This window comes from Rhododendron vialii, chromosome 1a (genome assembly GCF_030253575.1).
Source record: "Rhododendron vialii isolate Sample 1 chromosome 1a, ASM3025357v1".
In the NCBI taxonomy this organism is placed as follows: domain Eukaryota; kingdom Viridiplantae; phylum Streptophyta; class Magnoliopsida; order Ericales; family Ericaceae; genus Rhododendron; species Rhododendron vialii.
The window spans coordinates 10,246,568-10,318,656 of record NC_080557.1 but is presented as its reverse complement, the minus strand read 5'-3'; the positions used below and the strand labels follow the sequence as shown (position 1 = coordinate 10,318,656).

Sequence of the window (72,089 nt, the reverse complement as noted above, 5' to 3'; positions counted from 1 at the left end):
TTGACCGGCTTTTGACTGGCGTACGCCTAATATGTACCTGCGTGTGCCGGTGAGAACTGAGTCAATGGTCGATGACTGACACGTGGCAGTCAATTGGCGTACGCCAGGGAAGTACTGGCATATGTAAGTATGGTTTTGCTGAGGCCTTTTGGTTCTGGCTTTGAAGGGTCTGGGCAGGGCTTGACAAAGGTTTTGAGTGAGGTTCAGGACGCTCAAAGCTCAAACACACCGTTAGCCTCGGGGTGTTCTTGACCGTAATCATCATTAGGGAGGCAAAAACCATAAGTAAGCAAACTGTTCCGGACAGTCCAAAAATAGGGTGTCTACAGTAGCCCCCCTTTGACGGCACTTGAAACACCATTGATTTGGCACAAGTAAAGTCAAAGGTTTTCTAGACACCCTCTGCTAGACTTTCCAGAGCAGGACATACATGAATTTTAAAGAACCTGCTTGGTTGAATTCGTACGAGTGGGTGTCGTTGACTTGAATTTGGATGGATGGACCGTTGTTGATTTGAAATTGGACGGATGGACTGTCGTTGATTTAAAACTGGATGGATAGACCATCGTTGATTTGAAATTTGGATGGATGGACCGTCGTTGATTTGAAAATGGACGGATGGACCATTGCTAATTTGAAATTTGGACGGATGGACTGTCGTTGATTTGAAATTTGACGGATGGACCGTTGGTTGTTGATTTGAATGGATGGGAGGACCGCCGGTTGCTGGGGATAAGTTGAGTGGATGAGAAGACCGCCACTTGTTGAATTTGGACAGAACGGGCTGACTCTGGGGTGGACTCCCCTAAGGAATGATTAGTTACGGGCGAATCGTCACTGCTTGGAGACTAAACCTTCTTCGGCACATAAAGAACTCCAACAATCACAGGTAGGTCGCATCAGGGAGGTTAAATTCCATCTGTTGGGACTCAGAGCCAATCTCCTTATCAAGAACCATCCGAGACAAAGCAATAAGACTGTTGGAAGCTGTGTTAATGGTTGGATCACTGTAGACTAGGACAGAGTGATGCTGTAATTGGATTGGACAGGACAGGCTGTCGTTGACTTTGGATAGAACTGGCTGTCATTGAATTGGAAAAAGACGAGCCGTCGCTGCTTGGAAATTGGATGGGCGAACCGTCGTTGCTTGGAAATTGGACGGGCGAACCATCGTTGATTTGGAAATTGGACGAGTGAACCGTCGTTGATTTGGATGGGTGAACCATTGTTAATTTGAAATTGGATGGGTGAACCATCGTTGATTTGAAGTTGGACGGGCAAACCGTTGTTGATTTGATAATGGATGGGCAAACCGTCGTTGATTTGAAGTTGGACGGGCAAACCGTTGTTGATTTGAAATTGGACGGGCGAACCGTCGTTTGATTTGAAAGTGGACGGGCGAACCGTCGTTGAGTTGAAATTGGACGGGCGAACCGTCGTTGATTTGAAGTTGGACGGGTAAACCGTCTTTGATTTGATAATGGACGGGCAAACCGTCATTGATTTGAAATTGGACGGGCGAACCGTCGTTGATTTGAAATTGGACGGGCGAACCGTCGTTGATTTGAAAATGGACAGGTGAACCGTCGTTTGATTTGAAAGTGGACGGGCGAACCGTCGTTGAGTTGAAATTGGACGGGCGAACCGTCGTTGAGGAGATCAAGCTATCCTTGGCACACATAATTTCCAACGAACACGGGTAGGTCGTGTCAGGTAGGTTAAATTCCATCTGTTGGGAATCAGAGCCAATTTCCTTATCAAAGACCAACCGAGACAGAGCAATAAGGTTGCTGGAAGATGTGTTTGAAGCTAGACTAAAGTAGAAGTATTCGTTCGGGGCAGGCCGAGGTCGACTCTCTTGGGGAACAATTAGTTGCAGACGGATAGACCGTGGGACAATATTCTGATCACCGTTGATGGATTGAAACGGACGACATGGCTGATTGTCGTTGATTGATTAAAGGGGGCAACATGGCAGATCGTCATTGATTGATTGAAGCGGACCACATGACCGATTGCCATTGATTGACTGAAAGGGACGACATGGCGGATTGTCGTTGATTGAATTGAAACAGAAGACATGGCTGATCGTCATTGATTGAATTGAAACGGATAACATGGCTGATCGTCGTTGATTGATTGAAAAGGACGACATGGCTGATCGTTGTTGATTGAATTGAAACGGACGACATGGCTGATCGTCGTTGATTGATTGAAAAGAACGACATGGCTGATCGTCGTTGATTGATTGAAAAGGATGACACGGCTGATCGTCGTTGATTGATTGAATTGATTTGGGTAGCACAAGCCATTGCTACTTGGAATTGTATTCTGATTCCTAAAGTGTGCTCCAGGTGCTAGTGGAGTGAGACAGTGAGGCTGAGTGCTTGACATTTGCCATGGAGAAATGGATAGTGAAAACGGCATGTGGCGCCCCCTCTTAAAATTGCACTATCCCAGAGTAGTGACTCTAGCTCCAGTTTCAGTAGTGACTAGATCCCAGGTATGAACCCCCAAAATCCTGATTACTTATTGCTTTCGATGTTGGATAAGCATGCTTTGGCACTGGATAGACTTTTCCTGTTTTCAATAGTTGATACACAGTATGCAATGATATGTACTAAATTGAATGCATAAATTGAAAATGCAAGGGCAGACTAGGGCGGCTTCTAAAGGATATGATAACCTAAGATGACCATAGAAACAAGAGTTACACCAAGCAATACTGTCATCTTAGCCCCAACTCAGAGATATGAGAGCAATAGATAACCAGCGGCTGGAGGTGTGTAGTTAAAAGAGAAGCCCATAGAAAGGGCGGCTCGCGCCAAAGAGTTTTCAGAGGTTCAGAGAGAGTAGTTTGAGAGATTGATAAAGAGTGAGAGAGAAAGAGCCCGTCAGTGAAGGCTTCCTCAGAAGAGGTGGATGGGAGAGGAGCCCCAGATACTTCAAGGAGATCAAGAGTGACGACAATGATGAGAACGAGGCCGAGCTCTACCACTGAGGACTACCACTGAGCCTCTTTACTTTACTATCCTTTGCTTCTGAGATGCGCTTCCAGATAAATAAACGTTGAGCGAGCCGGCATGCCCCAGTTGACATTTAGGAGTGGCATTGGGTCGGCATGCCCCTTTTCTTAGGCGAATGAGCCCCATAGATCAATTTTGCTTGGCCTTGAGCTGACATGCCCTCACTGCTCACAAAATTCCACTGCTTATGGACAACAGGTGGTAGGGTAGCAATGTAAATTACATTTTCCAATTTACTTGACTCTCTTTTGAGAAAGTTTGAAAGAATGCATAGACCAATCGCTAACATCTAATTTGCATTGACAAACGAACTAAATTTACAAACAGACACATATACGTACAGACTCGCCTAGCTCAAATGAGAAAGGAAGAAGAGCCCTGGATATGTCACGGACTCTTAGACACATGGAAAATAATGAAATTTTGGGCATTAACGAGCCTAAACTCACAATATCCCTTGGACAGGTGAAACTGACACTTGCATAAGGTCAAACAAATGTACAATGACCTGTATGAATTGATGAAACCAGGAAAAGCATCCCGATATGACAATGGATTGAAAAAAACTTGAAAAGTGTCGCAAAGATGGACAAAAGACACAAATGATGACTCATATAGGCCCGGATTGAAACCGACATCCCCGTGCAGTCACATTAGGACCATATGACCTGCACAGCATGACAAAACTTGGCAAAAGCCCCTTGAATGAGATTCAAGGTGCTTTGAATTTGGAATGTGCCCTCGAGGGTCCAAAAATCTTTGTTAGTCGTGATGGCTGCCTATTGCTGTCTACTGCAAGAATTGAAGAAGCGAGCGCAGGCTTGACACCAACGCGCATCACTTTTTTATGTGTGAGCCTCAAACTAGCACGCAAGATTGCAAAGTTGCTGCAGCCGCTTAAACTAGACGTTTGCTGAACTTAGAATAAACTGTGAGCCGTTAAGCCTCATAAGCATTTTGTTTTATTTTTCATGCTTCAAAACATTTTAAGGCTTTTGCTCAGCTTTGAAATTGAAGTAGCAGCCTGCATTAAACTTGAAAGGTTAATGGTTTCTCCCGTCTGTTTCTCTAATGAAGCTTGTCTTGTTCTCGACCTTTCTTGACCCTTGATGTGTATCAAAACGTCAACCATGGATCCAATTGATAGAGTATGATCGAGCCTCGAAGAGAGACTGCCTACGTATCCCTTTCTGGGAATCAGGTCAAAACGTAGTTCAGGCAATAGTTCACTCGTGTGTTCTACCTCTCCTTTTATGCTCTAACTTTTGCCTAGTACCGCCTTTTTAGGTTTCGGTCTAGCGAGCTTTCAACTTTTCGCCAATTCATTTTTGCCTAGACCGCCTTCATAGGTTTTCGGTCTAGCAGGCTGCTCTAACTTTTGCTTGGAACTGCCCACCCTAGGGGTTTTCAGCCCAATGAGCTTCTCTTAAGAAAAAAAGCAACACTTGTGTTGATCCAAGTTGACCGAGGTATTGATGTGCTGCCGCCGAGGTCGGTGATCTTTTTACTGCAGCCCCAGATGAAATGACTTTGATAGTGAAGGGTTCTGACTGCTTTGGTTAGAAATGCCCCACTCCAGGCCATTTTTGTACCTCTTTAATGCGTGCTTGATGGAACGCTGCTGTTATTATTTCGAGTATGGTACGAGGCCTGGAGCCTTCTGAGCTGCTGCTTTCTGGCTTGGCATCCGGTAGCAAGGGATTTGATACTTTTTTATCCCATGATCAATGCCAGGCGTGTCTTTGTGAGGCCATGCCAAGATAATATTGAATTCTTTGAACAAGTCTGAACGGGTGCAATGCTCTTATGGGGACAGCGCTGAACCAATTTGAACCATCCGAGGGTCTGCCCCATCTTTTATGTTTATTTGAAATTACTTCTTCTTTTAGAGGCTAAGCATGCCTTTCGTCTTCCCTTTCAGTGAGGGAACACATTTCCTCGGGGATATTCCCATCGAAACCTATCCCTTCGTCGTCAGGGTCAACATAGTTTATTCAAAAGCCAGCAAAGTACTTAAAAGTAGGATAATGCATATCATAAGAACCCTCGGGGTTGTCAAGTACAGCAAAAAGACTCGAATTGAGAATAGAAGCTATGACATGGAGGGCCAAGAAGCACAAACTCCGACTCAGAGCTAGATCTAAACTACTTGACAGACACTGCATCAGACTCAAACTCGAAAGTTTCAATGCAAAAGAGACGCGATTTGAAAATGCAACTTTTATAGTTACCTTTGACTTCCTCGCAGAGAGGTGGGAGCTAGAGGACAACAGGCTCAAGCAATAGCACTTCGGCTTCTTCGTCCAAACCCACTTGAGAGAACTCCTTGAACAACAGCCCCAAATTCTCATGATTGAAGGATCTCAGCCAGTTCGTTTTCTCCTTTAATTGATTAAGCTTCCTCTTGAATTCTTCCTTTGTAGGCTCCTCATCACTATCAACCTAGGTATTGGCGGTAAAGACCTCGACTGCACCTATGGCCATCAGGTTAACCTCGGGTTCGGATGGGAGAGACAAAATTGGCTTGGTTTGATTTTCTGGGATATTGAAAAGGGTAGGGTTGAATATGGTGGAGCTAGGTTTTATTTAAGTGGAGCTTGAGTTGATTTGAGTAGAGCTGATGGATATCTGGCTAACACATGGGTTGGAACTGCGTTGAGGCGTGAAGTTGGATATGACATTGGGCTTTGATGGGAGTGGAGCTTGAATGGTGCCATTATCAATGAGATTTTGAATTTCATGTTGAAGGCGGAAGCAGGCATCAGTGAGATGGCCGGGCATTTGATGGAAAGCACAATAGGCGTTTGGACTGTAGGATGCCAGGAATGTTCGAGGTGAAGGAGTTGGAAGGAGTGGCTTGAGGAAGCCAGCTTCGAGAAGCTTCTCATAAACCGAGGACAAAGGCGTGGAGAAACGGGAGAAGGTCCTTGGTGGGTTCCGGCGATTGGATTGGGGGTTCAAGGTGGAGCCTTTGCTTGCTTTGTAGTTGCACAACGTTACACCATCAACAGGGTGCACTCTTTTGCCTTTGGGATTGATTTCTTTGTCGCGCATATCCTCCCTTTCAGCGTTGGCTTAGAATAACGATCTAGCATCCTCCTTCGGGTGAGTTCTGGCTTCATGAAACTCAGCCAGGTCTTTGAACATGTATTTCGAGCACATCTTGGTTCCGACCGCAGGAGTGTGGCGGGCCTGAAGAGGTTCATTGACTAGCCCCAGATCTGGCCTTGACATGACGGAGGCAAAAAGGTCAACTAGCCCCTGGACCATAGCCATTTGTTTGTCCATTTTTTGGTTCATTTCTTGAACAACCCTCTTTAGCTCAGCCAGCTCTGTTTGTGCTGCCATTTTGGATTGACGCTTGGAAGTGACAGTGAAATAGCCTTGGTAGACGCACCTAAGTAGGTTTGGTTCTTTCCTTCGCTGAAATGGCTTAGAGCTTTGGATAACAAAGTAAATGAGAACTCAGTGGCATTCCTGCAGTAAGCTTTTAAAAGAATTTGAAGGAATGCAATGCGCATGTCATCCTCGTCGATGTCCTCCTAGACCTTATAACTAAAGAGAGTCCATCTCATGACATTCTGACGTTGCCATAGAATCCTCGGATTTTCTTTTCGACGGTGTATCCTTGATTGAATCGATTGTCACTAAGAGATGCCAAAACAGCCTAAGCCTTTGACTTTTTCCTTCTCGAAGTTTCAAAGTTTGAGTTCGGAACAACTCGGTGTAGATAGTGTGATACCGTAACCGAAGTGGCGTAAGCAGCACTGTGCCGAAGCCTGAGCAGTGTAAGTGATTAGCACTTTTAACCTGAGTGGTGTGAGTATCATGACATTCTCTCCGTTGTTCCTAGTTTTTCAATTTGAAACCTCGATTGGGCATTAGATAAGGACTTATGAGGTATTGATTTCCCAAAGCCTCATTGATTAAGAACTTGAAAATTTTTTGTAACGTGCAACGTTGAGATGCACGACTCGTCATCGGTCCAAGGCAACGTCGAACAGGCGCAAGGCAGACTCGACAAAAGATGCCCTAGCATGCTACTACGAAAGACGGTTATGAATGTATGTACGAGCATGAGATTAGGAAAGCAATAACACATAGACAGTAAATAGGGGTTAGATGCAAATAATCCTACACTGCGGGTTCCTGTTCTATGTTGAAAGGTTCTAGTGCTTTGTCCGCATGTAGAGGCCGGTTTTGGTTTAAGGGGTTCCTCTGACTAGAGCCGCGATATACCTCCCATTGCAACGCGTAGAGCAAAGCAATGGTCGAATGGTAGTACGACTCATCATCGTCCAAGGTTGTTGGGCGTTCGAGGACCCCGGACTCCAATAAATTGTGCCGGTTACCCAAAACACCTCAACGGGGCTTGACCAACATCGATAAGAATGAAAGAATGCCAAAGAATGTTTTGATGAGAGAGAAACGTAATGTTTTGGAAAGAATGCCTTTTGGAGTTTGGCTCACTTTTATTGATTCAATACTTGGGGAAAAATTACACAAGTGAACGATAGTAAAAGCCCTACTTTGGATTGGTCAGACACTGAGATCCCGTTACGTTATCATTTTGTTCTTCAGCAGCGCGGAGCGTACTGTTTTGACAGACTTTTGAAAAATTGTTCACTTATGTATTAATTGCCAAATATTTAACCAATGCATTGAGTCCCTAGCGGAATCGCCACTGTGAGCACACGCCCCAAAAAATCCTGTTTATAAAATCGGGCGCGCCCTTTTTGTGGAAAAGCGCGGCGAAATGCTTACAATTCAGAGTCGCCACTCGGGTTTTGCGGTGTGCACCCAAAGAACCGAACTTGAAACGTTTGCTACGTTGTTTGATTTGAAAAAGGCTTATAGATTGGTCCGTCGTCACCTTCGATATCTGAGGTTTGGGAGCCAGGTTACGAGAGGGGAAGGATTTTATGGCACCCCTCTCGCCAAATTCGGAGATCGGTCTCTACTCGGGCATTTTATAAAACGTTTGCATTTTTCTCTCATTAATCATTTTTTAGCCAGTTAGGGCGGGGGAGCAATTAGAGGGGGTTAAAACTGTAACAAGTTGCATTTATGATACAATGAGATGGATGCTTGATCTATACAGATATAATAGATTGAGAACAAGCACCTGTGAGGATTTTAAACGAACTGGAGCACATTGTCCCAGAATTAGTCATGCAAGAGGAAGCTGTATGCACTGGCCAAGCCACTGCATGCAGAAACTACTTGCGTGCGCCACCTCTATACTGGCGTGCGCCGATAAATCTAAACTCACAGCTCCTATTTCTCAACCCTCTTGGCTCTGGAAGGACCAGTACACACCCCAGACAAACCACGCAGTCAAAATGGCAGGGTAAAATATAGTTACAGACAGCAGAGACGATTTAGAGCAGAAGAATAGACAGTACACCCCATAAACAGTGTGAGGGAACAAATAGAGGCTGGGGCTTAGCTGCCATGCAAGGGCCAGCCACTGGACTTCGATCTCAATGCTGTACGCCGACCATCAGAGACCGTACGCAAGTTACATCATTTGTCCAGTGCTTGGCTTTGCATCATCTGGGTTCTGGAACATGACCAGAGGATCCCAGAGGCCTTTAAAATAAGAATAACAGGAAAGCAGCTTCGCAGCTCTAAAATACAGAAAGCAATAAACTAATTCTTAACATGCATAAAAGGTGATAAAATGAAAATAAAACAAGAACAGGACGATCCGTGGTCCCCACGCCAGTGGTGCACGTACAGCCATAACTGGCGTATGGCTTGTGCTTACTGGCGCGCGCCACGTATCATCACGCATGGTCATTGAATCCTTGCTAGCTTTGAGGCCAAGACTGATATTGATTATCAGCCTTGACCCTGCTAGCACCCCTCAGGGGTCAGAACAGGGCACAGAGCAAAAGGTGGTTAACCTTTTTTGGATTGAGTTTAATGATGGATTTGAGCTTTGAGCTTGAGGTTTGGTGGATGTATGGAGGGTGTGGAGCGTTAGGGGGTATGTAGGTGATATTTCCTTGCTTGCTCCTTCAATGGATGAAAGGAGACAACAAGAAACAAGAGGAGGAGGAAGAGGAGGAGTGACTTGAGAGTCTTAATGGAGCTCAACCCTTGCAAATGAATGCAAGGGGGGTATTTATAGCACAAGAGTGACTGGAGGAGGGGCAGTTATAACCCGATGGGTTAAGGGCTGGTTTGGCAAAGGAGGGAGCCTCCCATGCATTAAATGCATGGGACTAGGTGATGGAAGATATAGGAGAGAGAGGGAAACGCCTCTGCAGAGTACAATCATCAGGGGGGCTGTAGCCTATGTTAGAGTGGCCACCAAAGTCCCGAGCACGTAGTTGAATAGTGATATTTGACCGGCCTTTGACTGGCGTATGCCTAATATGTACCTGCGTGCGCCGGTGAGAACTGAGTCAACGGTCGATGACTGACACATGGCAGTCAATTGGCGTAAGCCAGGGAAGTACTGGCATATGCAAGTATGGTTTTGCTGAGGCCATTTGGTTCTGGCTTTGAAGGGTCTGGGCAGGGCTTGATAAAGGTTTTGAGTGAGGTTCAAGACGCTCAAAGCTCGAACACACCATTAGCCTCGGGGTGTTCTTGACCGTAATCATCATTAGCGAGGCAAAAACCATAAGTAAGCAAACTGTTCCGGACAGTCCAAAAATAGGGTGTCTACGGTTATGGATTTCGGTTGTTCTTTTCATATGAATTCAGATAAAAAATATTTTTATTCGTTTGAGGCTTGTGATGGAAGTACCATTAGGATGGCAAACAACACGGTGAATACGGTTGTTGGCATAGGCACGGTGCATTTTCGTATGGCCGATGGAAGATTTATGAGGTTGACTGGAGTTCGACATGTGCCGGGACTAAGGAAAAATTTAATTTCTTTGGGAATGTTACATTCAAAGGGTTGTAGCTTTGCGACAAGGGATGATGTTCTTGAGGTTTTCAAGAATGACAAAGTGATGTTGCAAGGAAAAATGGCGGGCAGTTTATACAAGCTTCAAGGTCGAGTTGAAGTGTGGCGTGCAAATGGTGGATACCGAGCAAGAAAAAATTATGGGCATCGGTTTACACAAGTATGGCGTGTGAAGGCGCAAACAAGCGAGTCCTTATGTGTGGAGAGTAACATGCATCAAGAATGAAGTGCCTCAATTGTTGATTTTGGAACAAGGTACGTGAAGAAAAATCGTGCACAAGGAAGAGGGTTTCTTTCGCACCAAAATTGGTCTCCGATATTTTCAACTAGGCACCCGGTGAGGGGGTGCGGTTTCACAAGAGCAAAAGGGGGTGTTTGTTCAGTTTTGCCCATGTGGTAATGAGTTTGAAAAGAAAATGGATATAATTATGGTTAGTTGGTTCGGTTGTGTTTAGCAACAAAATGATCGAGTTGGTTGTTTGGTGAATGATATTTTCTAGAAATCTCTCTTGTTAGCCGGCTGTACATGGATAGTCTCAAAGCAAATGTGGGATTGGGCTCTAGATTCTTCTTGGGCAGTTGAAGAGTTTTTTTGTTTGCCAATGTCATGTGTGTATAAAAGGGATTTGTGAGAAGTGCTGGAGCAGTGTGTGTGCCGTATATGAAAAAGAAAAAGGCAGAGAGCATAGTGTGAGAAAGAGCAAAATTGTGTGAGAATATTGGCGAGTGTGGGAGTGACAAAACTACCGAGAGCTTGAGAGCTAGAGTTGGGTATCTTGTAGCTCATTGTACTCATTCAATATTAGTGGAAGTTGTTCTCTCTCCGTGGACATACCCGAGTTTGGAGAACCACGTAATCTTGTGTCTCTTTTGTGTGTGATTGTTTTTCGTTACGCTTCCGTTGTGCAGGTGATCGGGTATTTTTCCAACACCTACTCACGCTTGTCTTTATCTTATTTTAATTGTGTGAAATTGTTGTTGATTGAGTGTTGGTCTTGATGACATCCTCCGGTATACATCTAATAAATCCAAAGCCATAACAATATAGTCTAGATCGACGACATCTCTATATCACATACAGGTCACTAGGGGCCACTCAATGTGACACATTCGTCGTTTAGTGTTATTAGAAAATTTCTGCAGTGTTTTAAGCTATGCAGTTAGACCATTTTAAGTTAAAAGTTGTACTAACTTCTTCATCGTGAAGGGAAAAAAAAAAGCCTGCGACCTAACTATCTGTTTCTAGGTTAGTATTTCCATAGATGGAAATTTCTCTATTTGTTCGGTTGCTTGTTATCTTAGCTCGTTGCCTCTTTCTCCTTTTCATCTTGAAGGGGAAAAAAATTAGCCTCCCACCTACCTGCCTATCTGTTTGATGTTGGGACCTTATTCTGTGAACTTTTGCTTTTCTTTTTGTATGTCTTGTTGAGTACATCCACGGTTCTCACAAGTTCCACCATGTCTCGAATGAAGAAAGAGTACAAGTTACCTGGCCTCCGCGAAGTTGTGACCCAAATCAAATCAGGTTTCACATGCCCAACGTGAGCAATTTAATTTCTTAAGTTTCTCCAGTACTGCAAAATGTGCAATTCAATATTCTTGTTACCTTCTTTAGCTCCTTTGTGCGGGATAGGATGCATTTTTTTTGTTATCTAAATTTTGTCAACCAGTTGTTTGTATAGTGACTTGGGTTGGTGCCTTGGTGCATTATATTTGGATGGTTTTGGCCTTATTAACTGGACTCTTCACGTGTGAAGCCAATACTGATGATAAAACACTCTTTTCTGTTTGTATCAAGACAACTAAAATGGAAAATTTTGAGAAGGCACGTTTAGCATCTAGAGGAAAATTTTGAGAAGGCACGTTTAGAATTTTGGCAATATATTTTAATTATTAGGTGCTGAAAGTATGGACCTTTAGTTGAAAATGGTTCGTATACCAAGTTGCTAGAATCTGCAAACAATACTGGTAAAACTACTATGAGCCAAAAAAAAAAAAAAACATAAAATTCTGTGGCGTAGGTACCGCATCCTAATGATGGCACGTTTAGCATCTACAGCAAAATTTTGAGAAAGGACATTCGTTTAGAATTTTGGCAGTATATGTTGATTGTTAGGTGCAAAAACTATGGACCTTTAGTTGAAAATGCTTCGTACACCAAGTAGAATCTGCAAACGATTTTGGTAAAGCTAGTATGAGCCAAATAACTACATAAAATTCTGTGGTATATATAGTTACCTCATCCTAACGGGGAGTTTACAGCCCAATCAGCTTGACTTTTGGTATGATTTTTTGATCCTACCAACTAAAATTAGAAATTATTCTATCTCGTTTAATTACTAGCTCATATCATAAACAAATTGATGTCACTTATAAATATAGACTACATACAGAGCCTACAACAAATGGTAGTACTTCTGAACAAGCTGTGAAGAAGAGGGTGACAAAATGCAAGACAGACGTTACTCGGGAAGTACTAGCTAGCCAATAGTAAAAAAACCTTTTACTATTAAATAATTTGGTAGTATTAGCCAACAGTAAAAGTTTTTTTTCCCCACTTTATTGAGTTCTTCCAACAGTAATTATTACTACTGGCTAGATGGGCATATATAGATATATATGGATCCATTTACGTGTCATGGGTACCCAGAACATGCATGCATATATGCATGGAAGTACTGCACAATGGTAAAAAGGTTAATTAAGCAAGACGATAAAGGTTAGGTTTATTACGTACTGTACTTAATTACTATTAATACAGTACAGTAAAAGTAGTAGTATCTCCTCAGCAGGGATATTGGCAGATACAAGCTAAGCCGCCAAGGCAACGTCCTTTAGCGTCGCTTTCCTTTTGTCTCATACATACAAAGTCGCAATTCCCACCGAAAAAGCATAATTTGGGCACCGTCTTCGTCACTACTTCTACTTCATGATGATGATCAGCACTACTATCGCCACATGCAAGTACTGTCTGCATTACAATTAATCGTTTTTGAAAATGAACAAATTTATATAGCCTTAGGTTATTGCTAAAGGTGTGAGTATTTATTGCTTGTATTTAGTACATTGACTTGGTTACGATACGGGAAATCGTTTTAAGAGATTACTGTAATCAGATTTTACTATTTATTGCATGTATTTAGTACATTGACTTGGTTACGATACGGGAAATCATTTTAAGATTACTGTAATCAGATTTTACCGCTTGGGAGATTCATATCAAAATAAATCGTTCGTAACTTACTTCATCGAGTGGGATAGATATAGCTGGCTATTTATAATCTCCCGTCGTTTATATTGAATCCCCTCTTGCTCTTCATTGGTGGAGTACGTGAAAGTTTTGACTTCATGATCGAAACCACATAAATCTTTGTGTTTTTGTTTTGATTACTTGTTGGTTTGTTTATTCTCTACGTCATAATTTTTTTTCATTGGCAAAAGTAACATTTTATTAAAGAAAACTCTACAAATGGTACAACAAGGTGGGGGAGAGGGGAGAGAAATTCTACCAAAGTTGTATATAAAAAAACACCTGAAAGGCTAAAGCCCAAACAGCCGTGGGCTAAGCCTAAAACATTAGATGGGCCAAAATCCCAACACCTAAAAGGTCAAGCCTCGAAAAGGGCCAAACCCTAAACAACAACCTCAAAAAAAAAAAAAGAAAGCCCAAAATCACAAGCCCAGCCCAAAGAGAAGACAACCCTAGCACTATTACCCTACCACAAACCCAGTCCCACACCGCCGCTCCACAAAATCTAGCGGCCCAACTGCAGTACAATTTACAATTCAATTTCCCATAGTTGAAATTTACAATTCAATTTCTCATAGTTCGTGACTTTGTGCTTAATTTTAATTTTTGGTTAAGGTTATTAGTACAATGTGCTCCCATGTGAGGCAAATTCTAGGTCCGCCACTACCTGGACCAGGATAGCAACAACACTCGCAAAGCCGACACCAACAACACTAGAAATAGAATTGGCCGAAATCGTACCACAGCAAACACCTGCCTCAAGATCACCACAAGCCGTTAGACAAAGACCGGCTGCACCTAAGGGAAACACCAGTGGGAAACCTTATCAAACTCGCCAACTCTGCCAGCAAATTTGCACTTCGCTATGGTAGTTGTCATAGCAGATTGGTATAAAAGGAAGGAAAATTTTCAAAATGGCACCTGAACTTCCGCTCCAATGTCACAGAAACACCTAAACTTCACTTTATATCAATTAAATATCTAGACTTCCAAAATCCCCAAATTAAGACACCTGCCGTTAGCCTCCATATATTTCCTTCACAAATCTGCTGATGTGGCATATTTCAGGCGTTAAATGGGCCCACTAGACATGTTAGGAAGTAAACTCATTGCACACAATCCCCCTCTTCTCTCTTTTTTTTTTTGGTAAACCCCTACTCTCTCTCTCTCTCTCTCTCTCTCGATCCTCCCTCCTCGCATCCACCGCCCAACTCCCCTCCACTCTTATTCCTCCTCCGAGGCTGCCGTAGCAACGGTTAACTCCATTGCCTCTCTCACTCTCTCTTTTTCTCTGTACATCACCACCAAATCCCAGTCACTATACAACAGCGCACCATGTGCGTCGTGTACCATGAGCCACCAGCGTACTACCTAACTAGAGGATCCATCAGGAACTTCTCTGATTGCCGTGTACCCGTCGATTTACGATGCTACCTTCGCGAACCGGTTTGGCTCCGCCAATCACAGTATGGCTCCGCCAATCACGGTATGGCTCAGTGTTTCTTCAGTTTCAATTTGTCCAATTCCTCCAGTTCCAGTAATAACCAGAGAAAGATTTTGATTTGGATAGTTGTGATACTTTTTGTGGTTTTTCTGTTCCTGGGTTTTGGTGGGTTTTGTGTTTTGTGGAACAAATTGGGGAAAAAGAACAGGAAAATTATTTGTGGAAAAGAAACAAGTTTGGCTGTTGAAATAGACACTACAAGAAAAATTCAATTGGGTGACGAACGAAAATTGTCATAAATTGTATGTTTTTCGTCACAAATAATATAGGTGACGAAAAAAAATTTGTCGACTAAAGGTTGTCGAGGATTCCTACCTAGTGACGAAATCTATTTTTCGTCACCTATAGTGCCTTTTGATGACGAAATATTTTGTCACCAAAAAGCGAATAATTGGTGACGAAATTTTTTTCCTCGCTTATTGTGCGTTTTGATGACGAAATTTTTTGTCATCAATTATTCCTTTTAGTGACGAAAAAATTCATCACCAATGTAACACACCGGTGACGAAATTTTTCGTTGCAAAAAATGTTTTCATACGGGAAAAAAAATCATTCTTTCTTGCTCCTGCTGGGTTTCGAACCCGAGTACATTTAGTTTTTCGCGCAAGTTCCAAACAATTGCACCACACACACTTTTCAGTAAACATTTGAAATATCTAATATATAACACATATGTTTAACATGAAAATATATTTCGAATGTAATTTTGAACCTTTAAACATTAAAATTAACAAATTTGATAAACATGAAAGTTGTAGGCAATTGAGTTATTGTTCAAATCCAATTTGAATTATCTCAATCGGAGTTTTTAGTAAAGAGTTACGTCCGAAATACATTTAGTGACAAAGCGCAATTTATAAATTTCGTCACGAAAGGTGCCCATTTGACGACGAAATATATTTTTCGTCACTGAAAGCGTTAAAATGGTGACGAAAAATAATTTCGTCACCAAAGTTAAGCATTTGGTGACGAAATAAATATTTCATTACTAAATTGCTCTCATTTGGCGACGACATATACTTCTTGTCACCAAATGATTATCTTTGGCGACGAAAAATAATTTCGTCACCTTTTTTAAGTTGGCAACAAAAAATGTATTTCGTCACCAAATGGGTACCTTTGGTGACGAAAATATTTTTTTCGTCGCTAAACAGGTATAATTGGTAACGAAATTATTTCGTCACGGAAGTTATCAAAATAGTGACGAATTTATTTTTTCGTCGCCAAATATACCCATTTAGTGACGAAATTAAATTCCGTCGCCACTTTTCGTCACCAATTTTAATTTTTCTTGTAGTGAGAATTGATTAACCAGAGTGAGAGAGGCGTGTAGAAAAATGAGTTCCGGTGAAAGAGGGAGGGGGCGTGGAGAGAGAGAGAAAAGGGGATTTTGATCGTGTGCTTTGTAATGACTGATTGTTGTGTACAATTGGGGCAGTTAATGGAAGAAAAATGCCACGTCACCATGTTTGTTGACAAATTGGACGGAAAATAAAGGCAGGTATCTTAGTTTGGGGATTTTGGAAGTCTAGGTATTTAATTGATATAAAGTGAAGTTTAGATGTTTTTGTGACATTGGAGCGAAAACTCAGGTGCCATTTTGAAATTTTCGCATCATGTGATGTAAAGATTGACCTAAATCTAATAAGAAATAAGACATAACAACAAAAATATCGCACCAAAAAAGTCAGGAAAAAGTTAGCGCATGGGGCCCTAAATGCATGATGTAAAAAGTTAAATACTCCATCTGTCCCTTTTTTAGAGTCCAGTATTTTATTTTGGGCTGTTCCCTTATAAGTGTCCATTTTGTAAAGTTAGTGGGTAAAAATTGGTGAATTTAATTTCCATTTTGCTCCTAAAAGTATATTTCATTTTGAAAAGTTAGTAAGGAAAAATGTAATGATGATATTTCCATAGAGGGTAATGAGGGAAAATGAAGGTAAAAATTGATGTGAAAGGTGTAATAATGATATTTTTTTAATAAGTTGGAATTACGATTTACGAAGCAGGACACTTAAAAATGGACGGAGGGAGTATGAAGTGTCCACCCCAAACACCAAGGTATGCATATTCTTTCCTTCCATATACATGTGGAAAAAACTATACTTCTATCTTGTCCAACTTTTGTGGCCTTTACTGAGAAATTCAATTGTAAGTTGCAGTCCACCCCAAACACCACGGTATGCAATATTTCTCTACCTCTTTATTGTCCGACTTTTGTGGGCTTAATTATATTTGGGGAATATATAGTTTCACAATCCATTTTGCTTATTGTGATTGCAAGGATGGAATCAGAGGGGGTCTAGTGGCGGCGACAGCCACGACAAGAATTTTAGAAATTGCAATTATTATATGTAAAAAAAATTATCCCCAACATATATAGTCTCGCCACTGCTAGATTTTTTTTCTTTATTTTTGTTTTATACTAGTCCTAAATCTTCTATATTTTTTTCAAGAAAGGAAACCCAAAAAAGTATTCCAAAACTAAATTCAATAAGCTACGTACAGGGTCCAGTTTCTGGTATCATGAAACTTGATTTTATGCTTTACTTACCCAGGCAATGGGAATGTGTAATCTGCAGAATAAACAAACCATCTTCCTAGTTCAATCCAAGTCCTGTTTTGTAATGTCTCCAGTTATGTACAGTGGTGGTGAAGCAAAACAAAGACTACCCGAGCTCGACTTCTTCTTGGGTCGTCGAAAATTTGTCCAAGGTCGTTCGTTATCTGAACAAACCATGCTGGAATGCAGTATGATAATAGGACTGAGACACAAATGAAACACGCTCCACAATTCGTGTAGATACCAACACATGCAGTACTAGTTCTTCAGATTTTTCGGGCCTCGCTCCCCTAATCTCACCGATGAGACACAACCTAAGTGTATCCCATGAGCGGAGGGAGGGTGTGACCTTAGTCTTAAATATCACTAATTAACCTTATTCCGCCTTTTTTTTTTTTCATTTGATGTTCGTGTTGAAGACGATTGCCGAAAAGTAAAAAATTTAAAAGCTCAAAACATTGATAGTAGGGGAAAAAGATCGAAAGCAAAGCTAGATCACAACTCAGACTTGTGAGAATGCAACCAATAGAAAACAGACAAAAACGAAAAAAATATTCAACTACCGGAAACAACTTGACATTTCTCAACAACGTATTCACTATTGAAAACACCCCTTAAAAGGTCAGATCTTCATTCGTACACTGAGGTATATATCATCCACTAACTTGGCTAGTGATTGAGACATCCAGGTCAGTGATCAATTCATATAATCTTTCACATTGGAAGATACAAGTTAGGGTACGAGTAAAAATAATATCAAGAACCAAATAATTTTTTAATAACTTGATTTCTGCTATAATATTCTTTTAAAATAATGAGAGTCCTTGGAATGTGAACATGACATTTCAACTACACCGGACAAATAACTCTTGTTTATTAAACTATTAAAGTTTCTGAAAAAACCTCATTTTTTATTAAAAACATTGAGGAGGAGAAAAAGGTCAAAAGCAAAGTCAAACAACCGACACAAACAAGTGAGAATGCAACCAATAGAATATATACATAAATGAGAAAAACGTTAACAAGTAGTTGCACGACGGGTCGTCCACTCAATTTTAAAGCATGGTCATGAAACACATTTTCTGACTTAAACTTAAAGGCAAGGTCTTCATTCATACACTGAGGTATGACCCAGTGATTGAGATTTCCAAGTCAACTCAATCCGTCTTATCATTCACATTGGAAGATAAGTCGTGGTATGAGTCAAAAATAATAATCAAGAACCAATTAATTTTCTAATAATTCAAGGTATCCGAGTCAATTTAATCGCACATCAACAAATCCAATGCAACCGTCAGATATATATGATTTCAGCCAAGGATAGAGTCAGGGGACAACCGGCGGCGGCAGCCACCTACTACAAGAAATTTGGTCTTTGGAGATGAATGACAATTGTCACAGATTGCGTGTTTTTTGTCACAAATAGTATGGGTGATGGAAAAAATTTTCGACTAAAGGTCATCATTGATTCTCACCTGGTGACAAAATCTGTTTTTCGTCTCTTATAGTGCCTTGTCATAACAAAATATTTCATTACAAAAAAGGAATAATTACTTACGAGATTTTTTTCTCGCCTATTGTGCTTTTACACGACAAAAAATTTCATCACCAATTATTTCTTTTGGTGGCGAAAAAAATTTCTTGCCAAAGGTGACCCACCGGTGATGAAATTTTTCGTCAAAAAAGACGTTTTCATATGGACAAAATAATCCTACTTTCTTGCATCACCAAGATTTCGAACCAAAGGTCTTCCGAAAAACCAAGCCTTCAAGCGCAAAGTTTCACAACTTTGTGGTTGTCGCCAATTGTTGTATATTGCATATGTCACCGTTCGACATTAAGTAGAGGTCACCAGTTAGTATGTGGCGATCGCCAGTATTTGTGACAATCGCGGGTGCTTGTTACAATCGCCATTCTTTTTTATGTCGATCGCCAATGATTCAAGACGATTGCGGAAAAGTAAAAAAATCAAAAGCTAGAAACATTGAGAGGAGGGGAGAAAGATTGAAAGTAAAGTCAGACGACTAGACTTGTGAGAATGCAACCAATACAAAATAGACATAGATGAAAAAAAATGTTAACCACCAGTACCATTTGGTGGAAGTCTTATTCTTGTGATAATAATGCGAACGAGAGGTCCAATGTGTTGTGCTGAACACCGAATTGAGAATATAACAAATCAACAAGCGATAAACAATAACACAAGGATATACGTGGTTCCGCTCAAGCACAAAGCAAGAACGTACTCCACGGGAAAAAGAGCAAGATGATTCACTATAAGCAGGGAGAGAAACAAAGAGCCGGCTATATCCGTAACTCTACTTGAAGCACCAAACAGATATCTAAAGACAAATCTCTGGTATAACCCAACACAAACCCTTGGTGGAACCCTAAGAGATGAGCAAAACCAAAATATCTAAATCCTTAAACAAAAGACCATAATACTAGTAGCCCCCAAACCTCTTATTTATAATAGGGTACAAAAACGGGAACAACAGAATTAATCAATATGGGACAAAATATTCAAGGCATTCTTAACAATTCTCCATATTGACTTGAATTCCCTCGAACTCAATACTATAGGCAATCCTCTCCTTCAATCGATAATCTCCCCAAAAACCCCCCACGGGGCAATCACTAATGGCACAAACGAGCAAGGCTCAAGCACGCCTGCTTGACCTTGTAAATGCTACTCAGGAAACCTAACCGCACATGCCTCCAAATTGAGCCAATATCTTTCAAGGGGCACCTCTCACCCAACGCATCCCTTTCGGATACACACGAAGATCTGCTCAAACTCCCCACGGAGTTAATTACCGACTCCACCACGGAGTTAAAACTCAATACTGAGTCAACCTCGAATTCACCGATGAAGAACCAAAAGATGTAGCACCCACAATCGTACTACCATCAAGCACATCGAAGTTATTCGATTTTCGACCCTTCATCAAAACACGAGCACCCTTCCAAACCCTCAAGACTCCACCTTCAGCGGTATGCTTCAAACCCAAAGAGTCAAAAGTACCCAAAGAGATAAGGTTCCTCTTCAAATCTGGTATATGTTCTCACAGACCCATCAAGCATTCTGACTTTAACTGTTCCAATCCCAACAATTCTACAGAGCATATTATTCCCCATAAGAACTGTACCATAGCTAACCGATTTATAAGTATCGAACCAATTCTTATTCAGACACATGTGGTAAGAACATCGGAAGTCCAAAATCCATTCAGTATTCGAACAGACATCACCGACACTCACAGAAAGAACCATAAGTGAATCGTCAGAATCCTCTTCAACAATACAAGTAACAAGCTTATCTTCAAAATTGTCCTTATTTTTTAACCTAGGACAATATCTCGCTATGTGCCTGTATTTTCTATAGTAAAAACACTTTACTTCTTGATTTGTGGAACGAGAGCCAAAAACCCCTCTACTATCCCTCTCAGAAGTTCTTCCTTGCACCATCAAACCCTGAGCATCAAAATCACCACCCTCGTCGGATACTTTTTTCGTCAATTCTTTCGAATACAAACTAGACTTAACGTCCTCCATGGAAATCGTATCCCTCCCGTACAATAAGGTAGAAACAAAGTGCTCATAAGATGCAAGCAAAGAACACAAAACAATAAGGGTCTGATCTTCATCATCAATCACAACATCAATATTTTTTAAATCCATAATAATTCGATTTAACTTATCTAGATGGTCTTTTACGGGTGTACCTTCCTTCATATGAAACGTATAAAGGCGTTGCCTCAAATACAACCAGTTGGTAAGAGATTTCGTCATATAGATGCTTTCCAACTTCAACCAAATACCGGCAACCGTATCCTCCCCCCAACCTTGAGAAGCACATCATTGGCTAAACACAACCAAATCGAACTGAGTGCCTTCGCATCGAAATCCTCAAACACACTATCCTACATATCAGCAGGCTTCTTTGATTTCCCCAACAAAGTCTTGTGTAATCCTTGTTGAATAAGCTAGCAAAGCCTTCATCTTAATACACCATAAACTGAAGCTAGTGCTCTGCCCATCGAACTTCACAATTTCGAAACGAGCCGCCATTAATTGAAACGCTCACCAATTGCACAATACGCAGCGAAAAACGAAAGCGTTGGATTAAAACCTAGCTTTGATACCAATTTATTGTGCCGAACACAAAATTGAGAATGTAACAAATCAACAAGTGATAAACGAGAACACAAAGGATGTATGAGGTTCCACTCAAGCACAAAACAAGAACGTACTCTACGGGAAAAAAGAGTAAGAGGATTCACTATAAACGGGGAGAGAAACAAAGAGCCGGCTATACCCGTAACTCTACTTGAAGCATCAAACAGATATCTAGGGACAAATCTCTAGTGGGAACCCAAAAGGGAGACACAAACCCTTAGTGGAACCCTAAGAGATGAATAAAACCCTAATATCTAAACCCTTGAACAAAAGACCATAATATTAGTAACCCTTAAACCCCTTATTTCTAATAGGGTATAAAAATAAGAACAACATAATTAACCAATGTAAGACAAAATATTCAAGGCAGTCCCAACACAATGGACCATCATTTGCTTGCTTGCACGACGGATTGTTCACTCAACTAAAACATGGCCATGAAACACATATAGAAGGGTGGGACAGAGAGATAGGACAGGGGATCCGAGTCCGATTTCCAAGTCAATCCGTCTAATCTTTCACATTGGAAGATAAGCCATGGCATGAGTAAAAATAATGTTAAGAACCATTTAGTTTTTGAATAACTCAAGGTGTCAGTTTTGTTGAACATCAACGGATCTTTAGAGAACCAATCACACCTTCAAATATATACAATTTCTATAAAATTTGTTTTCAAAATAATGAGAGTCCTTGAAAAATGAACACAACATGTTAGGTACACCCGACAAATAATAACTCTTGTTTATTGAATTAAGAAAGGTTTTTATTTATTTATAAATAAGCCGTGTCTACACTACATGACCATAGAGTAATAGTGCAAAAGTTTATAAACGGCATCGACAACCACCCTCAACTTCTATTTTGAACATCAGCTTCATGAGATAGACTTTTTCACGCCCGCTCTGTGATTTGGGTGTTTACGAAGTGGCGCAATTTCAGCAGTCCATTCGCGTAACCAATGGCTGAGATTCGTTTTCAATTATGACCAATCACAATTAACTTTTTTCCGAAAAAGTTTCATTAAAATATGGACCGTTCAAAACACGTTTGGACGACAGCGATTCACTTTCATGAACTTTCTTTATGTATGGAAACTTCCGTAAAGAAATTTTTCTCCAACTTCACTCTCCTTTTCTGAACGTCAACTTTAATCTCCTTTTTCTCTTTTGAATCTCCGTCTTCATGAGATAGACTTTTTCACGGCCGCTTCGTGAATAGGGTTTTTACGGAGCGGCGCAATCTCAACCGTCCATTCGCACAATCAATGGCTGAGATTCGTTTTCAATTATGACCAATCACAATTAACTTTTTTCCGGAAAAGTTTCATTAAAATATGGACCGTCCAAAACACGTTTGGATGACAGCGATTCACTTTCATAAACTTTCTTTATATATGGAAACTTCCGTAAATAAATTTTTCTCCAACTTCACTCTCCTTTTTTGAACGTCAACTTTAATCTCCTTTTTCTCTTTTGAATGTCCCTCTTCATGAGATAGATTTTTTCATGGCCGTTCCGTGAATAGTGTGTTTACAGAGCGGCACAATCTCACCCGTCCATTCCCTCAATCAATGGCTAAGATTCGTTTTCAATTATGACCAGTCACAATTAACTTTTTTCCGAAAAAGTTTCATTAAAATTTGGACCGTCCAAAACACTATTGAACGAGAATGATTCACTTTCGTAAACTTTCTTTACGGAAACATCCGTAAAGAAATTTGGGTGCCGCTATTCGCAGCTCTTTATTTTCTCGCGTAGCCCACTACATTTCGGTAAATGGTTGTTGAAAATCATAAATAACATTTCAGTAAATTGCTGTTGAAAACAAGATTATATTTCGGTAACTACATGTCGAAAATATGTTCAACTTTCGATAAACAACTGCCGAACATGCATTTTCGGTAAACATCTGTTGAAAAAAATATTATATTTCGGTAATTGGATGCTGAAAATATATCTCAATTTCGGTAACTAACTGTCGAGTATAATTGAAAATTTTTAACGGGCTATGGGAGTAAATAGAGAGCTGCGAATAGAAGCGCCCAGAAATTTTTCTCCAACTTCACTCTCCTTTTTTTTTTTTTCCTTTTTTGAACATCAACTATAGTCACCTTTTTCTTTTCTTTTTGGGTTAATTCTAAAAACAACCTCTTTAGTTTGCATGAAATCTCGATTTTATTCCTCTAGTATTAATTTTGCCATTTTAACCCTATAATTTATATTTTTTCTCAATTTGGTCCCTCTCACTAACACTGTTAGTAGAACTAGCGGAATTCATGGGCGAAATTGACATTTTGCTCCTAAAGGGACCAAATTGAGACAAAATGCAAACTAGAAAGACTATTCCAGAATTTTATCTTTTATTTTTCAAAGACACACTCATACCTAAATTCTTTCCCACCTTAATTCTTTCTGCTTGATAGAATAATCAAAATATATTGAGAGGGAAGGGGTTTCTCATGTGATTCAACACACTACAAATTAAAACACCTTAAGATTTATAATAATGTATCTTTTTTTCATTCATTAACTACCAAATCCTTAATACCATTGGCGGATACAAGATTCTTAAGTGGAGAAACCAAATCACATGTACTAGTAACGCAATTCTTAAAGGACCTTTCACCATAATTTTGACGAATAAAACCTAAAATACTGCAAAAATCTCTCTTCTATGATCGTGAGGCCTAATACTGGAGTATGACTTACCACACAATTGAGTTTTTCATATTTTTTTTTAAATTGGCACATGTCAAGAACTTCAAAATTATATATATATATATATAGGAGACAAGAACCGAGTTTGGCTCCTCTCCAATCCTAAGGGAATTGGATGATCCTCCAATTCTAATCTAATGGCTAAGAATGTAACACTGAACACAACCTCTCTAAAGGACATGAGGATGAGCACACATAATTATTTACCCATCTCTTTCATGCACGGCCAGTGACAATTTTAATGAACCAGATCTTTTAATGAACTAAAATATTATCTATACCAGTATATAGGACATGTACACCCCGATTTTTCTTGAGATAAATTAGAATGGTGGGTTTGTACTCCTTGGAATTTCAAAATTAGATTGAAACTAAACTGAAAAAAAAAAGATCGAAAAACACATTCCGTGGAATTCAAATACCAGATCTAAAAAGGCGATACAAAAGTCCGAAGTATAGAGTTGGTATACTAATTGGCGACGAGATTTTCGCTCCGCAGAACCCACAAATTGTGATTCTGATGCCAGGGGGTTGGAGGTTGGAGAAGTCTGGTGGCACCGGTATCCTTAATTTGTTGGCGGCTTAAGCGGGCAACAAAACGGCGGAGGTGCAGAGGGAATGGGCGGTGATGATGGCTAGTGGAGGGCTGGACGGAAATGGAGGGAAGGGGCAGTGATCGATGGTTTCTCGAATAATGAAGGGCAAGTGAAATTATTTGGAGTTTTGCTGGATAACAAGGATTATGTGACCATTATTGATCTTGGCCGTTAGATTTTATAGTTGCCATATGTCACCTTACTAATAGAATTTGAGGATCCTCCAATTCTTTTGGGATTGGAGAGGACCGAGTTTGGCTCCTCTCCAAAAAAAAAAAAAAAAAGACCAATCACAAAAAAGCACAAGACAAGTGCCGTAGGTAGATAAAGCTATGTGCATGCAACAAATCAACCGATTCTAGACGACCCCCGAAAGAAACAATCCAAGGATGAGCGAAGACCAAAAAAGTCAATATTTGGACAGGTTGTTTGTTTCCTAATTAATTACGCACACTTCCACTGTCCTCTCCCCCACACATAAACAAAATACTCTTATCTATACACATACAAACACACACATATAGCCACCAACAAGTTTGAAAGATATTTGCCTCTTCCCGTTTTCCCGGGATACAAACTCCCCTCCAAACCAACACTTCTCAATCAGTTCACAACTGAAAAACCCAAATCCCACAAAATGCCCAAACTGCCCTACCCCTTCTCACCCCCCCTCCACTACTTCCTCCTCACTCTCATGCCCTTTCTTGTAATTCCACAATCTCCGACAGACCAAACCCGAACAACCCTCCTCACCATCAAACAGCAGTGGGGAAACCTATCGCAGCTATCCTCATGGAACACCTCATCGCCGCCGTGCTCCTGGCCGGAAATCACCTGCACCAGCGGCATGGTCACCGGACTTAACCTAACTAACTACAATATCACCGAATCAATCCCACCGTCCATTTGTGACCTAAAAAACCTGACCATGCTTGACCTTTCCTACAATTGCTTCACAGGATATTTCCCCACAATTCTTTACAACTGTTCAAACCTCCAGTACCTAGACCTCTCCCAAAACTACTTCGTGGGTCCCATCCCGTCCAATGTTGACCGCCTCTCCTCCTCCCTCTGGTACATTGACGTTGGCGCCAACAGCTTCTCCGGTGACATCCCGAGGGTGATCGGCCGGTTGCCGGAGCTGCGGTTCTTGAAGTTGTACACGAACAAGTTCAACGGCAGTTTTCCGGCTGAAATCGGAAACCTGTCGAATTTAGAGGATCTGAGCATGCCTTACAATCCCCTGTTTACTCCGGCAAAAATTCCGCCGGAGTTTGGAAAACTGAAGAAACTGACTTTCTTGTGGATCACCCAAGCCAATTTAATCGGCGAAATACCAGGAAACTTTTCGGGTTTGTCGAGTCTTGAGTGGTTGGATTTGTCTTCTAATGATTTAGAGGGTCCAATTCCAAAAGCTCTGTTTCAACTGAAAAACTTGAGTGTTGCTTATTTGTATAGCAATCGATTAACAGGTGGAATTCCGACCCCTATCCAGTCATTGAACTTGACCAAGATCGATTTATCAAATAATAATTTGAGTGGATCAATTCCAGAGGATTTTGGGAAGTTACAGCAGTTGGAGTTTTTGCATCTGCATTTCAATCTATTTTCCGGCGAAGTTCCGGCAAGCATCGGACTACTTCCGGCACTGACGACATTGAGTCTTCGTTCCAATTTGCTTCAAGGACCTCTTCCTATTGCACCCCCCTTCCTACGAAGATTTTTGATCTCAAACAACAGTCTTAGCGGAGAGATTTCGTCATTGATTTGCAGTGTGAGATACCTTGAGATTCTTGATTTGTCTCACAACAAATTGAGCGGTGCAGTTCCACAATGTTTGGGAAATTTTAGTAGTGTTCTCTCGGTTTTGAATCTGCGCTCCAACGGATTTACGGGAACCATTCCCTTGGCATTTGCAAAGCCCAACCATTTACGAAGTCTCGATTTGAGTGGAAATCATTTTGAAGGACCACTTCCAAGATCTTTGGTAAATTGTAGAAGCTTGGAAGTTCTAAACGTGGGAAACAACAAGGTTAATGATACATTTCCAAATTGGTTGGAGACTCTTTCTGAGTTGCAGGTTCTTGTCATACGATCCAACCGATTTCATGGTCCTATAAACACTGTAATGAGTGAATTTTCTTTTTCTAAGCTTCGAATTGTTGACCTCTCTTACAATGAGTTCAATGGCCATTTGCCAACGAGCTACTTCGAAAATTTCCAAGCTATGAAGAACACAACTATTCCTAGCAAACAATACATGAATGTGGGGGATAGTTATTATCATTATTCTCTCATGGTAACAATGAAGGGACTTGAGATCCAACTGGTGAAAATTTTGACTATCTTTACAACGATTGACTTTTCATCCAACAATTTCAGTGGAGAGATTCCAAATGCCATTGGAAAGCTCAATTCCCTCATACTGCTTAATTTTTCTCATAATACTCTTACTAGTCATATTCCAGCATCTTTGGGGAACTTGACAAACCTTGAATCATTGGACATATCTTTTAACCAGCTAATGGGGAAAATTCCAAGCCAATTAACAAGTTTGACGTTTCTTGCGGTCTTGAACCTTCCGTGGAATCGTCTCCATGGACCCATACCCAGGGGTAAACAATTTGCTACATTTGAGAATGGTTCATATGCCGGGAACTTAGGATTATGTGGGTTTCCATTGTCAAAGGAATGTCAAGATAATTGGACAAAAGTACAGCCACATGTGTTACAACATGAGGAAGATGATTCAGATTTTGATGGACATTTTTGGAAAGTTGTGGTGATAGGGTTCGGGTGTGGAATGACACTGGGACTCTTTCTAGGATCTCTCATGTTCTTAATTGGTAGACCTAGATTCTTTGTCAAACTTGCTGAAAGAAAATTGCCTAAGAAGGTGATAAGATTGAGGAGTACGGTTGCGGACACAGTAACTAGAAGAAACTAGCAAACATCAATCGCATTATCAGGTATGTGCTGTTGATGCTCTTGCATTTCATGACTTCTGAATTAGGAAAAAGCTTTATTGTGGTGACTACTGTTTGCAATCTAGTCTATAAGTCTGTGGTACTTGTAATATATTATCCGGTATTATAACATGCACATGGTATAAACTCTGTTGTGAATCTTCTGACAATCCTAAAACATTTACATATGTTTATCCTACTAGTTTTTAACTTGGTTTTGTGATTCAGCGATCCAGTAAACTAGGAGTTCTATGAATTTTTGAAAATTTTGAACATATCTATCTGTGGAGGTTAATTTGTCAATAAAAAGTAACTAAAAGAGCAGAGACTTCTTATTTTGGAGAGAAACAAAAAAACGAACTCTTATCTGTGGCTTTTTATTTCTCTCTTTAGCTTTTCCCATGTAATATAGCGAGGAGGAATGAAATTCTGTGTCTCTTTGAACTTCAATACCTGATATTTGGGAGTTAGAATTCCGATGTCATGTCATCTTCAAAATTCCCTTTGGAAATCTGTTGCTATCCTATTATGATATTATGTCGTTGATTGTGCTTGTGAATTTGGTTCATCCATTTCGCATTCATATTGATTCAAGTCCTCTTAATCTCTTAATATTACTGCTCGCTCATGAAAAATATAATACTTAAAGCAGTTTACAACGAAGAAACCGTACTTGTCGACTAATTTTTCACCTGGTCGTAGCTAGGTATTATGTCAATTTGACATTAGATCATGTTTGATTGCTTTGGTTAAAAATTCCATAAACTTCAATTCTGACATGGATTGCTGCAATTGGTAGAGGAATCAAACCCAATCCCACAAACCGTACTTGTCGACTAAGACACGCGGTATTAGTAATTCCTTATCATAAGCCGGCCCAATCGAATGGGCTTTTCATGTACTTAACGTGTTTTCTTCGCCCTCGTAAATTCCTGTTGCAGGTATAATAAGAAAGGAAGCTTTGTTGCTAGTTAGATATCGTTGGAAGACTCGATGGGAAAATGACCAAGAAACTGACGAGTTTGGGTGTGGGTGTTTGTTTAGGTGTATGCAAGAAACTGACGAGTTTGGGTGTGAGCAAGAAACGGACGAGTTTGGGTGTGAGCAAGAAAATAAGCCGGCCCAATTCGTATTACAGTCGGACAACTTCTTGTGGGTGTTTGTTTAGGTAGCTAGTGGTTAATCGTGATTTTACTTTGATTGTAGTATATGTACCCTTCTGTTATGATGCTTTGCGGTTTGCTTTTTCTTCTTTCTTATCAAGTAAATCTATTAGAGCATCCTTAGAGTGACAAATGTAAGAAACTTTTAAGAGATCAGGTATTGAGATATGTTTTCCAGTAAATCCCTCGAATTTTCTCTCTCTGTAAAATTTGGAAAATGCCTCTCACCCATTGAATATCAACGGTTGTTCTCTAGAAGAAAAAGTATAGTTGAATCACTGCTATATTCTCTTTTTTTAGACACCCCGATATGAAGGCATCATACGGAATGCTGGAAAAGTCATATTTCAGTAGCGCAATTCTAGGATTTTCATTCTTCCGTCTCCTAATACAAGCAATATTTCCCCCAGGGAGTCAGGGACCCCAACCGTACGTGTAACTAGATTGCCCTTTTCACTCAAGACCACAACTCAAACAAACTAAGCATTCAAGCACCAAGGACTCTGAAGCTATTAGTACAATTAAACTCCCCTTCCAAAGAGAAGGTCCAGGATTTATTCCATTGCTCAGAATTGGACGCCACAGCCGGCCAGTCCAAGAGTTCCTGCATCTCCATTATCTTAGTCGATTCAGTAATTCATTGACTACAGTGCTCAGACTTTTCGTCGAAGCAGTTCGTGAGATAAAATATATTCATCTTAAACCGTATCCAAGAAATTTGTTCTAGATGTTTCTTCGTAATTGTAGGCAATTCCAGTCACAAACTCCCAATACTTGGAACACAATAGCCATGAAAACAAAGTGCAATAAGATGCAAGAGGCATTACATATAAAGGGTCACGTAAGCATGGCTCAAAATTGTCCTGCCAAGCTAAATGAAAACAGGTTCTTGGAAGGAAATCATCGATCTTGTACAAGAGAAACAAAAAAGAAAAAGAAAGAAAATCAAAAAGAGTAAAGTTGATTACTTCTTGCAAGTTGCAAGAGGAAAATTATTTAACACTCTGGGATACTCCCTCCCCTCATATAACATGTGGGGCTCACACGAAGCCCACAAGTTGGGAGGGAGTATACCCCCGGAGTATACGTGTATTGGAAACCAAACATATTTTCCTTCTTCATGCTATTAATTTTACAATAGTTGGTTGGTGTACTATTTTTCTTAGTAGTTGGTTGGAAGTTCTTCTCGTTAAGGGAAGGGATTTGTTTCGCATATTTTTGGTAGCATTGAGATATGTGACCGGACGGTCAAGATCAAATCAACACTGGAGAGACCGAGTTGAAATCGACTCCCTATGGCTATGTGGCTTAATATTTTCCTTTTTCTCAAACTTTTGCAGGAAAAAATCGTTAGTTGGATGCTACAACAAGTACTGCAATAACGTCTCGCCCTATAGAACTCATGTATCATAAGTCTTCAAATAACTTCTTGGACAATGAGGCCAATCGGTCAATAATCGTTTAGCAAAGAATGTATGTATAGATCAAGCGAGTTTCGTGCATTTAATTCTTCGCCAGCTGCTTTTTTTGACAGATGTTTTGATGCAAAATATCAGGTCCCTAACCCCCCATACTCTTGTCCTAAACGGCATGTAAATTCTTGTCTGAATGCAAATCTGTTTGCTTGTGGTTTCAAAAAAAAAAATAAAGACCGTAGGATCAGTTGATAGCACCTGGGCCTACCTAAGTATTGTCACCTCTGTAGTATTTTATTGTCTTTCAATTCTTTGCGGTTCTCCTTGAGCCGACCTGAACATTGTTTAAACTCATTTTCATTTTTCTTTTCTACAACTCAAGGTGTCCGAGCCAGTCTACGCACGTCTCGACTAATCCGTGAGACAAAGAACCATATGGGCTGGCACCATCGGAGTTGATAGCATTTGGAAGATTTCGAACCGGAGACCTTAGGAGGGACCAAACTCTAAGACTGCATTCACCACGAAGGCCAACCCTTTCGTTGTTTTTAAACTCGTTTTCTGTACTAATGGCAGTTACGAACAACAGCGATTTTGTGAAATGAAAGAGGAAACTAAATGAGTAATTATATCTGCTTCTTCTATGGATGATTCTAAAGGGTTTCATGAATTGTTTCCACTGTGGCTTTTTGTCAAACGGGTAGTGGCTGGTGAGATATTGGACCCCTGTTTAGAAGGGAAAAAAACACTTCTTCGTTCTTTCGTTAATGCTCATTGTGACCTTCCATTCGAATAAAGCCTAAACAAATTAATACTTGCATACGACACACCCAAGAGTTGCCGTAGTTGTTCAGGTGGATGCCCCGGCTTTGGAAGAATATTCTTCAAGGTCTGAGGTCCGATTTCCCACCAGATAAGTACCATACAGAAAGTGGGGGCCATAATGGGTGTGATCGCGCTAGCTCCGCCGGAGGTTTTGATTGTATAGTCGGGTTCACATGATAGTTTGACGGTAGGATTGTTCCTACGTTACCCAAAAAAACAAAAAAACTTGGCATACCAAAAGGGGACCTAAACAGAAATTTCTTCTTTTATCAAGCCTTGTTTTGCCATATGAACTTTTTGAACATAATTGGTCTATATTTTTGTATTTTTTTTATTATAACTTCCTTCAAGACTAATAATGTGATGTAAAAAATTAATCCAAGTCTATATTTTTCTGATTATAACTCTCTCTCTCTCTCTCATAGATCTCTCCTTCCTGATTTCAGTGTGCCGCTACGTCGATGGAGCCTATCATCGTCAGAGCAGTCTGCTTGTGTGCTCTTCTTGTCGTTCTAGGTGTCGTAGAAGCTCGCACCCTGATGAGGGCGTAGTCTCTTGGGACGGAGATAGCAGTTGGTGGTGCTGTATGGTGGGGTGTGGTTGCTGTGGTGATCAAGGTTCCGTTCTATGGTCTTTACTGTGTCTCGGCTGCCCTTGTCGCAGTGGTGGCGGTGGCAGTGAAGGTCTTGATCAAAGTTTTTGGGTGTAGACATGCTGTTTGATGTTTTGGTTTAGTTTTTATTTGCTATTTTTTGTTGATTTTCTTTCCCTACGTGAGATTTTTTCTCAAACCTAGAGGGTGATTTTGTGGTGGGTTTTCTATGTCGTCTTGATGGCTTTTCGTGGTCGGAGACGAGACTTTTCTGTGTGAAGTCTTGGATATTCGTTTGTGAGTTTAGGCCTCCTTTGTTGTTGCTTTCCTCCGGGGTGGCTACCCATTTTTTATGTATGGTTTTCGTATTAATGAAAACACTTCTAAACTTTGACCAAAAAAAAAACAACCAAAAATACTGTGCCAAAATGTCCGGTTAAAATTAGACAAAGGGGGCCTATATATGCACGATATAGAAGTTAAATTGGAAGTCAGAGTCTACCCCAAACACCACCGTATGCATTTCTCTCCTTAATTCCAGAAAAATATACTTCTATCTTGTCTGGCTTTTGTGGCCTTTATCTTCTGAGAATATAAATGCATGATATAGAAGTTCAATTGTAATTAAGTCAAAGTCCACCCCAAACAACACGGTATGCATTTCTCTCCTTCCATGTGGAAAACAAAAATATACTTATATCTTGTCTAGATGCCATTTTGTTTCCTAGCTAGCTAGTCTTTCAATTCAGAAGTTATGGGTATGCAGTATTTACCAATCACAATACATGTACATGGAGTACCACATGTAATCGCTTCAAGAGAAAAACAATATATATATATATATATATATATATATATATATATATATATATATATATATGATCTGAATCTTACATCTCGTAAGTTGTAAGGTTAAACTGTAGAATATATTTACTGTTCATTTTGAATGACAATTTTTCATGTGTCTACACGTCTATTAACATCAAATCACACAAATATTTTTTTAACTCTTACATATTTGCATGTTCGATCTACTAAAGGAATACTTCAAATCATAGTAGTTTTGGGCTCAGGATATGGTAAAAATTCGGAGTTTGGAGGAGTACGGAGGGATGGAGTATGGAGGGGAGCTGACATGATCCCTAGAGGAATGAGAAAAATTTTCGGTGTCCGGTGGGTATATTCTACGTGGTATCCGTTCAGCATATTCGGGCCGTCCAATATATCTTTGGACGGCTCGAATTGAAACCCTAGTCTCTCTTCTCTCACACCAACACTTTCTCTCTTCTTTTTCTCTTTCCAAATTCGAGCCGCCCAAAAATGAAATTAATGGCTCAGATGCACTGAGTGGATACCACGTGATACCCATCCAGCACTTAAAATTTTCCCGGTGGAATTGTCGAAAATATCTTTATTCTTTTTCTCTTTTCTCTTTTTCTATTTCTTTTCATTATGACAAATTATGGGGCATTAACTTGGTAATTTCAAATCCTTCACCACAACAAATTGTACTCAAACACCATGAAAATAGTAAGTCAGACCACAAAAATTCGACAACTTTTGGACCGTCAACATTTATGAATAGGACTACCAAAATTCAGAAATTGGAGTGCAAAAATTTATATGTAGGGCCATAAAAATTTCAGACAAATTTACTTTGTTTTAACCGTAAAAATCTCATACCACGAGTCTTAAAAATTCATATGTCAGACCACAAATATTCATATCATGTCGGAACATTTCAAAAATATCTAATGAGTATTAAATGCTATTATTTGTGAAAAGGTTTAAATCGAAAGGTGTGTCTATTTGGTTCAAATGAATAGACATGACAAAATCAAAAGCTATAACTATTATGGTCAAATGAACAAACATCGCTATTGAAATAGACATTGTATAGACATCCTAATTTAGTTTAACAAGTATTTAAGATCTACTTTGGGTATTTTCTGATGATGAACATGCTGTCGTGACGTATTTCGCTAAGAGTACAAATTCCCGCTTGAATAGTTGTAAACCCAAGTTGTTGGAACATCTTTCAAAACCCCTTTCTAAGCTTGATTACACTCATTATGTTCACTAACTGATTGCAACTTTTAAAAGTGGCGATCACCACTAACTTCTGTCGATCGCTAGATATACAGTTGATCACCACTTTTCTTCTCTGCCTTAACTATGTCGATCGCTAGATGAACAATTGGTGTCACCATAAACATTTGTATGTAGGATTTGGAGATGTAATAGGATATGTAATCTTGTGGAGGATTTGGAGATGTAATAGGATATGAGTCAAATCTCATGGTCTTTTCAGTTCGTACCTCCACTTGCATCCGGGCTACATGTGAGGGGGAGTGTTAGACTTTATCTCATATCATTTATCTAAACCGCCCAAGTTTGGAATAAATAAAATCTAGAGGCTACTTCACCTATTGTCGATTGATTTTAGGTTGAAACCCTTCAAGAAATCTAACAGCTATTTTGTCGTTTTGAAGAAGCTAAATTGTGGAAATGGTGTCCCCAAGTTAGAATTCTGTGTCCAAAAAAAATCAAGCTACTAAGATTCTAACTGGGGGACCTGCTACGATGCCTAAATGAGCCCATCTCCAATTCGCAATAGCCGTGCCAAAAATCACTTTGATCCGAGACAAGGTAGAGGCACGAACAACACATGATTGATTATCTTGAAGTTTTGTCTCAAATGCATAATAGTCTTTAAAAAAATTTCAAGACAAACAAGGTTCAATCATGCCTATATCGATGTCTAATTAGTGTGATTTTATACACTTGCGTGACAAACCAAACAAAATGAACGGCTTGACTCAATTTTTCAGATCCAGAATATGGCCCATTTGTGCTGGTGCTCAGAAAAGACCCAAGTCAACTCACAAAAAACCTAATTCAATAATTCATTGCTCGACTCTCGGGTTAATTCTGGTCGTTCACAGCTGCCTGCTTGAATCCAATCTCCAACAAAGCCAAACGGTACTAGGAAAAAAATTAACAAAACAGAGACGTCCAAAAATGTATACATGCATGTGAATGATTCATACAGGGTCCACAATCCACCCCAAACAACACGGTATGTATTTCTCGCTTTCCATGAGAGAAAAAAAATCTCTTTCTTGTCAGACTAATTTGTGGTCTCTATTTTCTTATTTTAGAATATAAATGCATGACATAGAAGTTCAATAGTAAGACTAAGTCCACTCCATACAACACGGTATGCATTTCTCTCTTTCCATGCATGAGGGGGAAAAAATATACCTCTTTCTTGTCAGACTAATTTGTGGCCTTAATTTTCTTAGAGTATATAGTTTCACAATCCATTTTCCTCAATGAAAAAGTGTAACATTTTCTACAATATTGCTTATTATGAGAATAATTTCGTTGTATTTAATTGTTTGTTTCCTTCTCCGAACACCTGGTGGGCAAAAGTTGACTGGAATGCCTAATTGTCAATAAAAACAAGAGTTATCCAATAAGCAATATTGGACAGAGGGGATACAATTTATATTTGTTTGCTCCGCAAAACGCATTGCTATGTGATGCATTAAATTTGGTAAGAAACTAAATTGGAACTTTTTTCCGCACGTTAGTAGATAATACCGAGTTCTTTAATTTGAAGATAAAATTTGAAATCTTTTTTGCCGAAAGTACATTATTTATTAGTCATAAATTTGCCAGTAATAGACATGGATGACAATCAATTAGACATACCCCTTCGGAAAAGAACCAAACATGACATGGACAACCACCATACTTTGGATGTACTGTTGGGAAAGACCCTAAACATGGAGGGATTATATATTGAGTGCTTTTGGAGTAATGTTCCATACTAATAATAACAAACTAGACGTCATTTTGTTTCCTAGTTTATCAATATAATAGTTATATATGGGTATGCAGTATTACCAATCAAAACACGTGGCATACCACAGGTAATTGCTTCAAGACCAAAATTATGATCTGAACCGTTAATATTGTAAAATGTAAGGTTAAATTTTAGAATATATTTACCTTCCATTTTGCATGACAGCTTAATTTCCATGTGTTTGTGCGTCTATAAGCATCAAATCACACTCATATTTTGTAAACTCATATATTTTTGTGTGTTCTACTAGATGAATAATTCAGATCAGAGTTCTGGGCTCAAGATATGGTAAAAAATTTAGAGTTTGGAGGAATATGGAGGAATGAAGTGTGGAGGGGAGCTGGTCCCTGATGGAAGTGATGAAAATATCTTTTTCCGTGGCCAAGAATTTTCCACATATTGTCTTGACTTGGAAGTCTGAGTCAATGAGGGGTAATGCCAGAGCACTTTGTTATAAAGAATAAAATATTATTAAGAAACATGTTTTGTCATCAATAGTGCATTTTGATGACGAAATATTTCGTCGCAAAAAATGAATAATTTGTGATGAAATTTTTTCTCTCGCCTATTAATGCTTTTTGACAACGAATTTTTATGTTGCCAATTATTACTTCTAGCGATGAATCGACGAAAAAATTCAATACCAAAGGTGATCCATTAGTGAAAAAAAATTATGTTGCCAATATAAGGAATCGGTGACAAATTTTTTCGTCCCAATAGACATTTTCATATGGGAAAAAAATCCTAGTTTCTTGCTCCTGCTGCATTTTGAACCCAGGTCAATACAAGCTTCGACCAATTGCCAATATTGTATATATATACATTAACAAGGATTAGCAAGGTGTTAGCCACACACTTTCAATATATATTTCAAATATCTAACATATACGTTTAACATTAAATTGTATTCCAAAGGTCATTTTGAGCCTATAATATAACATATATGTCATTATGGTAGAACGTAGACAATTAATATATCCGTATAGATATGGTTCTGACCAAATAAAAAATGGAGAGACAGTTGAAAGTGATTCTCTAATGCTGTTTTAATGTTTTTCTTTCTTCTGAAATTTTGCGGGAAGAAACAATAAGTGGGATGGTTACAACGAGTACTGCAATAATGTCTTGCCCTCTAGGACACATGTTTCATAGTCTTCAAATAACTTAGGGAAGTGCTACAATACACATCCTTTATTTGGATATGTATCATATGCATCCTCATTGAAACACATTAAAATATTATAATTTTCAAAATGTTACGAATCTATTGCTAAAGAGTTATACCTTAGAGGGGTGTGTATTGAAGACTTTCCCAATAACTTATTGGTACACGGATGTGAATGTCAATGATCTTTTGGCAACGAATGCTGCTTCAAATCAAGAGAATTTTGTGCATTGAATTCTTTGTCAGTTGCTTTTATTCACAGATGTTTTAACGCAAAATGTCAGCTCCCTGAGCCCCATATCCTTATCCCATATCCTTTTACCTTTTTTGAACATCAACTTTAGTTTGATCAGTTTTTTAGTAATTCCATAAATACACAAATTCGACTTTTAAGGGGGAAGGGGGGTTTGTGGAACAAATTGTAGTGTCCTTAGCTAGCTAGAAGTGTTGTGAGAGAGAGAAGGAAGAAATAGAGAAGGAGCAAGGCAAAGTACGTGGGTAACAAACGGAGTATAATGGTTAATTACCCCCCTCCAAACCTACCCATATATTACAATCAAACGGAGTTGATATAACAAAGACACCAATGGAGGTTTTGGACAACTCCGAAAAGTGTCAAAATATCTAAAATATCTAATAGTCCCATATCGGTTATTCCTTGGAAGTTGATGTGGAATATAATGTAAGGCCGAGCAGCTATTGTATAACTTGAAGTTAATTTTTTGAACAGCGTGATTAAACGAACAGTTAGCAGGTCAGCTGGAGCGGTCATTACACTCATCCTTTTTGCCCCCGCCCCCGATGTGTCCTCCATTATCTTTCCTTTGGATATGTTGTGTACTGCGATTGATAAAAATCTTTTTTCATTTCCATCAGGTTCCGAATGAGGTGATCAATTGGTTATTGTGATCAACTTCAAAGCAAGGTTTTGAATACCGTACCTGCTAGAGTATCGATTTTTTTACTAGTACGGTACGTACCGGTACCAGTGAGATATCGGGTACCGTTTCGGATTGATCGCTATTAGTGTTATTTTCCTACCTAAAAGAATTTATAGTATAATATACACTTTTTAAAATATATATATATTCCGGTATTTGCCCGGTACTTGAAGAAAAAAATAAATTTAAAAGTAGTCCGGTACTATCCGGTATTAGCCGGTACTGACTAGTATCTCCAGAACCGTCCGGTATTGGCTGGTACCGGCCGTTACCGACCGGTATTTGAGCTGGAACGGAATTAGAGGTGTAGGGTACCGCCGGATTCAGTAAAAAACGGTATGTACCGTCCAGTACGGAACGGTACCGATAACCTTGCTTCAAAGTCGTCTAAGTCAAAAAGGGATTCTTATGCAATTAAGCTACAAGATGTAATTGCAGCTAGCATCCTGTATTAAAAGGGTTGAGCATGAGCACTCCCATCATCACCAAAATCCACTGATCATTCTTCTCTCTCTTCCGTTGTTTCTCTCTTGATTTTAAAAGAATGGGGGCATTAACTTGGCTATTTCCATTCCTTCTCTATTTCTTGGAATATCAAGTTGCTGCTTCTTCATCGTCACCTCTTTCTTCTTTTGCTTCTTCTGCACACCCTTTGTGTCGTCATGACCAGAGGTCTGCACTGCTTCAATTTAAGCATTTGTTTGACATAAACAGCAATGCTTCTTCGCGTTGCGATCGGGCCGGTATTCCTTCATATCCAAAGACCCTGTCTTGGGATGAGAATGCAACTGATTGTTGCGATTGGGACGGGGTCACGTGCGATGAGTTGACTGGTCACGTGGTTGGGCTTGATCTCAGTTGTAGCCAGCTCTATGGTACAATCCAACCCAATAGCAGCCTTTTCCAGCTTTCTCACCTCCAACGGCTCAATCTGGCTCACAATGACTTCAACTACTCGCGCATTTCATATGCATTTGGCAGCTTTGCAAGTTTGACGCACCTCAACCTATCCAAGTCTGGTTTTTTAGGTTCAATCTCATCTGAACTCTCCCTCCTGTCCAAATTGATTTCACTTGATCTGTCTTCTATTCGACTAAGACTTAATCCACAACTAAGAGTTATAGGGCGACTAAGATTTAAGTCGCTACTAAGACTTGAGCCGCGCGCGCGACTAAGACTTGATCCACTCCATTTCAAAATTCTCTTGAAAAACGTGACCCGATTACAAGAACTTGTCCTTCATGGGGTAAATATATCTTTTGGTTCACCCGATTCCTTGTTGAATTTGACTTCTTTAACAGCTCTAGACCTGTCATCGACCGAATTGTCAGGGAATTTACCAGATGGTGTTTTCCACTTTCCAAACTTGCAGAAACTTGTTTTATGTGACAACTTGAATCTTGATATCAACTTACCAAAATCAACTTGGGGTAGTGCCGTAGTGGTGGTTCTCTATGGGTGTTGGATCTTTCTGAAACCAAATTGTTTGGAGAATTACCTGATTCAATTGGCCATCTCAAGTCTTTGAAATCCTTGGATCTCTCGTGGACGAGTTTATCTGGAGAACTACCTGATTCAATTGGCTATCTCAAGTCTTTGAAATCCTTGGATCTCTCGTCGACGAGTTTATCTGGAGAACTACCAGATTCAATTGGCTATCTCAATTCTTTGAAATCCTTGTATCTCTCCAGGACAAGTTTATCTGGAAAACTACCTGATTCAATTGGTTTTCTCAAGTCTTTGAATTACTTGATTCTCTCCCGGTGCAAATTATGGGGTTCCATTCCTAAATCTCTTGGGAACCTTACGCAGATCCGTGAACTAGACTTAACGGGAAATGATTTTACTGGTGAAGTCCCATCTACTATCTCAAATCTCAGGCAACTCACTCATTTAATACTTGACTCCAACGACCTTGGAGGCAGAATTCTCGCTTTTGTTGAGTTCCCAATGCTGGAGAAGTTACATATAGGGGATAACAATTTCACGGGTCCCATTCCCTTCAATTTAAGTGGTCTTCAAAACCTAAGGGAACTCTACTTAAATAAGAACTCTCTCAGTGGGGTAATACCTCCATCCTTGTTTACTCTTATGTCATTGGAACATTTAGACTTGAGTTCCAATCATTTAACTGGTCAAATTCCTGAGTTCCAGCATCGTTTACCATTGGACACCATTGACTTGAGTGACAATAAACTTCGTGGCCCCATTCCACAGTCAATTTCCACTCTTGTAAATCTGGCCGAGCTTTATCTTGCATCAAATGATCTGAGTGCGGTCGCCAGAAGCAATGGCAACAATACCCTTCCTAACCTTAGGAATTTCCGTATGTCATCTTGCAACATCGAGGTGTTCCCTTATTTCTTAAGAGCCTCAGAGAATCTTGTAGAGCTAGATCTTTCTCAAAACAGAATTCATGGACAGATTCCAAATTGGGTTGGGTTCATCGGAAAGGCTTCATTGCTGTATTTGAATCTTTCACACAACTTTCTAACAGGCATAAACAAACTTCCTTGGGAACACCTAAATACTCTTGATCTTCGTTCCAATTTGCTTCAAGGACCACTTCTCATTCCACCCCCCTCTATACTGTACTTTTTGATGTCAAACAATAGTCTTTATGGAGAGATTTCTTCATCGGTTTGCAATGCGAGTTCCCTTCAAATGCTTGATTTGTCTCACAATAAATTGAGCGGTGAGGTTCCACAATGTTTGGGTAATTCTAGTAGTTTTCTCGAGGTGTTAAGTCTGCGCTCCAATGGATTTAAGGGAACCCTTCCCTTGACATTTGAAAAGCCCAGCCAGTTACGAAGTCTTGATTTGAGTGAAAATCATTTTGAAGGACCACTTCCAAGATCTTTGGTAAATTGTAGAAGCTTGGAAGTTCTAAACGTCGGAAACAACAAGGTTAATGATACATTTCCAAATTGGTTGGGGATTCTTCCTGAGTTACAGGTTCTTGTCGTACGATCCAACCAATTTCATGGTCCAATAAACACTATAATGAGTGAATTTTCCTTTCCTAAGCTTCGAATTGTTGACCTCTCCTATAATGAGTTCACTGGCCATTTGCCAACGAGGTACTTCGAAAATTTCCAAGCTATGAAGAACAAAACTATGCCGGACAAACAATACATGAGTGGGGAGAGTAGTTATTATCATGATTCTATCGAAGTGACAATAAAGGGGCTTGAGATCGAATTGGTGAGAATTTTGACTATCTTCACAACAATCGACTTTTCATCCAACAATTTTAGTGGAGAAATTCCAAATGTAGTTGGAAAGCTCTATTCCCTCAAAGTGCTTAATTTTTCTCATAATAGTCTTACAGGCTATATTCCTGAAGCTTTGGGAGACTTGACGAGCCTTGAATCGTTAGACATCTCTTCTAACCACCTCACCGGCAGAATTCCAAGCCAATTAACAAGTTTGACATTTCTTGCAGTCTTGAACCTTTCGTTCAACCATCTCCATGGACCCATACCCTATGGTCGACAATTTAATACATTTGAGAATGGTTCATATGCTGGGAACTTAGGATTATGTGGGTTTCCATTGTCGAAGGGATGTGGAGATAATCAAACACAAGTACAGCCACCGGTGTTCCAACATGAGGAAGATGATTCAGGTTTGGATGGATTTACTTGGAAAATTGTGGTGATAGGGTATGGGTGTGGAATGACACTGGGACTCTTTCTAGGATCTCTCATGTTCTTAATTGGTAGACCTAGATTCTTTGTCAAACTTGCTGAAAGAAAGTTGCCTAAGAAGGTGATAAGATTGAGGAGAACGGTTGCAGACATAGTGGTTAGAAGAAACTAGCAAACATTGATCGCATTGTCAGGTATGAGCTGCATGTTAACGCTCTTTCATTTCATGACTTCTCAATTAGGAAATCTGTTGCTATCCCATTCCAATATGTGGATTGAATTTGGTTCATCCATTTTGCCTTCATATTGATTCAAGTCCACTTAATATTATTGCTTGCTCGTGAAAAACAAGACTTGCAGCAGTTTACAACGAATAAACTGTACTTGTCAACTTATTTTTCACCTGGTTGGTATTATGTCAATAAGACGTTAGATCATATTTGATTGCTTTGGTTAAAAATTCCTTACACTTCGATCGTGGCATGGATTGCTGCAATTCGTAGAGGAATCAAACCCAATCCCACAAAAGTTGTGTTTACAAAACTAGGACAAGTGGTATTAGTAATTACCCTCATCATCATAAGCTGGCCGAATCAAATGGGCTCGTCACATGTCATCAAGTTTAACCGGCATTCGTACTTATGTATTTTTTTCACCCTCGTAAATTCCCGTTGCAGGTACAAGCTAGGAAGGAAGCTTTGTTGCTACATGACATATCATTGGAATATAGGATGGGAAGATATATGGGCAAGAAAATGATGAGTTTGGGTTGCATTTCATGTTATTGTTGGAGAACTTCTTGTAGTAGAGTGGGTGTTTGTGTAGCTAGCTAGTGGTTATTCGTGATTTTGCTTCGATTGTGGTGTACCCTTCTGGTCTGATGTTGTTTGTGGTTTTTTTTTTTTGCTTCGTTTTCATCTAGTAATGATTTGGTTTCAAACATTTTCTCTAGGTTGTATTTGTTGAGTGTGTGGATATTGTGAAATATGTGAAAGTGCATTTGAAATGAATGAAAATGTCTACCTTAAAGCGTGTTGAGACTTTAGAAAGTGTAGTCATATTGAAGTAGATAGACAACTCTCAATTTTCCTCTCAATATCAACTTGTCTTTCTATAAATCGAGAAAATGAGACCTCATCAACATATGGGGATCGGATGGAGGTAGAGATGGTGTTGTACAGTGGGGTGTGCATGCTGTGGTGATCAAGGTTCTGTTCCGTGGTCTTTGTTGTATCTTGGCCGCCCTTGTGGTAGTGGTGGCAGTGGCAGTGATAGTCTTGATCGGCGTTTTTGGGCGGTTGGACTTAGGCGTGTTGATCTATTTTTTTCTTACAGGTTTTGCTTTAGTTTTTGTTTGCTGTTTTTGTTGGTTTTCTTCGCTTTTTTGGGACTTCTCTTTTTTGTGGGGGGTTTTCTACATCGCTTTGATGGCTTTTCAAGGTCGGAGCTGAGTCTTGTGTGAGGTCTTGAATGTTTGTTTATGGGGAAAGTCTTCAATACACACCCCTTTAAGGTGTGTACCATATGCACCTATTGTGTGGTTCATATTGTGCCACCTCATAAAAAAATTATTTGTAGGACCGATCATTCATAACATTTTATTTCGTATCGTAACTTTTATACTAAAAATTCGTAACTTTTCATCATATGATTCGTAACTTTTGAATAATACATTCATAACATTTTGGGAATCATAACATTTTAGTGTATTTCAACGAGGGTGCATATGATACACACCCAAATAAGGGGTGTGTATTGTAGCACTTCCCTTGTTTATGAGTTTAGGCATCATTTGTGGTTGCTTTCCTCTCTCCTTGGGGCGGCCACCCGTTATTAATGTATGATTTCGTATCAATGAAAGCACCTTTAAGCTTTGACCAAAAGGAAAACCATACTGGGAGACCTATGGTACACACCAATTACTAGATTATGTACGGTATGCACCATAATTTTTAACAGTTGGTTTGAAACTGAATAAACCAGTCTATCAATTAACCAAGTACCCATCTTTCTCCCTCTCCCTGTCAAGGAATTCTACAAAAACCGACGTTCTCTCGTCTGACTCTCTCTCCCTCCCTCTCACCTCTCTCCCCCCTGCTTGTTCTGGTTCAACGACCTCATTCCGGCGACGACTCACTCCGACATCCTTGCTAGTGTGACTGTAAGTCTCTTTCTCTTCGAGTTGATTCCATCTTGTTGCGTTCAATTGACTCCATGCAATGTGAGGCTAAATCGTTGGAGGGGATTATCATCTTCACAAATTGTAGTACTTTCAGATTGTGCACCAAGAGAGAGTTTACGTAAAAATCAAAGGAATTTGAGAGTATTCACCAGCATAGGCGTTTGCATAACTGTTGCTTTCTTCTTCTTCTATTTTAATTTGCTCTGTTTTTTACAACGAAATAGAAAGCTACATTTTCGAGTACCATTTGAATTGTGTTTGTGCAATTTTTATACCCCACCACGTGTTTGATAAAAGATCCATATGAAAATCCTTAAGCGCGGGTTGATTTATTTGTGCTTATTAATGCAGTATGGCACTCTAGCTCAATTTTGCGTTTTAAGTCTCTACATTCAATAACAGAATGAAGTTTCAAAACACCTCTTTTCTTAAATGCAGGATGACACAAAAAATTATGTAATCTTAATGGTCAAGTCGACGTTGCTTTTTTCTTCTTTTTTATACCCCGCCATAGGTTTGATTGAGAGGCTGATATGAAAATTCTTAAGTGCAGAGTGATTTATAGTTGTGCTTATGATGAGGTGTTCCAAACTGTATTGTTATTGTTACTATAATTTGTGGGTTATAGCAAACTACATTTTCCTTAAATGTGAGGCCCCCAATGGACATGCGTTTTGCTCTTCCCAAGCGAACTAAATGAAACATGCGTTTTGCTCCACCCAATGAACTTGGCTATTACGAAACTGTTAAGACATCATTTTTTGAAAAATTCCCTAAGATCTAAAGGGTTCAATGGATGATTCTAAAGGGTTCAATGAATGGTTTCCACTGTGGCTTTTTATCAAACAGGTAGTGGCTAGTGAGGTATTGGACCCCTGTTTAGAAACAAACACTTCCTCGTTCTTTCGCTTTTACTCATTTTATATCTCATTGCTTTTCCAATGATAGAAAACTGTGACCTTCCATTCAAATCTGTACTTGCTGAATATTCGAATAAAGCATAGGTATACATAGCAATACAGATCGAATATTTCTTTTTCTTTTTTTCAAAACAAAAAAATACATACGCAAAGCAGAAGAACTAGTTGACAACTTAATGAATGATCGACATCCATAGGTGTGACTGTTGGGGCCAAGTAAATAAAGACGACAATTGGAATAGACATAACACAATTAATCGGTCTCTCTCGCTAAAACTTTTTCCCTTATTCTAGTTCTTGGCAGCTTGAAAAATCCGAAGGTGTTCTGGTTCTTCATCATTGGTGCACAATACAGTTGGACGAATAATCAATCAGGACTAGGCTTCAATGTATTCTGGAGGCGAATTTGCTGTTATCTTGATGCATGCAAACCAAATTCAGTTGAATAGGTTGGAGCGAATATCATTGACATGCCTTGAAGCGACTATTTATTTCCTCTATTTTTATCCACTTCCATCAAATATACAGAATTTGCACTAGGATAACATACATTCCATACAATGATCATATTGAAGCATTTCCCAGTGCATAGAAATCATCAAAATAGAGGAAGTATACGGCCTAATTTTTCCTGACATTTTGTCACAGTATTTTTGGGTGCTTTATATAAATTTTTTACATCTTATTGTTTGTGTTGATGAAAGTTATAATCCGAAAAGTGATAATCGAGAAAGGCTGCCATCCTATATGGACTTTCAAACTTTTTCAATTCTTCTCTTCAAGATGAAGAGATCATGTGATGTAAAGATTGACCCAAATCTTGTAAAAAAATAAGACCCTCTCTTGGGATGAGAATGCAACTGATTGTTGCAATTCGGATGGGGTCACGTGATTGGGCTTGATCTCAGTTGTAGCCGGCTCTATGGCGAAATCCATCCCAATAGGAGCCTTTTCCAACTCTTTCATCTACAACGGCTTAATCTGGCTCACAATCACTTTCGGTACTCTCGCATTTCATATGCATTTGGCAGCTTGGCAAGTTTGACACATCTAAACTTATCAGATTCTGTTTTTTCAGGTTCATTTCCATCTGAAATCTCCTACCTCTCTATATTGATTTCACTTGATTTTTCTTCTTCTCCACTGAGATTTGAACTGCTCCATTTTAAAATTTTCCTTACAAACATGACGATTTTAAAATTTTCCTTACAAACATGACCTAGTGACATCCTTCGGGGATGATATATATTCAAGTTTACCCGATTCCTTGACGAATTTGTCTTCTTTAACAACTCTAGATCTATCATCGACCGGATTGCTTGGGAACTTGCCTGATTCAATTGGTTATCTCAAGTCTACTAATCAGCTCACGGGTCCCATCCCATCCCATTCAATTTAAGTGGTCTTTAAAAACTACGAGTGCTCCACTTGTATGACAACTCTCTTAGTGGGGTAATACCTCCATGGTTGTTTACTCTTCCGTCATTGATAAATATAGATTTGAGTTTCAATAATTTAACTGGTCAAATTCCTGAATTCCACGATCATTTACAATTGGACACCATTGACTTGAGTGACAATAAACTTCGTGGCCCCATTCCGCAGTCAATTTCAACTCTGGTAAATCTAACTGGGCTCTATATATCTTGCATCAAATGATCTAAGTGGTATTATGGATCTTCAAACACTCGAAAATGTTGAGTACCTTGATCTTTCCAACACTAATCTATCAGTGGTCGCTAGAAGCAATGTCAACAATACTCTTCCCAACCTAAGGAATATCTATCTCTTATCTTGCAACATCAAGGTGTTTCCCAATTTCTTAAGAGCCTTAGAGAATCTTGAAAAGCTAGATCTTTTTGACAGCAGAATTCAATTCGTGGACAGATTCCAAAGTGGGTTGGGTTCATCAGGAAGGGTTTACTGTCATATTTGAATCTTCGTTCCAATTTGCTTCAAGGACCACTTCCCATTCCACCCCCGCTGATACAATACTTTCTTTTTTTTATCTCAAACAATAATCTTAGTGGAGAGATTCCTTCATTGATTTGCAATGTGAGTTCCCTTGTGATTCTTGAATTGTCTGACAACAAATTGAGCGGTACGGCTCTACAATGTTTGGGAAATTTTAGTAGTGTTCTCTCGGTGTTGAATCTGCGCTCTAATGGATTTACGGGAACCCTTCCCTTGGCATTTGCAAAGCCAAACAAAAATTACAAAGTCTTGATTTGAGTGGAAATCAATTTGAAGGACTATTGCCTCGAACTTTGACAACCTGCATGTACAAGCTTGGAGATTCTAAACGTCGAAAACAACAAGATTAATGACACATTTCCATATTGGTTGGGAACTCTTCAAGAGTTGCAGGTTCTTGTCATGCGATCCAACCGATTTCATGGTCCCATAAACACTATGATGAGTGAATTTTCTTTTCCTAGGGTTCTAATTCTTGACCTTTCTGGCAATGGGTTCATAGGCCATTTGCCAGGGAGGTATTTTGAATATTTCCTAGCAATGAAAAACAATACCAGGCCTTACGAACAATATTACATTAGTGGTAAGAGTAGTTACTATCCCGATTCTGTGATAGTGACAACAAAGGGGAGAGAGATTGTATTCTCGAGAATTTTGACTATCTTAAAAACAATCGACCTTTCGTCCAACAATTTTTGTTGACAGATTCAAATGCACAAATTCCGAATGCCGTTGAGAAGCTCGATCCCCTTGTGGTGCTTAATTTTTCTTGTAATAGCCTTATAGGCCATATTCTAGAATCTTTGGGAGACTTGACAAGGGATTGAATTATTAGACATCTCCTCTAACCACCTTACCGGGAGAATTCCAATCTAATTAACATGCAAGTTTGACAATTTTTTGTGGTTCTGAACCTTTCGTGGAACCGTCTCCATGGACCCATACCCCAGGGTTTGCAATTTGATACATTTGACAATAGTTCATATACTGGGAACGTAGGATTATGTGGGTTGCCATTGTCGAAGAAATGTGAAGATAATCGAACGAAAGTACAGCCACCAGTGTTACAAGGGGAAGATGATTCAGATTTTGATGGATTTACTTGGAAAATTGTGGTGATAGGGTAAGGGTATGGAATGACACTAGGGCCAGACTTTTTCTGGGATCTCTCATGTTTTTAATTGGTAGACCTAAATTCTTCGTGAGATTTGCTGAAATAGAAATGCCTAAGAAGGTGACAAGATTCAGGAGATTTGCTAATGCTTTTACATTTCATTATTGTTGAATTAGTTAATAACTGTATTGTCCAAATTCTTGTTTCTCTCAGTAGATAACCGGAAGACTTAATAGTTGTTCACTTAGGACATTGTTCTACACTTTTTTTTTTCCCCTTGATTAGTTTTAGATGCTATGCCAATAATATATCGGACCTGTTTGATTTCTCTAATTAGATATATGATTGGATCACGAAGCTCATAAACTTGCATTTCCGACATTTGATTGCAATAATTAGTGGAGGAATTACATCCATTGTACGTACGACCAATCGCACGGAATGTGAGAATGCAATACGTTGGATAGGTGGTATTAGTAAACCAAATGGTACTGTAAGTCTATTGAATTATGGGGCTTTTGCGATTGCAACGAACATGTTTTTCTTTCTCTCTCTAATATTCCCGTGGCAGTGAAAGATGGAGAAAACTCTTATGGCTACTTGAGATAATGTTGGAGTAATGGATGAGAAGATGAGCAAGAAAATGACGAGTCTGAGCCACATTTCATATTTTTGTTTTAAAACTTCTCGTAGTATAAACTATAAACTAGAGTGGGTGTTGGCTTAGGTGACTAGCTAGTGGTTGTTTGGTCATCAACAATTTAGCAGAATGTATTCCTTTCGTATGCTCTTTCCACAGTTTTGTGGATTTTACTTTTGATAAACAAGTTTTGGGGCGGAGATGGAGGGTACTAATAATTCACCATCAACAATCAGGTTGAGTACAGGGATGGGAGATAGATTCCGGGATTGAGGACAGAGATTGTGATACCCAGCCGTGTCTCGACATTGCCAACCCTAGTTTTGTTATGTCCATTTGTTTCATCCTATTCCGTTGAATCCGTTCACCATTGATTGCTAGCATAACTCCATGGGCAATCATAGAGAGCCACTTGTGTACGGTTTCCATGACACAGATGCTTGAGATATATATGCATGATTCAAAAACTGAAATTTCACTCGTCGTCTCTTTGGCTACTCTTTGGCTGCAGGGTCGAGTGACTCAAGCTGAACATGGACCGAGCTCTCTATGACTCTCTGTTTATTTAACAGGGAGAGAAAAATTTAGGAATGAATTGCATCCATTTTATCTTGCGATCGAAAACCAAACGTCTTGACCATTTTGCACGGGCTACCTAAGGCCTTTGGAGAGGAGATCTATGCCGTGAAGAGTGCTCGTCCAAGCTCATGAAGCATTAGTGCCCTTCAAGAGCCTTGCCCTTTATGCTTGAGGGTTCATAAGTAATCTCCAACCTTGCCAAGCAAGAAGAGCCTCATTAAAGTCTCAGAATTACGGAAACTCATACCCCTTTTAATATCGATTAATAAATTACGGAAACTCATACCCCCTTTTAATATCGATACTGACATGCGACATGAGAACGTACTCCGATACTTAAATTAGTGGTGGTTTATGATTTTGTATATGGACTATTAGTGGTTTTATGCTACAATGTAAGGATGGTTAAGTTGCATCATGATTTGCAATTTTGCATCCAAGTCTACAATAGTTTGATTTTTGATGAGTTAATGTCAAAGTTGCAAAAAAAAAACAAAAAGAATTTACTAAAAAGGCTCGAATAGTTGAGTTTCTAAAAAATAAAAATAAATTAGAGTTTCTAGAATTTGGTCCATTTGTGCAAAAGACTCAGGTCAACTCACAAAAACCTAATTGAATAATTCATTACTCGACTCAGGTTGATTTCGGTCGTTCATAGCGGCCTGGGTGAATCCAATTTCTAACAAATCCAAGCAGTACTGGGGAAAAATTCATAACGTCCGAAATGCTTATACATGTGAATGATGGATTCGTTTCCCACAGACGGCTCCAGCTGATCAATTAGCTTTGTCTTCAGCTCCGACTTGAACCTGCAAAACAAGGCAAGAGCTCGAGTCACCGGTGTGGTGGCGTGCCAACCACCCTCCGATACCTAAGTCAGTAGAGTACTTGCTATGTGGTGAGAGAACTGAGATTCTCAATTCATATGTTGCGTACCTTTTTGTTGGAGTTCTAGTGTCATATTTATAGACATTTTGATAGGAGGTTGAGTCCTTGCAGGACTATATCTCGTAGATTCCGGATTTACCTCTTTGAGGAATGTGAAGTCCTGCCTTAGCTAGGAATCCATTGGCGTCCTGCGTTAGCTAGGAATCTTTACCCATCTTTGATCATGTATATTATTGGCATTTTATGCTCATCTTACAGTCAGCATTCCTTTACCCCTTAGGATTTAGGTTTCTTTGCGTGGTATCTTTATTGGAATAAGTATATTCCATGGTAATATTATGGATATTATCCTCCTTGTTATAGCTAGGGGCCGGAGCTGATCCTTGGACCTTTTGCCTACTTCGTCTGAAGGGCAGAGCTGGCAAATCCTGGCTTTGTTCCAGGTAGGTTCCTAGAGAGGCCCTGGTGAGGTTAGCTTATACTCCCCAGGTTTGTAGTTCTCGTAGTGCTGAGCTCCTTAGGTCTATTCTACTTATCAGAAGGGTAACGCTACTGATTGTTGTTCTCGGGATAGGGTCACCTACGATGCGTTGACAGGTCACGTGATTGGGCTTGACCTTAGTTGTAGCCAGCTCTTGGCACAATCCATCCATATAGCAGCCTTTTCCAGCTCTCTCACCTCCAACGGCTCACTCTCGCTTGGAATAGTTTTATTCCCGCCTACATTCCCCCTTCATTTGGCAACTTGACGAGTTTGACACATCTAAACCTATCCGCTTCATTTGGAGTAGGTCTATTGTTTCCAATCCCTTCTGAAATCTCCCACCTGTCCAAACTGACTTCACTTGACCTTTCTTTATTATGACTGATGAGAATTGAACCGCTCAATTTCAAAATTCTCCTAAAAAACCTGACCCAGTTACAAGAACTTGTCCTTGTTGGGCTACATATATCTTCTGGTTTACCTGATTCCGTGACAAATTTTACTTCTTTAACAGCTCTAGACCTGTCATGGACTGAATTACAAGGGAACTTGCCTGAAAGCGTTTACCACCTTCCAAACTTGCAGAGGCTTTTATTAAGAGGCAACATTGATCTTGATATCAATTTGCCGGAATCATTTTGGCGTAGCGGTAGTTCTCTAAGGGAGTTAGATCTTTCTTCTACGAATTTGTCTGGAGAACTGCCTGATTCAATTGGCCATCTCAAGTCTTTGAACTCCTTGACCATCAGCAACTGCAAATTACGAGGTTCCATTCCTAAATCTCTAGGGAACCTTATTCAGATCCATAAAGTAGATTTATCGGTGAATGATTTAAATGGTGAAGTCCCATATACTCTTTCAAATCTTAAGCAACTCACTGAGTTGAAACTTTCCGTCAACAACCTTAAAGGCAGATTTCCACTCTGGGTTGCAAATTTGAAACAACTTGTTACTCTACATTATCATATAATCAGCTCGAAGGTCCGATCCCCTCCAATTTAAGTGGTCTTCAAAACCTACGAAGTCTAGGACTATCTAGTAATTCTTTCAGTGGGGTAATACCTCCATGCTTGTTTACTCTTCCATCGTTGGAAGCTGTAGACCTGAGCTCCAATCGTTTAACCGGCCAAATTCCTAAGTTCCAGCATGATTTACCTTTGGACTCCATTGACTTGAGTAATAATAAACTTCATGGCCGCATTCCAAAGTTAATTTCAACTCTTGTAAATCTGACCAGACTCTTTCTTGCAGCAAATGATCTGAGCGGTGTTGTGGACCTGCAAAAACCAAAAAATGTTGAGGCCCTTGATGATGCAGCGCAGCCTCCTTTTACGGAACTATTTGCAAGAAGAGATCACGAACTTGCTTATGTTAAACATAAACACAAATGGATATGAACTAGAGGTACTCCCTCCTCGAACACACAATAATGAGAAAACTCTCAATTTTTCTTTAATTCAATAACAACTCACTTAGCCCTACGGCTTACAACTTATTATATAGGAAAAAACCCTAACCCTAATTGATTCGTCTGAAAAGGAAGCAGAATCAATTAATGAACAAAAACTACCAAAAACAAAAAAATTCTACTTTGACTAGGAAATCAAATACTAGAAAGAAATGTAAGGTTGCCAAAACAGGAGGCAACTAAAACGGAATTTCCTAACAAAATAATGCGTAATTAATTTATATTCTTCATATTTCTGTTCTGCATCATTCTCCTCGTCTTGAAGAAACTTGTCCTCGAGTTTATATAGTTGAGTATGCCGAACCTTGTCTGCATCAAGCTTGTATTTCAAATTGATTTTTGCGAACCCAACATGTAAAAAAAAGTCTTGATAATTTGAAGGAATGATTTCCCTTAACAAAACAAATTCACCTTCCTCCCAGATCGGAACACAATGACGCTTGTATGCAGTGTCTTCAATAAATTCCCAAAATGGATTAATAAATTCAGTTTTCAATAACACTAACATTGTAACATTTTTTTTTTTGCAATATTTTTTTATTTTCTCCTTCTGTAATTTTCTCCACCGATTCTTCATCAAAAACTGGTGGCTTACTCCAATCTACAATTGGATCCGGAATAATATTTGATGTGAATGGCCACTCAATAGTAGCTTCATTCACCATTGTCCTCCCCCTCGTCTGATGATTATCAGCCAAAGGTTTGGTGATAGAAACATCATCCAACACCTTCACCTCTTTCGGAAACAAAGGTTGAACTGGACGATGGCGAGGTGGGATTGCAACTTCAAAAGCCTCCATACGTTGGGTAAGCAACCCAATCGCCACCAAGACTTGTTGCAACCTTTCCTCCATTCGAGCATCTCGAGCAACCTCATCTCGCTCATAGACTTTATTAACACTAGCTGTATGACCTCCTCTTCCACCTCGACCTCCAGCACGTCCTCCGTCCATAGTCAGGATTGGAACGAGAGCTCTGATACCAACTGATGCAGCGCAGCCTCCTTTTACGGAACTATTTGCAAGAAGAGATCACGAACTTGCTTATGTTAAAGATTCTCTCTTTGAAACATAAACACAAATGGATATGAACTAGAGGTACTCCCTCTTCGAACACACAATAATGAGAAAACTCTCAATTTTTCTTTAATTCAATAACAACTCACTTAGCCCTACGGCTTACAACTTATTATATAGGAAAAAACCCTAACCCTAATTGATTCGTCTGAAAAGGAAGCAGAATCAATTAATGAACAAAAACTACCAAAAACAAAAAATTCTACTTTGACTAGGAAATCAAATACTAGAAAGAAATGTAAGGTTGCCAAAACAGGAGGCAACTAAAACGGAATTTCCTAACAAAATAATGCGTAATTAATTTATATTCTTCATATTTCTGTTCTGCATCACTTGATCTCTCCAACACTAATCTATCGGTGGTTGCTAGAAGCCATGTCAACAATACCCTTCCCAACCTTAGGTATTTCAAAATGTCATCTTGCAACATCGAGGCGTTCCCTTATTTTTTAAGAACCTTAGAGAATCTTGTAGTGCTGGATCTTTCTAGCAATAGAATTCATGGACAGGTTCCGAATTGGGTTGGGTTAATTGGGAAGGCTTCACCGGAGTATTTGAATCTTTCTCACAACTTTCTCAACGAACATGAAGCAACTTCCCTGGGAGGGACTAATAACTCTTGATCTTCGTTACAATTTACTTCACGGACCACTTCCCATTCCACCTCCCTTCATACAAATCTTTTTCATCTCAAACAACAATCTTAGTAGACAAATTCCTTCCTTAATTTGCAATGCGAGTTCCCTTCGGATTCTTGATTTGTCTCACAACAAATTGAGTGGTGCGGTTCCACAATGTTTGGAAAATTTTAGTAGTGTTCTCTTGGTGTTGAATCTGCGTTCCAATGGATTTACGGGGACCCTTCCCTTGGCATTTGCAAAGGCAAACCAATTACGAAGTCTTGATTTGAGTGGAAATCAACTTGAAGGCCCACTGCCAAGATCATTAGCAGATTGTACAAGCTTGGAAGTTCTAAACGTTGGAAACAACAAGATTAACGACACATTTCCATATTGGTTGGAGACTCTTCTTGAGTTGCAAGTTCTTGTCGTACGATCCAACCGATTTCATGGTCCCATAAACACTTCAAAGAGTAAATTTCCCTTTCCTAAGCTTCGAATCGTTGACTTGTCCTACAATGAGTTCAATGGCCATTTGCCAGTGACATATTTCGAATATTTCCAAGCTGTGAAGAACAAAAATATGCCGGGGAAAAACTACATGAGTGATGTGAATAGTTATTATTACGACTCTATCATCGTGACAATAAAGGGGCTTGAGAGAGAACTACTAAGAATTTTTACTATCTTCACAACAATCGATTTTTCATCGAACAATTTCAGTGGAGAGATTCCAAATGTCATTGGAAAGCTCAATTCTCTCATAGTGCTTACTTTTTCTCATGATAGTCTCACTGGCCATATTCCATCGTCTTTGGGAGATTTGGAAAGCCTTGAATCATTAGACATTTCCTCTAACCAGCTCACCGGAAGAATTCCAAGCCAATTAACAAGTTTGCCGTTTCTTGCATTCTTGAATCTTTCGTGGAACCGTCTCCATGGACCCATACTCCGGGGTCAACAATTTAATACATTTGAGAATGTTTGATATGTTGGGAACTCAAGATTATGTGGGTTGCCATTGTCGAAGGAATGTGAAGACAATAATCAAACAAAAGTACAGCCGGCGGGGTTAGAACAGGAGGAAGATGATTAAGATATTGATGCATCTTTTTGGAAAATTGTGGTGATAGGTTATGGGTGTGGAATGACACTTGGACTCTTTCTGGGATCTCTGATGTTCTTAATTGGTAGACCTAAATTCTTTGTAAGACTTGCTGAAAGAGAAAAGCCTAAAAAGGTGATAAGATTGAGGAGAATGGTTACAGACATAGTGGCAAGAAGAAAGTAACAAACATTGATAGCATTTTCAGGTATGATCTCCTAATGCTTACATTTCACGATTGTTAATGAATTAGCCAGGTTACAGCTATATATATTGGTTTATTATTTATTTTTTTGCAATCTAGTAGGTATATTGGAAATGGAACTCCTATAGCGTAGTTCATCTGGTATTACATTTTGAAGATAGTGTTTGATGTCTTTCTTCATATTAGACATAATCGCGTGCATGCAACCCAAAAGAGGGTTCGCTCAACACTTCAAATTTTTCATGTTTACAACACTCATACCCAAAATTAAAACTGTGTGAATCCTTTGAGAACCAGTTACACAATTAATTACACATGTTCAATCTACTAGTTACATACCTCCCCGTTTTTCCTCCAGAGACAAAATATCATTAAAATCTCCCCAAACGACAACTTCAACATTAAGGTCCCGAATGTAATCGGACAATTAAAGAAATTGCTGGTACCGAACGTGCTCTTCTGGAGTAAGGTACACATTTAGTAAATGTAAATGCCAAGAGGAATGAGAATCAGTCATATCTGAGAAGGCAAAATTCGGCTCTTTTTTTCTTTCTTTGTTTAACTTTATATCAGATACCTCAGAAGTTAGCATAAAAAATTCAAATCTGTTATGTAATTTGGCTCCCAAGCATAGCATTCAATATGTTAATTATGCTGTTTGAAATTGCCCTACAATAATTATCAGTATAGCATTCAATATGTTAATTATGCTGTTTGAGATTGCTTCCTCCATTTTGCCTTTATGATGATCGAATTCCTGTTTCAATCATTAGGTACCCATAAGACTCGGTAGTTCAAATAAGAATCATCTTTTTTAGACACTTATTTTTCCACCTTGTATATGTTGTAGGTGCTATGTCAATAAGATATCGGCGTCTGTTTGATTGCTCGGATTAGATATACGATTGGATTTGTCTCCTAAACTTGTATTTCTTTCCAACTACGAATAATATGTGAAAATTTGGAGTATTTCTAGAATATTCTGCATCTAGAATGCATCTAAATTGTGCTATGTGGGTTGTTTCACATCAAGCATGGATCACGCCTGCACTAGTACTTCCTTGGGCCATGTAATCAGGTGCAACAATCACCTCTACATCACATACGATAGAGTATATTAGATTTATTGCCTCGTACGCAAACACCAAAAAAGGGAGGGGCCTAAGTCTACAGAATTATTTGGCTTTCGTATTTGAACTCATATGTTTTTCCTTCTCTCTGATATTCCCGTGGCAGTGAAAGATGGAGGAAGCTCTTGCTGCTACTTGAGATAATGTCGCAGCAACGTACGATAATGTTAGAATATCATATCATATCGTATAATATCGTATCATATCATATCATAATGATATGGTTATTAGAGTATATGATATCCTTGATTGATTTATTGTAATCATGTAATTATTCTCTATTTCTTTTCTCTCCATTTCACCTCCTGTATAAATTGGTGGCTTGTTTATTCTTGTAATATACGATTTATCGAATATAATATTTCTCTTTTCTAACAATGAGCAAGAAAAAATGACGAGTTTGGCCTTCCTTTCATACTATCGTTGTAAAACTTCACTTAGGAGAAGCTATGAAGTATAGGGGGTGATGGTTTAGGTTACCTATAGCTTGTGGTTGTTTTGAGATTTTAGACGTTTGATTTTGTTGCATCCTTGTACTTTTTTCATCTTTTTTCCAATTAAGTAATAATGCTACTATGCTTTGGTCTTGAATAATTTACCGGAACGAATTCCGCTGTGTGCTCTTTCTCAATTTTGTTGATTTTACTTATTATAAACAGATTCTGGGGTTCGGGTGGAGGGTAAAAACAAATTCTTCATCAGGGATCGATCGAGAAATAGACAGGGATGTTAGGTACTAGGTAGGTTTAAGAATTGAAAACGTGGGATTGCTGTGTTTTAAAACCCATTTAGTACAGAGGGAATCAAACCCAATTGCATTTTGTTTTCAAAGTTTTCAAAATTAGAAGTTTTCCTGGATAGAAATGGGATTGCTCTGTTTTGAAACCCAGTTACCATTGTCGCAAGTGTTTGGGGGAAATCGAAGCCGGCGGAGAGCAATGGAACCGAGGCGGTTAGTGCGAAAATTATGTTCTACTCCAGGGCGGCGCCGGACAAGATGGAAGATGCTATCTTTAGGGAAGGTATGGAGGAGGAGAAACCACTTCCGGCAATGGAGGTGGCTACCGAGGAGGTCGATGATGATGTTTATCTATACTACTTCTTTTAAAAGTACGAAGAAGTTTTCTACTTTTTAGTTTCCACAATTGCCCTCAAGAATTTTTGCGAATTCCTGTCCTATATCTTACGGGCCACAACCCTTCCCTTATCCCCAACTACCAAGTGCCCCTTGGTAAACGACACAATGTCGAACGAACTCCTGGAACAGAAAAATTACTACCGTCAACGAGAAAGTTGCAACCCTTGGTAAATGACACCCCTTGTCAACTGAAGCTACTTGCCACCGAAGAATAAATTACTTCCGGAAATGCTTCACCATACCATTCATCTACTCCATGGAACTCCAGTTACCAATGAGGAAGTTCGAAAGCGCAAGCCCATCCACCTACTCCACTAGCCGACGAAGTACTTTAGTGCAGAGAGATCCAACTGCCAAAATCATACCGACTCTTACCGCCATCAAATGTCACTGCCAAATAGTAATCCAAACGAAAGTAAGATAATTATTCAGTTTTCCTTCCTGCCTCTAATTGAACCATTGTCCCCTTGCCCCCTTTCAAAGACATAGTCAAGCATTACCGTCAACCATATTCACTGTACCTTTTGCACATAAACTATTTGTTTGATAAATGAGGTTTTCATTTCACGCCGTATCCCAATGTCACTTCACATGTACAAACACAAATTGGCACGCTATTCTTCAAAATTCTCCTACTTAAAGCAATAACTGCTATTTGGTGGGAAAACGTTCGATGGGAATGGAAGTGCAATTTATTCGGCCAATGTACACCCTAGGATGGTATTAATTAAAGTTCGATCAACCCATACTGAAATAATCACCCCAGACATACAAGAACTCTCTCTCTCTCTCTCTCTCTCTCTCTCTCTCTCTCTCTCTCTCTCCTTCCTGGAATGAAAACTTGGTACAATTGCTCATCATTTCAAGTTGATAGAATTTTGAAGTCTTTCTCTCTGACGATGAAAGAAAATTAAGGAATTAATAAAAGACAAAGCTCAAGTAAAATCCCTCACCGCAATGGAATTTAAACCTTGTGCCGTTCTCGACGGGCGCCACCTCACGGCAATAGAATTTAAATCTTAGGTTGTCCCCGATGACAATAGGATTTTAAGTTTTCGCCGCTTCACGGCAATGGAAGAAGAAATGGGAATCTTATCTTCAAAGAAATGGAGAGAGGTAAAGAGAAAGAAGAGGAAGGGCTCGGAACTCCCGCTTGGAACTTGTACATAAAAAAAAAGAACACTATTTTTGAGAAAGGTTTGTAACTACTCAGAGTAGATAGAAAAGTGATGCGGATAGTCGCAAGAGGGATTTGGAGTTTGCAATAGGCGACATGGTATTTCTTAAGGTGTCCCTATAGAAAGGATTTATCCCGTGTTGAGTTTTCGTTATATTGGGTCATTTGAGATTTTGGAAAGGATTGGTGAGGTAGCTTATCGTTTGGCGTTGCCGCCTACTTTAGCTAAAGTACATAATGTTTTTCATGTGTCGATATTGAGGAAGTATATGCATAGCCCGTCCCATGTAATTGATTATGAGCCACTCCATGTTCGCAATGATTTAACCTATGATGAGCAACCCATTGAGATTCTTGATTTAAAGGACAAGGTGTTTTGCAAGCAAAAAAAAAAATGATTCTATTGGTTAAGTGTTGTGGTGTAATGTAATCACGCGGTTGAAGAAGTTACATGGGAGCATCATGAGTAGATGCGCGAGAAGTAACCGCATTTGTATGCATGAGATTAGTATGCAATTTCGAGAATGAAATTTATTTTAAGGGGGGAAGGATGTTACAGCCTAGTACTTTTAATTATTTAATTAATTATATTGGCTATTTATTAAATTGGGTGTTATGGTCGAGTTCTATTTATTTATTTCGTGCATGTTGTAAATATTCATGGTGCTACCGTAATATTAGGAAACTTAGGGCTACTTGTTGTAATTATTACCTAGTCCTATTATTAGTACGTGGGTTAGTAGTGGTTCGGGGAATAAGTATATGAGACTAGGGTTATAATAATTAGGTAACATATGACGTTGGGAGAGAGACGCAGCAAGAGAGACAGGGCAAGAGAGACGCGGCGGCCAAAACACAATCGGTGTGATCTAGTGTACATGGATCAAGCATTGGTATTGAGATAGTGCAACGGGTTTTATTTGTGGGTGTGGCGTGATGGAGAGAGAGAGAGAGAGTTGTGTTGTGCGTGTGTTGTGATGGCCAAAGCGGTGATTTGGTTGGTGGAGGTGGTGCAAGAAATTGAATTGAGGTGTGATCTAGTGTTGTGATGAGTGAGGGCATCTTTTGCTTATAGCCTAGGATTATATAATACAGAAAATTATGTGATTTGGATGTATTGGATGAGAAGCAGGTGGTGTACGTCGGAAATTTTAAGTTTGGTTTGGTTACAATCTGAGGTTGGGTTTTAGTTCTAGAGTTATTTAGCTATTTCTTTATTGGTAGACCTGATTAGCTTATATAGTTATCTATGTACTTGATATAGCTAGTAATTATGTAATTCGTTTTTCACAGGTTAGCCTTATTTTGCATTGTTCCGTTGCAGTACGTTTGGACTCAGGTGAGGGGTTAAGCATGTTATGTACTTTCGAACTTCTCCATGTCCCTTAAATTCTTGTTTTGGAAAATTTATGATTGAAATTGGAAACACATATTGATATATTGGATTACATTAAATTGGCATGCGGTATTGGTGAAACCATTTGTTATTCGAATAATCTTTTGGTGAGAACTTTGTGGATATCGATGGGAACATATTTTGGAAGTCCAGGGAAGTTAATCCTCTGTGTGCGAGTGACTTTGGCCATTAAGGAAGAAACTGAATTAGGCCGATGACCCTAATGCTCAAAGGTTGATATTGACCGGATCATTCTTAGGGAAAAGTTCCACCGGCTGCCTTCTCGTGGTGACTCTATAATTCGATATTGGATCCAATTATGAGATATTTATTCACTGGCACTTGTTACTATTGATTTTGGTTGTGGTTCTCCATTGTTGTTGGAGATTGCATTGAGAACACCATTAAGACTTATCGGATGAATCGTTAATTTGATTAATGGATTATTTTGTTGTTCACCGCATATGCCAAATTATGTTGACATGGTAAATTATTTTGATCCTTATTTCAGTACCTTATTCTAATATACATGCTTTGTCATTCACTAAGCTAGTCAGCTGATGGATTTATTCCAACTTCTTTTTCAGGCAAGTTGGGCATTTAGGCAAGGACTCTGCCAGCATCTCGGGACTTCTTTTAGTTTGACCTCCTTAGGGTGTCTCATCATATTTTTATTTTATTAATCGCTTCCGCATTTGAAATATTTGTCAGTTATTGAATTCTTTTTATTATTGGTGGATCACTTGGTATTATTTGGTTCGTGGGATGTTTGTGCCCCATGCTTGTCTGAATCTTTTGGGCTGATACTATTTTGAATAAAATATACTCAGTGATTCAAAGCTTTGGCATTTAATTTATTTTCTTTTTAGGCTGCATGCTCTACGAGCTTTGGTCTTGTGGTTCATGGCCGGTCACTTCTCATTTTGGGGTGTCACAATTGTGGTATCAGAGCCTTGGTTTAAAAAAAAAGAAAAAAAAAATTTCTTTTGCATTCATTTTGTATCATGTTCATTCAGTGGAGGTCCAAGTCCCCAGAGTCCTACTGCCATTTGTAAGAACTTTTGTTATTTGATGTGTATTGGCACCCACATAGTATTATAGAGATAATAGTCATTGGGTGATACAATTGCGGTAACATTATTTTTCTGTAGGTTATGGATAGGGGTATTGGAGAAGAATGAAAAGAGTGATTTTATTTGATATTGGGATCGTTAAACATATTTTATGAGTACTTCGGTGATTGAATGGAGTTGGACTATCATGTTATTGAATCTGAAGAATTACTATTGGTGGTAGCTACTCGGAGAATATTGACTTAAGAATGTAACTTAGAGGATTGCTTCAATTTGGTATTGAGGATGGGCTAGTTTAACTGTGTGAGGGTGCTAAGAGTTTCTTACTTGTAATACTCAATACATCCTAGATATACTTGAATTGTTGTTGTTTGATCGGTCCTTTGTCCCTATGGTTGAGATCCTAGTAGAGATTTGGCTATGTTCTATTATGAGAGGTAAATAATTATGCTTGTTTGAGGAACTACCCCATAATTCCTTGATGCATGGTTGTTAGGTGAATACCCTATGAACTCGTTGATGGTTAGGATTCCTGTGATTCGTCGCTTCAATCCAACAAAAAAAAAACTTGGACGGCTAGCTCATAAAGTGGGAGTAGTTGATCGTTGAAAGTGGATTTTTCTAAACGTAGTAGTAGCTATTTGGTTTTGAGGGTGTGATAGTAAATAGATAGGCTTTGGCAAGGGTACGGTCACTTGATTGGTATTGACGTGCATTGGGCTATGGTTGTATCAGCATGTGAGTGCTTTGGTTGGTTTGAGTCTATGGAAGGGGATTATTGCAGTTGTTTGGTGATTAGATAGTGAAGTTATAGAGTGCACTTATTTAAAAGTTTAATGCATTACGGTATCGCTATTGTGGAATTATGGGAAGTTTTGAAAAGAGAAAATTTGTTTGGGTAAACTCATGTGATTAGAGTTGTTATCATGCCATTTAAAGTAAATATGGAGGGTTACCGACTTGATCATTAGTAGTTTTGGGGTTCTTAGTTTATTTGTTGCGAAAGGTTAAAACTCTTACTTTTGGGGATAATTTAAAGACATGGTTTTGAAATGACAAGGGAATATTCAGTGGTGCTAAATTTTGGTTAGTGCATGGAGTTGGTCTTCAAGTTGCAAGGTGAATTCTAGGATCTCTAGGTGGTGATGTGTATTATACGTTATTTTGGGAAGTGAGACTAGTGGCTAGTTAGTTCGATTACTAGTTTTGAAGACGCCATTGAGTTTGGGTAATTAATAAAGGCCGTAGATATGTGTATAATGACTCTTGAAATTTTTGGATGATTCAGTGGAGTAAATCTTGTTTATACTTCAGCAATACTATTCATAGTCGTCTTGAATTTTGGTTGATGTGATTAGATTAGATTGTGTTTATTTGATAATTCTGCTCTTGCCACCATTGTTGAACATGTGGAATAGGTATGAAATTCGGGAGCCTTATTTGTTATCTAAAGTTTTAATCTGGACTTCGTTATTTGTTTGGACTCTTGTGAAGACTGATTTGAGCATGATTCAACAATACGGTTTGGAGGGTATCGGTGTAAGATGTGTAGCTAATTGGTAAACCAATCGATAACAAGAGGTGATCTATTAGGCCATAGAACTTGTGATACTGAAATAAATATCAAAAGCTTTGAGGTTTAAGGAGTTCATTAGTAGGTTTTTGAGTTTTTGTGTGTGAGTGGGTTGTAGTAGGTAACTGTTAATGACCAATCTCATGAGGAAATTCAAAGATATGGTCATTCTCTGCTAGAGGAGTTATATTTGTTTACTATAAAATATGGAGTCGTGGTGTATGAAAAGGATTTGGGATTTACGGGTGAGTTTCTTTATTGTCGAGGTGCGGTATTATTGGATGTGTCATTGTTAATTCATTTTCTAACTTTACCTGCGTAGTGTGCGTATTTTTGGTCAAAAAAAAAGAAACTAAGGGTTGATTTGGCAGCAAGGGTGAACTGAGGTTTCAAGTACTAGAGTGTGTGTGTGCGCGTGGGAACATCAGAAATTGATACATGGAGTCAAATATTTTTTAGCATGTGTATGGTATTTTGAGTTCCACCTTTTAGCAAAACAAATATATTTTTATTTTGGAAAATGTTTTTCCTTGGGATCTGTCTTCACTTCTGGATATAATTTAGGTATGGATATCTCTACGAGCTAGTGTAGCTCACCCTGTCCTTTCAGGTACTCGTCATGACACTTAGCTTGGATTGCATGGAGTGCACATTGAGACGTCTCGTGAGAGCTTCATTGGTATCATTAAGGAAGTGTTCATTAGCTAGTCCAATTCATGTTGTGTACTTTACTCCCAATTGAAGGTTGTGCCCTTTTGATTAGAATATATGCAAAGCCATGTATAAACTCTTCTCCTTGGCTATTATGAAACCCATTTAATTGTAAATGTTTGGGAGACTTTATGTAAAAAAAAATTTAGAGAGAAGAAGAAGAAGCGACTTGATTGGCTGTTTGGATTTACACGACATTTAAAGGAAGATATAGTTGAGAAAAAAACTTTTGTTTGTAGAAAACATATTATTATTTTAGTTGAAAATCGAGAGCGTGACACATTTTGAATGTATTTTCTTTTTTCTTTAGCAATCAATCAAGCGTACCGATCCCTCCTATACATCTGTTAATGGGTCATGGTTTCATCTGTACATAACTCCAAAAAGTAAAGATATGAGCATTAATTGAATCCACAAGTTGTAGGCCATTAAATAACAAAAGTGAATATCACAGGTTTTCGAGCTTCTAGCAAGAGTTTTAGTCGTCTTGCCAAATTCTTACCTTCTATGGATCTCATTTTTGGGCCCTTTAAACGAAGAATAAACTTCCAATGCCCGGTTTGAAAGTTGGTCTAAAGAAATTCAACAAAGTGAAAGGAAGGAATCAGATTATGGAAAGACATTGATGGAAGCAATACAATTATAATTGGCTTTACTACAACAAAAAACACATTCGTGGCATGTAAAAATGTCACCAAAAGTCCAAATTTTGTCACCTATTATCTTTGGTGACACAAGGAGAGGTGTCATTGTATCCATGACACTGAAAGTCAAGGGTGATAAAATTGTGTAGCTGTCACGGAATGTTGTGAACAGTGACAAGAATTTGGTGTCACCGAAGACAGATTTTCCGTGACACAATTGTCACTGAAAGTAACAGTGACAACAATATGGTATCACGAAAGAAAGATTTTCCGCGACAAAAGTGATTATGTCACAGAAAGTAACGATGACAGCATCATGCTGTCATAGAATAGAGATTTTTCTGTGACAAAAGTTGTCACCAAAAGTGTAAAGACCCGTAAATTTTCGTTATATGTTTTAATAATTTATAAATGAATAAGTGTTGGATTATTGAGAATATTAAAGTTGGGGGTCAAAGTGTGAGAAGTTAAAAGCCATGGGTGTTCGTGTGATTAGTGCATGTGTGTGCCGTGTATACCAGGAGAAATATTTTTCTTCTTTTTCCATTTTCATCTCTCGGCTCTCTCTCCATTTTTCCTCCAAGTCTCTCAAAAAACTCACCCAATCACTCAAAACCCACAACAATCACTCTCAACTCCATCATCAATTTGCGTATTTGGGCTCGTATTGCGCTAAATAGAGCCCGGTTTGGTGTGTTTTTGCTTGGTTTGGGATTCCAGAAGATAGGGTTTGCACAATCTTTTTGATTTCGGTTTGGATACTTGAGGTAGGAAATTCTACCTCTCTTTATATGTTATTTGGGTTCTCTTATGTCTTATTTGAGTATTTTCATGCTTTGTTTGAGCTGGTATTGGTTGTTGTTTGGTCTGGATCAAAATCTGTTATCTGATGAAAAATCGCCAAATTTCGGATTCCTACCGGTAGGCCCGTTCTTTCTACCGGTAGAACGTTGTTGTGTTGCCAGAAAATTAGCTTTCTACCGGTAGAACTTTTCTCCTACCGGTAGCCTGTCTCAAAGTTTTCCTCGTGCAAAATGGTGGCCTTTCTGATCAGTTTTTGTACCGGTAGAATTTGTTCCCTACCGGTAGGAATATAAAAATTTCTTGGAACCTACCGGTACCAATTTTTCCTCTACCGGTAGAATTTCCGTGAACCTAAACTTTGTTCCTCCTGCTTATGGATTGTACCGGTAGACCACTGTTCCCTACCGGTAGGCCACCTGACAATTTTCAAAACTTTTTGTGTCGTTGGAAATCGTTTGCTTCCTGAGTCTTTGACTATTCTATGGGAGTTTATATATTCTATTGTATAAAATGAGAAATCATGCAGCCAAGTTTGACTTCATTTGCCATGTGGTAAATTTATATGTTGGAGTTATTTAAATTGATGGAATTATTGAAGGATACACATGAGCTTCATGCACGATGTTTTACGAACGATATACTTGAGCTTGAAACAACGCGCGAACATTCAAGGCCCATCGACGGGTGGGTGCTTGGCAGGGGATATCAGGGTCCCATAATTAGCCTGGCAGGAGCTAATGCTCAAAATTGTCACGCCCTCGATTTTCAACATAATTAAGTAATACATTTCAATAAAAGAGAAACCTCGCATATCATATACGTTACCCAAATGAGTTTCCCACCTGTTTAATTTACAAACAAGTCCTTAAGTTTAGATAATTACAACTTTAGTCAAAAGAAAATTCAGTAATAATTAGTTACAAAACCACCTTTAACAAAATGAGATCTTCACAAAGATGACGAAATAACCAGTGATGTCAGCTTCCAAAAGTCTTTTACTGTCAAGCACATAATGCATGCAATCTATTGCCCGGCATCAGAACCTGAAAAGAAAGATTTGGTTGAGCTACACTAGCCCAGTAGAAAATTCTAAACTCAAGCTATATGCAATTTGAATGAACCATGCACCGAGAATGAATGAGTACTGACAGATACGCCTATACCACAAATGACTACCAACAAGCTGCGAATTATCGCCTAAGAGTCCTAGACTTCACATCAATGTCACTAGCCGTTTACTTCTTTAACTAGTTACATTATTAAACTCACGTCATCTCACACTTGTCTATAATCAAATCAAAACATCTTATTATTCTCCGTATGATAGTACAATCTTTCTCGTGTCCACATTGATCTTCATTAAATCCCTTAATTGCAAAACCTTTCTTTTCCTTTAATCCGGTATTTCCCATCAAATAATCACTAGGGTCACCTCGGGTCTAGTTCCCTCGAGCGCAGGGTCACCCCGAGTCTTTTCCCTCAATAACAATAATCAGGTGGGGTCACCTTGGGTCTAGTTCCCTCGAGCGCAGGGTCACCCCAAGTCTTTTCCTCCAATAATATGAATCAGTTGGGTCACCTCGGGTCTAGTTCCCTCGAGCGCAGGGTCACCCCGAGTCTTTTCCCTCAATAACGACCACTTGGGTCACCTTTCACACTTTTCACAATCGACATCATTTCATAATCAATTTCATCATCCCTTTAACGGTTATACCACTGAATTTTAATTAATCATTACGTGACTCCACAAATATACATGTTCATGCCTTTTCATTAATTTAGCCATTCACATTTGACATAGCATACTAAGCCCGTACATATAATCCTACCATACTTTATCCGTTAGTTTCTACACTTGAGCCTCATAGAGAGAGTGTCAAAAGGATTAAAAGGCTTGACGAGTCGAGAGGACACGAGTTATTTCCTCATTTCAAACAATTCTTTCTCACATCAATTTTCACTTCAAGCATTCCAAACAATCTACCAATCTACCACGTTGACTACATCTCAAACCGTTCCTAACTGTCATCCATATCAAGACTCGGACTAATTAATTATTACACGCCTATTCCTTTAAGTACACCATAACCTCACGCGTCCTCACCGTACCTCTAAGTACATTTCCCGTACCTTCACACGCCACATATTAACCCATGACTAGACTTTACGATGCCTGATCATCTAGTTTCTATACTTGGAGTCCGTAAAAGCATGTACTAAACGAATCTAAGAAATTTACGAATCGAGAGAGGGAACGGATTGCAACACTACTCATCGAATCCCTAGACATGTTCACTCTAGTCCATTGGATGCCACTCTAAGTGAGAAATGAGTAATACTCATCAAAACACTTGGAAGAATACACAAACAAGCTCATTAGAGTCGATGAGAGGCTTTGACATGCAAGTTGAAAGATATAGGAAAGCAGCTGAAAGATACTGCAGCAGCTCAAATAAGCAGGTGAAAGCAGGTGAAACTTCTAGTCTCCTACCGGTAGGCAAGCAAGTCCTACCGGTAGAACTTGAAAACAGAAAGGCTAACATTCCGATAAAACCTAGACCTACCGGTAGGTGAACAAGTCCTACCGGTAGAAACTCCAATTCACGCAACCTACCGGTAGGCAAGCAAGTCCTACCGGTAGAACTTGGAAACAGAAAGGTCAACATTCAAATTCGAGCGTGACCTACCGGTAGGCAAGAAATTCCTACTGGTAGAAGTTCGATACATGCTTGACCTACCGGTAGGTAAGGAATTCCTACCGGTAGAAGTTCGATACGTTGAGCAGCTTTTGAGCTGCTGCTGTACGTTTGAGCTGGTTGACAAAATTTCTCAATCGTTCTACCGGTAGGGTAAAAGCTCCTACCGGTAGGAGGAGTTACTTACAGACGATTTCAACAGATTTCGACAGAAAATTTTAAGTTTCGATCCAATCTCAACGACAACCAATACCAGCTCGAATAAGGCATAAAAACACTCAAATAGCATATAAAGTGAGGTAGAATTCCCTACCTCGAAGTCGGAGCACGAAACCCAAGAAGTTACAAGCCCTAGCTTTCCGAAAACCTTGTTCCAACCGGAATACAACTTCTCCGAGCTCGAACCGGAGCGATACGGACCACAATACACGAGTAGAAGATGGAATGGAGGTTATTTGTTGTGGGTTTTGAATTTAGAGGTGAGTTTTTGGGTGAGGGAGTGAGAGAGGTAGAGAGAGCCGAGAGAGAGAACGGGAGAGAGAATGGGATGGGGTTTTGGGAATTATTTTCCCCTGGCACACACACACTTATACACACATGCACCTTATCACACTAACACCCACATATTTTAAACTCTTGCACATTGACCCACAATTAAAATAAACTCAATCAATTTCACATTTTATTTTATTATTATTTTTTTTTTTTTTATAAAATGTTCAAATAATATCCGAAAAAATACGGGTCCTTACACCCTACCCTCCTTAAAGAAATTTCGTCCTCGAAATTTGCTAAAACTAATCTAGCCATGCCAAATAACATATCAACACACTCGAACCGTAGCACTATCCATCACGCAACAATTCAATAATCATCGAAGTCCACGTCTAGATTCATATCAAGCAAACCACAACAAACACGCGTATATCTTTCGAACTTCGTACCCCCATTTCCACGTAACCATGCACTAACAACATCAGCTTACCTTTCAACAATGGACTACGCGAGTCTAAGGTACGCATCGGTTTCTTTTCATAGGACACTTGAGCTTCTAATTCAATTTCGGACCTCTCTAACACATGCAATGGATTTATTTCATACCTCCTCAATCTCCGTATACATAATGCATCATATATTTTGAAAAAGTCAGGCGGTAACGTCAAACGGTACACAGTTTCTAAACTTTTCTTTATTATACAAATCCTATACACAATTATCTATCTCACCATGGAGATCTTACCTCCTAAGTATAATCAGATAATCCATTTGACTTCCCGAGACTTCCATCTAGAATGGGCGGTGATCAAGCGCCTCTTCCAAGTGGATTTCACCGGTTGTCGCCTGGGTATCCCAAAACACGCACATAGTGTCCGACACTTAGACTATCCTTCTTACGGTGAACGCTTCCTTTCTGAACGAGACAAGCCCCAACGCAACTATGCTTTACGAAATTCATGATTTCCCTTCTTCAAATAACATTGGGTGACGTCGACGGTCAACACAATCCTTTGGTCAGCCCTCCGCAGTTAGCAATCTTTGACGATCTTTACCTTTCTCTTTTCGGTCATTCTCCCTCGAGCTTCCAACTATCGTTGGCGAATCGAATTAATTGTTTTAGCGGGTCCATAACACAAGCCAATCCTTCTAAAGGCCGCACCAAATTTTCACTCTAGGTTGGGTCATTCTATATTACGAGAAGGATTCGATTCGTCATCTCAAATGAAACGAATAAGCTACAAAACTCAAGCAGCATTAATCAAGAATTTGAAGAACAGCAATAGGGCATCTGAAATTTAGAGAGCACTTGGAATCTTTACGGCGGTTCGGCAACAAACTCGAAGTACCTATTTATGCCAACTCACGAAATTTGAAGTGACAGGTCATAACTCTCTTATTGCTTTACAAGTCAGAGGAGTCAACGGATAACATTTTTCAAACGAAAGATTTCGATATTATGAATGAGTTCCAGGTAATGAGACTGATCTCGCGCAAACCAATTGATCCAAAATAGGAAATTTTCCATACTAGAAATGAGTAGAACTTTCAACAATTTGAGACTAAGCATCACAAGATGAATCATGTGCCTCCAGAATCGAGGAACCACGACAGAGTAAAATACCATTGAAAGTAATTTCCACAATTGAATTTGTATTGAACGGTGTCAATGAATAGACATCAATAGATATGTCACCACAAGATTTGACTCCAACAATGGAAATTCGAACCAACCAAATAGGCAAGGGCAAACAAATAGATACAAAGAGGATATGAGTTCAAATCATATGACTTCTTAGTCATGGGACCACAATGAATGATGGCCCAAGCAGGCAATGATGGGTACAAGGTCTAAATTTTGATAGTGTTAACGAATTTGTATTTCATACGGTACATAGCTAAAGGTTGGGTTCAACAGATTGATGTTGCAAATTAAATACTCATATGGAATAACGGTTATAAGCAAACGACGAAAATGATAATCGCATCAAGGAAATCTAAACTGACCAATGAAAACTTATCTCAAGCAGGATGATGTCAAATAAGACCTCGAATAGGGAACGAGAAACACTTGTCAAATTTGATAGCAACAGTGTCATAAGATACTTCGCTATAAGAATTTAAATATGCCCAAGAAAAGTTAGGAAGGGATCGCATGACAATTGACTCAAATACTGAGAATTATAACGGGTCATCCACCCACTGGATTTCATGGAAGAATAAATTACGATACAATTCTGGCAATATTCAGCTCGGCCAATGAAAGATGGTAATAAAAGAAACAACTCTTCTAAACTCACATTTGAGATGTCACCAATCATCATGGATACAAACAATCCCTGTCCAAATCAGACCAAATCTCGATATAAGCAATTTAAAGAGGTCAAAGACAACACTTCAATACGGAATGATTAACCTCTAATCTCGGCAAATATGATCTATCGATATTTCTCAACACGCGTGGACTAAGATTTCTTATTTTCTATTCCAAACATGGACAAGAATAGGATTCTCAATGAGTGAAATGCTTCCAAATCAAAAGTATTGTAGAGAATGAGTAGCACAACTAGGAATAAATGATACCTCAAACAAGTGACGCTTCTAAGAGCTAGAGAATAAGGGGGGGTGGTAGTTTAGCAGCGGAACTGCATCTGTTGCTGTTTCGACGTATGTGTTTCCTGCTGCATCGAGCTCGACTCACCATGTACTCCCAATCCCCGAGGACAATTCCTTGCCATGTGGCCACGTTCACCGCAAGTATAACAAGATCCCCCACGCCGTGGACATTGAGAACGAATATGGCCAAACTGACGACATCGATAACACATAGTCTGACACTTGAGAAGAGCTCTTGGAGTCCCGATATAAAGAGGTGGCTTAAAGCCCTGCTGGTCCTGAGTAAAGTGATTTAATACTCTAGGTTTCTGCCTTCCTGAACTCTCAACACTCTTAGAAGATGATTTTGTGCTAACGACTCGATGCCTAATTTCTCCCACATTCACACCACCTTGCGCACCTTCCAGTGTCTCGACACCTTTTCCGCACTCAGCAATCTCAGGAAACATCGCTTCATCCCTGGTACATTGACTCACTTCATTCTCCCCGTTTGCACTACAGCCCTGGTGCTCACGATCCCCAGTCTCACCACACCTATCTCCACGTCTCGAAGACATCCTACTATGGAAGCATAAGAAATGAAATCATCAACATTAGCCACCTAATTATGTGCTACAGGTCTCCAACCTTTCCAACCGAAGTCAACAACTTTGTGCCACTCTATGTGATATATATATGCAATGTCACATCGACATACTGACTCTTCATGCAAGCACACATGTGATTTTTGTAAAAAGATGCATCGATTTTTTTTGAACCCATGAGACCAAAAGTCTCCCCACGGTCTCGAGGTGTTCTAAACTTATGCTCTGATACCAAGTTGTCACGCCCTCGATTTTCAACATAATTAAGTAATACATTTCAATAAAAGAGAAACCTCGCATATCATATACGTTACCCAAATGAGTTTCCCACCTGTTTAATTTACAAACAAGTCCTTAAGTTTAGATAATTACAACTTTAGTCAAAAGAAAATTCAGTAATAATTAGTTACAAAACCACCTTTAACAAAATGAGATCTTCACAAAGATGACGAAATAACCAGTGATGTCAGCTTCCAAAAGTCTTTTACTGTCAAGCACATAATGCATGCAATCTATTGCCCGGCATCAGAACCTGAAAAGAAAGATTTGGTTGAGCTACACTAGCCCAGTAGAAAATTCTAAACTCAAGCTATATGCAATTTGAATGAACCATGCACCGAGAATGAATGAGTACTGACAGATACGCCTATACCACAAATGACTACCAACAAGCTGCGAATTATCGCCTAAGAGTCCTAGACTTCACATCAATGTCACTAGCCGTTTACTTCTTTAACTAGTTACATTATTAAACTCACGTCATCTCACACTTGTCTATAATCAAATCAAAACATCTTATTATTCTCCGTATGATAGTACAATCTTTCTCGTGTCCACATTGATCTTCATTAAATCCCTTAATTGCAAAACCTTTCTTTTCCTTTAATCCGGTATTTCCCATCAAATAATCACTAGGGTCACCTCGGGTCTAGTTCCCTCGAGCGCAGGGTCACCCCGAGTCTTTTCCCTCAATAACAATAATCAGGTGGGGTCACCTTGGGTCTAGTTCCCTCGAGCGCAGGGTCACCCCAAGTCTTTTCCTCCAATAATATGAATCAGTTGGGTCACCTCGGGTCTAGTTCCCTCGAGCGCAGGGTCACCCCGAGTCTTTTCCCTCAATAACGACCACTTGGGTCACCTTTCACACTTTTCACAATCGACATCATTTCATAATCAATTTCATCATCCCTTTAACGGTTATACCACTGAATTTTAATTAATCATTACGTGACTCCACAAATATACATGTTCATGCCTTTTCATTAATTTAGCCATTCACATTTGACATAGCATACTAAGCCCGTACATATAATCCTACCATACTTTATCCGTTAGTTTCTACACTTGAGCCTCATAGAGAGAGTGTCAAAAGGATTAAAAGGCTTGACGAGTCGAGAGGACACGAGTTATTTCCTCATTTCAAACAATTCTTTCTCACATCAATTTTCA

The 72,089-nt window shown here is 39.3% G+C and overlaps 4 protein-coding genes and 1 long non-coding RNA gene across 7 annotated transcripts; 4 read left to right on the top strand and 1 right to left on the bottom strand.

Annotated features, from left to right (window-relative positions):
• The first annotated feature begins 25,607 nt into the window (after window positions 1-25,607).
• Window positions 25,608-31,851, top strand: LOC131327853 (receptor-like protein 52). Its single transcript, XM_058360984.1, has 6 exons — window positions 25,608-27,672; window positions 27,774-27,826; window positions 28,698-28,894; window positions 29,637-29,774; window positions 30,230-30,293; window positions 31,681-31,851. The coding sequence occupies exons 1-6, from the start codon at window positions 25,608-25,610 to the stop codon at window positions 31,849-31,851; spliced, it is 2,688 nt and encodes an 895-aa protein (XP_058216967.1).
• Window positions 31,852-38,118: 6,267 nt separating this feature from the next.
• LOC131300948 (receptor-like protein 33) lies at window positions 38,119-49,123 on the top strand. Of its 3 annotated transcripts, none has more exons than XM_058327033.1 (2): window positions 38,119-38,726; window positions 42,026-42,396. In XM_058327033.1, the coding sequence occupies exons 1-2, from the start codon at window positions 38,243-38,245 to the stop codon at window positions 42,034-42,036; spliced, it is 495 nt and encodes a 164-aa protein (XP_058183016.1). In that variant the 5' UTR covers window positions 38,119-38,242; the 3' UTR covers window positions 42,037-42,396. The 3 variants fall into 3 exon arrangements, with proteins under 3 accessions (XP_058183016.1, XP_058183007.1, XP_058182999.1); XM_058327024.1 differs by lacking the exons at window positions 38,119-38,726; window positions 42,026-42,396 and adding exons at window positions 39,641-41,542; window positions 48,110-49,123; XM_058327016.1 differs by lacking the exon at window positions 38,119-38,726 and adding an exon at window positions 39,641-41,542.
• On the bottom strand, window positions 39,175-39,414 carry LOC131300999 (uncharacterized). The gene is made up of 2 exons (XR_009191139.1): window positions 39,341-39,414; window positions 39,175-39,268 (listed from the first exon to the last, which is right to left on the bottom strand). It is a non-coding gene; the product is annotated as an uncharacterized LOC131300999 (long non-coding RNA).
• Window positions 46,123-51,131, top strand: LOC131327843 (receptor-like protein Cf-9). Its single transcript, XM_058360974.1, has 6 exons — window positions 46,123-46,368; window positions 46,818-46,942; window positions 47,041-47,179; window positions 47,375-47,547; window positions 48,338-48,414; window positions 50,644-51,131. The coding sequence occupies exons 1-6, from the start codon at window positions 46,123-46,125 to the stop codon at window positions 51,129-51,131; spliced, it is 1,248 nt and encodes a 415-aa protein (XP_058216957.1).
• Window positions 51,132-53,258: 2,127 nt separating this feature from the next.
• On the top strand, window positions 53,259-56,841 carry LOC131327835 (receptor-like protein 33). Its single transcript, XM_058360967.1, has 6 exons — window positions 53,259-54,249; window positions 54,427-54,580; window positions 55,454-55,481; window positions 55,596-55,673; window positions 56,393-56,466; window positions 56,640-56,841. Exons 1-6 carry the CDS (start codon window positions 53,259-53,261, stop codon window positions 56,839-56,841), a joined length of 1,527 nt encoding a protein of 508 aa, XP_058216950.1.
• Window positions 56,842-72,089: the final 15,248 nt, after the last annotated feature.

Bases quoted from the DNA above. Each gene is read 5' to 3' on its own strand.
- LOC131327835 (XM_058360967.1), top strand. From the start codon at position 53,259: ATGAAGCAACTTCCCTGGGAGGGACTAATAACTCTTGATCTTCGTTAC. The intron at 55,674-56,392 runs GTAATCAGGTGC...TATTATAAACAG, and splicing joins CTAGTACTTCCTTGGGCCAT to ATTCTGGGGTTCGGGTGGAG. The intron at 56,467-56,639 runs GTACTAGGTAGG...CATTGTCGCAAG, and splicing joins GAAATAGACAGGGATGTTAG to TGTTTGGGGGAAATCGAAGC.
- LOC131327843 (XM_058360974.1), top strand. From the start codon at position 46,123: ATGGATCTTCAAACACTCGAAAATGTTGAGTACCTTGATCTTTCCAAC. The intron at 46,943-47,040 runs GTATTTTGAATA...ATTCTGTGATAG, and splicing joins ATAGGCCATTTGCCAGGGAG to TGACAACAAAGGGGAGAGAG. The intron at 48,415-50,643 runs GTTGAGTACAGG...CTTCTTTAACAG, and splicing joins AATTCACCATCAACAATCAG to CTCTAGACCTGTCATGGACT.
- LOC131300948 (XM_058327024.1), top strand. From the start codon at position 39,649: ATGCTGGAGAAGTTACATATAGGGGATAACAATTTCACGGGTCCCATT.
- LOC131327853 (XM_058360984.1), top strand. From the start codon at position 25,608: ATGGTCACCGGACTTAACCTAACTAACTACAATATCACCGAATCAATC. The intron at 27,673-27,773 runs GTACGGTTGCGG...CTTCTGAATTAG, and splicing joins GAAGGTGATAAGATTGAGGA to GAAAAAGCTTTATTGTGGTG. The intron at 29,775-30,229 runs GTTCTTGGAAGG...AAACTTTTGCAG, and splicing joins GCCAAGCTAAATGAAAACAG to GAAAAAATCGTTAGTTGGAT.